Source organism: Homalodisca vitripennis, chromosome 1, assembly GCF_021130785.1.
Source record: "Homalodisca vitripennis isolate AUS2020 chromosome 1, UT_GWSS_2.1, whole genome shotgun sequence".
Lineage (NCBI taxonomy): Eukaryota > Metazoa > Arthropoda > Insecta > Hemiptera > Cicadellidae > Homalodisca > Homalodisca vitripennis.
In genome coordinates, this window is record NC_060207.1 from 221,143,049 (window position 1) to 221,210,727 (window position 67,679).

At 33.2% G+C, this 67,679-nt stretch overlaps 1 protein-coding gene across 2 annotated transcripts; it reads right to left on the bottom strand.

The window, feature by feature from the left end:
* Nucleotides 1-8,602: 8,602 nt before the first annotated feature.
* LOC124353074 (cilia- and flagella-associated protein 43) lies at nucleotides 8,603-55,997 on the bottom strand. Of its 2 annotated transcripts, none has more exons than XM_046802887.1 (28): nucleotides 55,892-55,997; nucleotides 52,052-52,317; nucleotides 50,803-50,968; nucleotides 49,830-50,049; nucleotides 48,462-48,599; nucleotides 47,551-47,670; nucleotides 45,808-45,978; nucleotides 44,806-45,048; nucleotides 42,352-42,651; nucleotides 41,104-41,363; nucleotides 39,519-39,607; nucleotides 36,754-36,875; nucleotides 35,728-35,958; nucleotides 34,132-34,283; nucleotides 31,914-32,157; nucleotides 31,251-31,392; nucleotides 30,639-30,724; nucleotides 28,819-29,013; nucleotides 28,384-28,530; nucleotides 27,738-27,892; nucleotides 26,248-26,448; nucleotides 22,082-22,313; nucleotides 21,001-21,153; nucleotides 15,402-15,521; nucleotides 13,687-13,830; nucleotides 13,311-13,400; nucleotides 11,737-11,933; nucleotides 8,603-8,780 (listed from the first exon to the last, which is right to left on the bottom strand). In XM_046802887.1, exons 1-28 carry the CDS (start codon nucleotides 55,930-55,932, stop codon nucleotides 8,642-8,644), a joined length of 4,764 nt encoding a protein of 1,587 aa, XP_046658843.1. In that variant the 5' UTR covers nucleotides 55,933-55,997; the 3' UTR covers nucleotides 8,603-8,641. The 2 variants fall into 2 exon arrangements, with proteins under 2 accessions (XP_046658843.1, XP_046658844.1); XM_046802888.1 differs by having other exon boundaries at nucleotides 8,659-10,244.
* Nucleotides 55,998-67,679: the final 11,682 nt, after the last annotated feature.

Below are 67,679 nucleotides of genomic sequence, written 5' to 3' on the forward strand. Positions count from 1 at the left end.
AACGTTGTTACATCTTTTATAACCTATAACGGTGGCAAATGTCCGAAATCCTGTTATCCTTTCAAACCTTCTATCGTCAATAACAAACCTTAAACAAAGAAATGTATATATGTTACATATATGTGTAGGTCCAAATGTTTGTATTTATGTTAAATAATTAATTATTATTATTTACTTTTTATTTATACTTTTAATTTTAAGTGTGTAAATCTAAGAAAAATAAGCGGTAAAAATTAAAAAATTCACATGTTTAACCCTTTTGATACCCTACTATTTCAACCATCTACCAAGAACTACAATGCTTTACGATAAATTTTTTTCTTGGACAAAATTCCTTTAGTGATTTCAAGGAAAAGCAATGTTGTGTCTTTGTAAAGTAAAAAGTAGATTTTGGCTTCTTGACCATCAGCTTCTTTTTGTATGATTTACACTCTTATATATTGTTATTCTTCTGTCGTGTAAATCGAAAAACACATTTCTTACATTTTCTTTGGGCTACATGATATATATTAAAAGCAGGGGCGTACTCGCGTATTCGGAGGGGATCTCCCCTCTCAACCATGGTAAAAGTAATACAATCCTATGATAATCGTCTACTTATAAATTAACATTAAATTTGAATTAATTAATGATTAAAGAGTATGAGGTATGATTACTATGTTCGATGTACTACTCATAAACCGCTTGCGTTTTTAGTTGGTTCTCCATTTTGAGTGGTAAATATGTACAAAATCCCTATGCTCCCCTATAAACTCAATCTCAAGTGCAGGTTCTCAGTATCGTCCCGGTTTGGATATGTCATTTTCAAGAGATATAAAGATGTAAACATACTAAAAAAATAATAAACAAAAGAAACATCCTATACGCTCTCGCCGGTTCAATAATAAATTAAATCGTGGAAGAATAAAAATGTCTTTTATATTAACATATTCAGGCTGTCCCTAAATTACGTAGGTAAAGCCTCGGGTGGAGAGGGGAGGGGGGAGGGCGTTACGGAGGGTGGGAATGTTCGACGTGGCGTTACGTAACCATTAATTAATTGCTTGAATCCGTTCACAAACTTTGCCTGGTTTTCCCCAAAGATTAAAGCGTTTTGTTCTGCCTATATAGTCACGTTAAATTCGGCTGGGCAGAATCAAGGTTTTTCGGTTAGTATAGTATTTGCTTAACAGGCCAGCCTTGCTACGTTATGGTGTCATTTAGAGTTACAATTCTAAAAAATTAGACAGGGAAAAACTGTTTCAATTGTTAATTTTTACTTTTTAAATGCACATTTCAAGAAGAAACTACAACAGTTCAAAATTATGTCTTAAATACCAGTTTTATATTAATAAACTACGTTTTACTCTGGAGTTTAAAATTGCCTTTATTATATAAAAATTTTAAGCATAATACAAATTGGTGAGGGGGTTGTTGGAGGCAGCGTTACCTAACTATTGAGGAAGGTTTGTGTTATAAGTCCGCTATAAAAGGGGGAGGGGGTCTGAAAAGTTCGACTTTGCGTTACGTAATTAAGGGACGGTCCTTTGTTATATTATTGAAAAAGATCAATCTAACGTTTCTTACCATGAAATATGAGTTTGCAGGTTTAGGATCACCTCCTAACTAGAATTCTGGGAACGCTCTGATGCTCTGATGTCGGGGTTGTGTGGTCATCAAACAGTACACAACCCCAAAAACGTATAAACTAGGTTACCACATAACACAATTTGACAATAATCGTTTAAGGTGGTGTACTCAAATTTGGGTTTGGAAAATGTGTTTTTTAATATTAATTTCATATAACTTTAAGATAACTTCCCTGAATTCAGAAACAGATTTTTTATCATTCTTCGTGAAATTTGTAATCAGGTCCAAATAAAAACGACTGAAAATACAAATTGTAGATTTTTACAATGTGTACAATATGAGTAGCTTCAGGGAGTAACATGCTTACTATTCGTTTACGACTTACGGAAATTATATCTTTTAGGTACATTTAAGAATATACTGTGTTTTTTATCATTTTTTCTTGTTAAAAACTATGTTTTCATAATATAAACATGTCACTCCCTAAAGCTATAATTTATGAACATATTTGCAACAGTTTTATATTTTTATCTTTAGCCATTTTTATTTGGACCTGATTACAGAATTACCTAAATTGCATATTTAAAATTACTGCAAAAAAAAACCCCCGTTCGTAAATTATTTCACGACGGGTGATCCAAAACGTTTGTTTCTAAATATTCAGAGAAGTTATCTTAAAGACCGTAGAATTTAACAGGAAAAATATTTTAGAACCCCAAAACTAATTTCAACTACTTAGGCTTAAGAATCAAGACATCAATCATCGATTTAAATAGTGCCTACCTCTTAATAGTATATGTCTTTCATCATTTGGGGGGGGGGTGCTTGAGTCCCTTTAGCTTTCACCTTACCTACACCCCTGAATGTACGATTGTATCGTCTAGTAGTATTCCTGTAATCCACTAGGTACCTTGTAAGAGGTTGAAGTCTGAGAGAGGTTTTTGGCAAGTGCATTTTGCTATCTATTATCCTGTAATATCATTTTTATCGCACTTGCCCCTTTTATAACAAGTTTTCAAATACTTCAAACTTAAGTATGAGTAGTGAAGGAATGAAATTTAACACCAGCAGTTGGGTTTCAACAGCCATAGGCGTATCCCAAGGAGGAGGGGGGATGTTTAGGTGTTTTCACCTCCCCTCCCGCTACATTGATACAAATATTCAAGGTAAATTTTAACTTGCGTTAAGCTAAAAGTATTCTCGAAGTCGAACCATGTATCATATTTCAGTTATATTTTTCTTTGTTTTAGTATTTTAAGCATAACAGCTGAAATATAATAAAAGACAAAGATTCATGCTTAGTAATTTTTCGAAATAATGAGTCTGTCGGCGATCCGTAAGGGTTGGCAAATAAATAAGGCACTTTATAATTCAGCCACTGTCGATTCCACACTTCCCGCGCTTCGGGCGAAAGTGACAGGGAGTAATGGCTATGGACCTATCGGTCATCGCTGTGAACTGCTAATTTGTAAGTCTTAACATAAATCTCATCGCTTTCGTTGTTGGCGCTAGTCGTGTATTAGTGAGTTGCGTTATTAATGAATGCCGGTAATTAGTGGTAGTAGTAAAAAAAATAGAAGTACAAAATTTTTAGTTTACGGATTTTTCAATTTTTAAATATTGTATTTCTTAAAAGTATTAAGATTTCCTTAGTTGATACTGATTAAATTCTCAAGTATTTCTTCAACCAAAATTGTCAAAAACGTATACAAAAATTAGATGTTTATTAAAACGTGTTTTATAGATCACCTACATATACAAATAAAATAATGAATTTTCAATCCTTTGGCGGTGAACTTCAAATATACTTGGAATTATGCAATAAACTGTTCAATTTATTTTATAACATATTTAAATCAAATATTCACAAAATCTCCACGAACAAAGAAAATTTTCATTTCACAAAGTTTAATAATATTTGTTTTATTCAAAACACTGGAATATATTGTGTTTACTTACATCGATTCCACGAATAAAATAATAATAAATTAATGGTAATAACAAAATATTATTATAAAGTAAATATAAGCTCTTATTAAAATAAACTCGAGAACTGCATGCAAACACTAAAATGCCTTTGCCATCAGGTAGGCATATAGTCGTAATTGGATAGTTAAATGATTTAGGACCAAAGTAAAGAATTGAATTTGTATAAATGTTTATGTTAAATTTACCCAATTTTAATTAATTTTAGTTCCTATCAATGGAGTTATGTTCTGGAATTGTAAACGAATTGTTGCTATTTAAAACTAAATCAATGTAATGATTAATTAATAAATACGAGAGTGTTAAAATGCTGTCTGTATAACGGAAAATATTCTCTGAACTCTCTCGTGGTCCGAGACTCCAACGACCAGCAAGTTTACGCAGAAAAAAAATTCTAATAACATTTTTAAGTAAACAAAATGTCCAAAGAACTATACCGTAGCTCAGTCTAGATTCAAATATTCCACCTTAAGCCACTCTGGGAATCTCATGGTCGACAAAGTCAAAAGCCTTATTATATCTAAAAGACAGTAAAATTGTGCCTAATTGTCTCAATGGAAGTCATTAATTTTTGAACAAATAAAGAAACGACGGAAATTGTTGAGATCTTATGATGGAACCCAGGTTGCGATGAACATATTTTATAATTGGTTTCAAAAAATTAGTACAGTACAGTAAGGAACTTAACTAATTTACTGTAGTACAGTAATAAATAATAGATTTTACATTATACATAAATCAATTTATAATGTAAATCAATGCCTTACAACATCTCTTTCGTTGAATACAAAATTCAAATTTTCATGTACAATAGTTCTCGATAGTTTTATTACTAGATTTATAACTTTTTCAGGTTTAGGGTATTTTCTTTTAAGAAACTGGCAAATAAAAATTACAAATAATTTGTTATGAAAAAGATGTTTTTAAAGTGTTTATACCGTGGCTTCCCTGTCGGATCTCAAGTTAATGGCTGTAATAGTCTGTCTAAAACTTTAACCAAACAGAATACATAATATTACATTAAAGTCTTTGTTATGACTAGTAGGATGATATGAAAATACCAACAAATAAATTAGATTTTTTGTTGATTTATATCCGTCTACGTTCATTAATTATTACGATACTTATTTACCGATCGCTATAACGTGGTTTTGTCACACTTTGTGTATGAAAACAAAATTTAGATAATCAATGTAACAAAATATCGTGCTCTGTAAATAATACTTAATTTGAGGTTCATATTTTCTATGTCTATACCTTCCTATGTTCATCGCAGAGCGTCTGCCGCGTCTATGCGCAATGCACGCAGTGGACGTCAACCGCTCGGCGGCGGTAAAAAAAGACAATATTTACTAATTTCATGTCTAAGAATTTGTTTGATTGTATAACAAATTTAAAAAAACATTGAATGTAAAATGCATATTATTTAACTAATACAAATACACGTCCATATTTGCAAATAAAAATGCTTATCCTGGAAGGCCATTTATCATGTATACATTCTAGATAAGTTCTAGGAGGATGTGTCTTGTATTTCCAAGATATAGTCATTATTCCGAGTCTCTGTTATTCTCTTTAAAACAGTGTTGTTTTCTTGAAATCCTAATGTGTTCGTGGACGGTCTCTAAAACTTTATATTTTTCGCTTAAAATATGACCATTTTTGTAGAGCATAAAATAAAAATAATAAGCTCCCAGACTAATGTAAAACTTACTAAATGAAATAATGAAATAATGAGTTTATTCCTCCACAAAAAATACAATTCGACAACAATCTACATTCTAGGAATATACACTGCCACTTCATCCAGTAGTGTGGCAGCGCAATAATAGAAAAATAATGTTTATTAGCGAGAGTCCAAACTCTTCTTTATAGACTGCTCACTCCGTGCCGCCTGCTAATCACTGTACTTAATCTTATCAATACAAATTGCCTTATTTGACCAATGTACTTTCGATTGATTAGATATTAAAAACTTAGTCGTGTTACTATATTAAGGAAACAAAATTTTTAACAGCGACAAATATAGAAATAAATATAATACACATATACAAATAAATAATATAATAATGAGGTAATAAATAAATACACATACTATTTACAGTTTAACAAAATAAATATAACGACGAGAAACCAATAAATAAGCCAACATACAATGAATAATTATACAAGAGTATTGTTTAAGAAACTGATATTACTATTTTCAAATAACCATTTTTTCAACTTAATACTAAACAATTTTACTGTGCTACAGTCTTTAACTTCAGAAGGCAGTTGATTAAAGTATTTCGGCCCAACATATTTAAAAGAATGTCTAAACAACGATTTCTTTACTTTAGGCGTTCTAAAAAAGTTTTGTATTTTTAATATTATTTGCATTTTATATATTTTAGGGCAGTGCTCCCATACCCCAGCTTAACAGGAAGGTCAGAGAAATTTGTAATGGTAATCCACCCTTTTGGTCACCCTAGATACGCCTATGAACAGCAAAGACTGGAATCCTTATGGTTCAGACCCCACATAAATTTATACGACAAACTGCTTTTTGTTATTTGACTAACAGTTTTCAATAAATAATTAATCTTACCTAAGAATAATTGTATATCTTCATTCATGCATCAAATACATCTTTCATTAATATTCATTCACCTTAACCCTTTTCATGCCAAAGATCGTATATATTTTCGCGAAAATTTCCGACGATCGTAATAGCGATCGTTTTTATTTTGTATCTTATAGGTCATTTTTAATAGGCATTTTTTATATATCCACTGCATGATAGCATGGCATTATTCGCTCTACAAAAAATCACTCTGGCACTAAAAGGGTTAAAATGCATGCTTAGGTGTATCGGTACAGTAATTGTTATCAAAGCTATTGTGTTCGTAAAGTAAGAGAAGATAACTTTGTAGCTAAGGTTATTGTCCCACACAAACAGCGGAAGGCTCACAGTGCCTGGAGCTACAGAACTCTGCATTATTTAACTTGTGCACTCCAACAAACTGGAATAAACTTGGAGATGACAGTCCAATTTTAAACATTTCTTCGTTTCCGTCTCCAACGATACTGAAGTTAATAAACCGATTTATATTCATTAACACACAGTACAATAGAGTATAAATGAATAGTATTGTACTGTGACTATGAAAATTAATAATTTATATCCCTTGTTACAATAGGGAATATCAGTATAAAATTATCATTAAATAGTTTTGTTATTTTATTCATTGTGTTACTTAGTTGTGAATTGAGATCAATTCAAAAGTAAGGATAAATTGTAACAATACGAGATTGTCATAATCTTTATAAAACTAATTTTCAAAAAAAAATTTATTTATGTGAGTACTATTGATTTAAATAGATATAGAGTGCAGTGGCGTAACTAGGACTTGGCTTTGGGGGGAGGGGGATTGAATATGATTAAAGAATACATCACACCGGGAGGATATAGAGTTAATCTGCTTTGCTGGATTAATTATATATGCCTAGTTCAACGTAAAACATTTTACTGAGTATTTAAAGCAAGCTGATACATAATTTAATAAGTTTGATTAATTTTTTAGAGCTTTTGGGAGGGGGGTGTTTCTGGCTCCCACATTCCTCTCCTTTGTTACACCACTGATACAGTGATTGATTCCATGCATTCAATCATATTATGTATGATAAACTGAACACTTTGCTTTCCTTGTGAATAAACACGATACAAGTATATTTTATGTGAACCTTAAAAAAGTATTTTAAAACACCTCAAGTTATCTTGTTAAAATTCATGTATATACTCAGACCACCTGTGAACACAAACTAACTTTAGCACTTTTTCTTTTTTAATTCCCCCTAATTCGACCTCACATAATCCAATAAATTATTTCCAACTTTGGGAAATGCCCCAAAAGGGACCAATTTGGGTTTAGGGGTGCTTCTTGGAGAAATTTCAAATCTAAAAATGGGTTTTGTGATATATCGATTTAAACTGTACATTTTGGCACAAACAAAATTTAATTGTATTTGACCATATTTACAGGATGTACCAAAATATTTTTAAATAGGCCTTTAAAATTAAGAACTGTATTAACGTAATTAAATATGGAATAGCACCAAATTTTCTGCATGTTTATATTGAACTATTATTTAAGTAAAAATGTGTTTGGGCCACTTTTCATTCCATTTTCCAAATTTCAAATAATACTCAAATTAGAAGTATACAAAAAACGCCTAACTCAAACTTCTTAAACAGCAACACGCAATAAATTGTTTATCAAATAAAATGTCTGTATAAAATTTATTTTTATCTCTTATTGTCTAAAAAAAAACAAATTTACGAATTCTATTTAGTAAAATTTAATAAATTATTTTAACACTGAATTAATTCAAAACCTTTTCAAAAATGTATATTTAGTTTTACATCTCTGAATCTCATCTAAATGAAAAATAATCTTACCATTTAATGGTTTTCTGGTTATGTAAATAAAGTAATGAACAATACATGTTTTTTTTTTTTTTTTTTTTTGTTCTAAATGGGACGTTTTTTACAAAAACTAGTATTTTTTGTACTACAAAGTTATGTATGGATTTTAAGAAATTGGTTATAGTATATTCATGTAAATTTAAAAAATTACACTAGTAATTATTTTTTTAAGTTTAATAAAAAAGTTGTTTTATGAAATATTTTAAAGAAAATGCATAAAGCTGTATCCAATATTGTCTACTTTAAATGAGTTTCTATTGTCTTTCAGTTTAGAAACCTTAGTATTTCTTGTAAACTCTACACAATATTATGAAAATAGGATCAGGGTAGAGGGAAATTCAAAAACATGTCAAATATTGTGTAGTTTGTAATAATTAGGCTTTATTTCCACAGTAACTTTTTCAATCATAAATATATCGTCTGAGTATTCTTATTGGTAAGTTGGAATTCCCTTTAAATTAAAACGAAACCCCTTAAAAATCATTTACATTTATTAATAAAATTACATAAAACAAAAATTACATTCAAAACTTAGAATAAGAAATTAACACAACTAAGAAGGTACATACATATATATATATATATATTAATATCAATACTCCTAACGTGAACATATATGTATTAAATTGGTGCTTTGTACTTGAGTGTGGGGTAGGTTCTGAGACGCAACAATTCCAGCTCCGTCTGCAGCACCAAGTTGTCGTTGTGGACTTGCTGTATCCTAGCAACCAGCTGGCTGCGTCTCACTATCATATCCATTCTGTAACAGCACAATACAGGACCAAGTATACATCTTGCCGCTTTGTACCTAGCAACAAGTTGTCGTTGTGGACTTGCTGTATCCTAGCAACCAGCTGGCTGCGTCTCACTATCATATCCATTCTGTAACAGCACAATACAGGACCAAGTATACATCTTGCCGCTTTGTACCTAGCAACAAGTTGTCGTTGTGGACTTGCTGTATCCTAGCAACCAGCTGGCTGCGTCTCACTATCATATCCATTCTGTAACAGCACAATACAGGACCAAGTATACATCTTGCCGCTTTGTACCTAGCAACAAGTTGTCGTTGTGGACTTGCTGTATCCTAGCAACCAGCTGGCTGCGTCTCACTATCATATCCATTCTGTAACAGCACAATACAGGACCAAGTATACATCTTGCCGCTTTGTACCTAGCAACAAGTTGTCGTTGTGGACTTGCTGTATCCTAGCAACCAGCTGGCTGCGTCTCACTATCATATCCATTCTGTAACAGCACAATACAGGACCAAGTATACATCTTGCCGCTTTGTACCTAGCAACAAGTTGTCGTTGTGGACTTGCTGTATCCTAGCAACCAGCTGGCTGCGTCTCACTATCATATCCATTCTGTAACAGCACAATACAGGACCAAGTATACATCTTGCCGCTTTGTACCTAGCAACAAGTTGTCGTTGTGGACTTGCTGTATCCTAGCAACCAGCTGGCTGCGTCTCACTATCATATCCATTCTGTAACAGCACAATACAGGACCAAGTATACATCTTGCCGCTTTGTACCTAGCAACAAGTTGTCGTTGTGGACTTGCTGTATCCTAGCAACCAGCTGGCTGCGTCTCACTATCATATCCATTCTGTAACAGCACAATACAGGACCAAGTATACATCTTGCCGCTTTGTACCTAGCAACAAGTTGTCGTTGTGGACTTGCTGTATCCTAGCAACCAGCTGGCTGCGTCTCACTATCATATCCATTCTGTAACAGCACAATACAGGACCAAGTATACATCTTGCCGCTTTGTACCTAGCAACAAGTTGTCGTTGTGGACTTGCTGTATCCTAGCAACCAGCTGGCTGCGTCTCACTATCATATCCATTCTGTAACAGCACAATACAGGACCAAGTATACATCTTGCCGCTTTGTACCTAGCAACAAGTTGTCGTTGTGGACTTGCTGTATCCTAGCAACCAGCTGGCTGCGTCTCACTATCATATCCATTCTGTAACAGCACAATACAGGACCAAGTATACATCTTGCCGCTTTGTACCTAGCAACAAGTTGTCGTTGTGGACTTGCTGTATCCTAGCAACCAGCTGGCTGCGTCTCACTATCATATCCATTCTGTAACAGCACAATACAGGACCAAGTATTCATCTTGCCGCTTTGTACCTAGCAACAAGTTGTCGTTGTGGACTTGCTGTATCCTAGCAACCAGCTGGCTGCGTCTCACTATCATATCCATTCTGTAACAGCACAATACAGGACCAAGTATACATCTTGCCGCTTTGTACCTAGCAACAAGTTTTACGTTTGCAACAACAGTTTGTTACTTTGAACACCAATCTAGTTGTAAACCACAAACTTCACTGTTACGTGATATGAATTCTGCCACTGGAGTGATTGGTAACTACAAATAATTTTAGTGTCTTATTGTAATGTTTATTAGCACTTAACGAAATAGTTTAGATAATTTTAACTTAATTATTTTTGACCCCTTTAATAAAAAATCTTATTAATATAAAAAATTGTTAAATTATTGTTTTATTTATATTTATTAATTAGTAAAAAAAACAATAAAATCTTTTTAAGTTAGTTCTGAGTTAAAAATAAATCATGTATTTGTTTTTTTATTTTATTTTTATATAACGGTAACATAAAATCTAAAACTTTTCTTATAGTGTTTTGGCATCTTTGTGTGTTCCATTACTCTATTCTTACAGCAATACGAGTTACAATAACATTTAGAGATTCTGTGCTGTTGATAAAACATCCTACAGAATGTAGTCGCACAATCTAGTAAAAAACCTAACCAACAACTGAATGAATAAGAATTTAAAGGAAAAGTCTGTGATGTCCTGCTTTCAGTACAAAAAGATTTCCTTTCTGTTCAGTTGGCAAGGTTAGTCTCATCTTCAATCATGAATGTATTACATAATTTAATACAAGTTTTTACTGTAAACAACAAATTTGTTTAGGATTTTAATTCAATTTTAAATAGAAAAATGGTTTAATATTTACAATAATGTCCAGTTGGAGTAGGCTCTAGTTTTAGTATTCAGAATCCTTGCTATCAGTTAAAATAGTTCTGGGAATTCCAATATAATACAGTGAGCTGATTCAGTGAACATTGGACTATCGTCCGATTTAACTAAAGCATCAATCATTAGTGGAACTCATCACATGGTTACGTCTGTATGTCTGTCTTCCCTAAGCGTCCCTTAGATGCCCAAGTGGTCAGTTGTACCGTCTGAGTCGTTCTGAGCATGACATGTTCGGGTAGAAGTAGCTTGGCAAAGATTTCGTTCTTTGTCCTCTTGGTTGTAGTATGAGTCTCGTCCAGGAGCCTGTCGTGTTATGAAGTAGCAGAAAGGTTTTTTCCCCTTTTTCAATACCAAGGTGCATTGGTATTGAATCTCCTTGTATAACCCATTAATTACAAAGGTGCCATCTTGGCCCTCGTCTCGAGATGAGCGATATCTCAACTAACTCTCCATTTTCTCATTGATTGTAATAGTGCTGTCTTGCCCTTTGTGAACACAGTTGCAGTAGTAGTAGTGCCGCTTTGAACATTATCCCATGTGCGATAGACAGATATGTCCTCCAGCTTGAGATCTCTCTCCAACTGATTCTCACCTCAGGTCCTCTAAAATACTCTTGTTATCCTTCTTGTTCAGCTTCTTGAAGTTTTTCTACCCTCTTGTCAATACTTACAAAAGATGTAACTGAGATACTCACCTCCTCCTGGCCGCCTCACTCACAGTTTCCTCCATCTTGAGATCTCTCTCCAACTGCTGCTCACTGACATCACACTTCAGGTCCAAGATACTTTTGTCAGCCTTCTTGTTCAGCTTCTTGAAGTTTTCTATCTTCTCGTCAACACTTATTATTTCGTCTTTCAGAGATTTTACTGTGTTTTTGTAGTTGTCCTCAGTCTGTAAATAATTACAATGACATGTATCAATCAAGTGGGACGATTCCTGCAACGTGAATACAGGCAAGGTCTGAAAGCTCGGTAAAATGAAATAAGTTGAAGATAACAGACAAAATTATTTGTGATTATCTTATTTGTGTACTAAAATACATTATTGTTTGGCATCTTCTCTGTAATGCTAAACAGGCAGTAAATTTCATGGAATAGGAATACATTCCAGATGTAAATTATTGAAAAATGTTGAAACATGCATTACAATTTTGTAACTATCCATCACAGTTGATGATTCCACATAGTCTTCAATTTTTAATTTAGTAATTTGTCACAGTTCACTTTTCAATATAGCAATATAGCACTGTGGATAACTAGATATATAGCTAGATAACTTTATCAGTACTTTTTGTATTATTATCTATTCATGTCCTCTATAGACTTTCTAGTGATTCAAAATTCTTAAATACACAATAGTGATACATATAATGTTAATAATAATGTATTTAATAATGTTAGATGTAACTCTTAACAAAATTTAATACAAAAAAACTATTAAAAACAATTTTACACCCCAGATATAAAAGCATTTCTCTTCTTATAATTAATGAACAAGAAAGAGAATTTGATGGCTTCAGGTTATTTATTTTGATACATCAAACTACACTTAAAATTTATTAGCATTGATAGTTCTATGAATACATGAATAAATAACTTCTGCTAAGTTTTTTTAATAAATGCAACAATTAATAAATTAAATACAATTTTACAACAACTAAAGGACAATTTTATTCTAGACTGTATACAAATTTTTAAAATAATCGTATTTGGAAGTTATTTTATAATGAACTTGTTACGGTACTTTACTTTAATACATTTACGACGTCAGCGTTTTTCTGGACTTTTTTATATGCCATTTAATTTTTCAATAATAATGGCAAAAAACTGTAATCGGTATACAGGTCAAACGTCTGAGTATAACGAGAAAGGTGTGTAGGCTTAGCAAATTTTTGCACAAAAATAATTATTTCATTATGTTTTTTTCAATTTTTCACCGTATACCACAAGGTGTACCTAAAAAATTAATTTACCTTAAGAATTTAGCAATCGTGTCCCTGACGGGGTATACGATAGTCTGAGGTATTTATTTAAGCACGGGATCAAATTTAACAAACCACCAAAACAGGAAAACAATAAAAACGCAATAATGAAATGCATAGCAACATGTACTCCATTGGGTGTACAACGCACTTTACAAAAGCCTGGTGTGTACCCAATGGGGTTCACGTTGTCGTGAACGTGTTCGATATTGTTGTATATTGTTTTACTTTAAGTTTTACTCTATAACACTTATTATTTCAAGGAGGTTTTATTTCATTTCTCGTACCTGCTTCAATAAAGCTCCTTCATCTTCCTGTTGATCTCTCTCGTGTGGTTTTATCAATTCTTTCAAGTACTGTTTAACTTCTAATGTTACCTGAAAAAACGCTTGGTTTGGTAAATAAAACAATACCTGACTATGAACCAAAAATATTTAAGCAACTATTGTGGTAATATAATACAATATTTTATAATTATATGTACAATTTATACAAATTAAATAAAGCAAAAATAATAACTAATAAATACTATATTTTTATATTTTTTGTTTATAAAACATTACAATGTGTTCAAACAAAGCAGATTCTAATATAATATATAAAATATACAGTTTGATTTGAATTCCAAAACTAATGCAGAAGTTATGAAAACTATAATTGTACCTTAATACTCTCTATGTTGTTGAGCTTTTCCGCTAAATCCTCGCACTCCATTCTCATCTTCTTGTACTCCCATTCCTTGTATTTGTTGATTCTGTGGAACTTGGTGACTTGCTTCATCGCATCAAGCTTCTTGGATCCAGCTGACTAACATCAAGTACGTAGCATTAAACACAGTCTAAATTAAACGTATATCTTCAGGATACCATATCTATAATGTCACAAAATATACTAACATTACCCAAAACATAAATTATAATCTTTATTATATGTATGCACAGAATTGAAGTTCATTCTTCACTCAGATGAACTAAAATTACTAAAGCCCTTGGTGGAACAATTATGATATTACCTGAGCATGAGTTTAAAAGATTTAAAATTAAACTTTCTTTCCCAAAAATTGAAAAATGGAGGGCAATTCAAAAATTCTAAACAGAAAAGCGACAACTGAAACTGTGGCTTTATTGAAACGAAACTAAAGATATCAATAAACTGATTTCTAGTACTCTGTCTCAAATTACAGCTAAGAACCACTCTCTGTTTAGTTTGGAAAGAATCTCAATACTTGCCAATCGAATTATTTATCAGGGAATTTATTAAATGAAACATTTTTTTATAAAAGCAAACAACACTAAAACACTAAATTTCTGGATTTTTAATTGCTCCTTAACACAAACAAGATTTTTAATTAAAAAATGTATATTACACAATAACATTTAAAATTAATTCTTAATATTAATAAATAATAAAGGTTTTAATAAATACAATAGTCAGATGTAGTGGTAAAATCATAAATAGGTACATTAATTCATTACATAATGAGTTACATTTATTAACAAAATATTTTTTCGTTACTTTGCATTCTCTAAAGCAGGAAGGAAGTAATTTGAAGTAAATTAATGGCATTAATGCGACACTGGACAAACCAAATTTTATTGCATACATACATATTATAGAATTCTTTAAATATGTATACTCTTATGATGCCTTAAAATTGCAATGTACCAGAATTTAAATTGCATTTTTTACGACAATTCAGTAAGACTTTTTTGGGAAAGGCAAAATCTAATGGCCAGTAAATAGTAAACAAATTTATTACAATATTTCAAACTACTTGATTGCCTTCACCTTTCAAAAATTGCTAAATATATTAACGATTCATCATATGGTAAAAATCAGTCCAATTGTTTAGTCACAGACACTAACATCAACATGGAACGATAGATATTGCCAAAAATTTACTCATATCACTCTGGTCATCCCAATATTTCCTCTGAACATCAAAATTCTGTTTTCTGACTCTCATCACAATATATTTCTCTACAACATGATGAGATGGGGAAATAAATATCATCAGTGATGTAACTAGTGGGGATGAGGAGAATCGAACTCTCCAAAAATCCCTAAAATAAGTTTTAAATACATATAAAATGTTATACATATAAAAACAATCAAACTTGTTTGAAATATTCAGTGAAATGTTTCTCTTTGAATTCAGATTTATTTCTTAAACAACCTCAATGTGGGGTGCTATTCAGTCAGATTCATTCCCCCCTCCCCCCAAAACCGTTCTATTTACGCAACTGAATGTATTAGGCTATTAGAATCTATAAATATCTCCTGTGTAAGTAAGATAAAGTATCAGGATACCATCAGCGTGCCAACCAAGTAAACAGCAGTTCTGAGAAGTGCTGCGTATAACGAGTAAGCCAGCTTACTTTGACATGCTGGTTGATCTTCTCCACTATTTTCGGATTGATGAGTATCGCATGTTCAAAGTCGGAAATATGCCCCGTGAGCGGAGTTTCAACTAAGCCTTGTTTCATCACTATTTGGACCTGAAAGAAGATCAAATGTGTTTTGGATTGTTGTCAACTAATTGTTGAAATAAAATAAATTCACTCTTATAACTGAAGTGAAATACTATATAGCAGTGGTTAATTTCAGTGGGAACGCAAGGGAAACAGCGTTCCCTTACCTCCCAAGAGTGCCGGAACGCAAGGGAACGCTTTTAAAACTACGAGTACAAGTTTTAGTTAAAAAAAATTGTAGGTAGGATCAATATTATGCTATGCTTTGTTTGCAAGTGACTCGTAAGCAGATGTAAGCGCCCGTACAAGCAGTTGTGAGCTGTGCTGTGATGAGTCTTGCACGGAATCAGGCAGGAGGAAGGTGACGGGCGAGTCATCCTAGTTCGCGCCTGCGCGGCTGCGCCTCTCAATAACAAAGCAATACCCACCCCACCCCCTTCCCTTTCCCCCTCCATTCCTTCACCGCGCCACCGCCCCAGTGATCACAAGTGTGTTGACTAGTTGACTTGACTTGGTGTGTTTCGCGTTTAAGTTACAAGTTTGCATCGCATCCCATCACGCTTAAGTTCGTTTTTGAGGTGCAGGTCGTTGATTGTGTTCGTGTTTATGCTTATTAGTGCTGGTGCAGCTAAATAGTTTTCCTAATTGACTATGACTACCAGAAAAAATTGTTGATTTCTTTAAACCTAACCCTAAGAAAACAAAAAGGTTATGCGAATAATGAGAACTGCAGTTCGGAAGCATTGACTACAACTTCAACTGTTGATCAAGATAAAAAAGAAGACGCAATCGGGATCAATGAGGATAATTGCGATTACCATTCCCTTCGACTTCCTCGTCGGTCAAAATAGTATCCAGGTTGGTGGGTTTGGGATCTGATGCAGACGAAGCTAAGGTTAGTAATGAAAATAATGATTTTTGTTAATAGGGGTGAACAGCCAGTTTGTTGGTCTGAAGAACAAATTGTTGAATTTTTAAAGCTAAAAAATCCATGGTTAATTGTGAACAGAGAACTAGGTTGCAACGTTTGCCGTAGTGTGAGTACTCTAGGTGCAGAGAAAAACGAAGGGCCTAAAGATTTAGCGAAGAGTGGGTTTTAGGAACTGTTACCGCTTATGGAAACAATAAAAAAGACCAGCAATCCTCTCTTAGGAAAAAGAATATTTTTACACCGTGGGTCTCGAGCTCATTCTTTAGCTGAAAAAAATACTCATTGAAGCTAAGAAAGATACAATGAAAAAAGCTGTTGCTTCTATGCATAAAGAGCAGCAGATTGTAAACTGAGCGCAATTTTCCGCACGGCTTATAAGCAAGCTAAACTAAATAGGCCATTTTTTGAGTTTTTGAAACTGAAATTGATCTTCAATAATGAATGGCTTAGATATGGGGCGAATCCTACATTCAAATGTTGCTTTGCTCCAATATAATTCATCATATTTCTGATGAAATGAAATCAGACTTAATAAATGGCCTGCCTAATCAAGTCAGACTCTAAATTTTCCCTGCTTTTGGATGAAGCCACTTCAGTTTCAAACAAAAAATGCTTTGGTGGTTTATATCAGAACTGTTCTAAAGGGAATGCAAAACCCTATGACAGTGTTCTTAACACTTTTTGAGCTAAATAGCACAACATCAGCTGGTATATTACAAGAACTTTTAAATCAGTTACAAGCATTAGGTCTAAGCTTTGAATTCATGAAAGACCATATGATTGCTCTAACTTGTGATGGTGCTTCAGTGCCTACTAAGGCAAGAAATCTGGCCTTGCTATACAGCTTACTGAAACGTTCCCCAACTTGTTCATTTGGCATTGTTTGAACCATCGTTTTAGAGCTTGCCTTGCACGATTCCATAGAAGAAGTAGCTGGAATCAATCAGATTTTAAGATATTCATGTATAAAATTAGAAACATGTTTAGTTGTTCACCGAAAAAAAAACAGCAGGGAGTTGGCAGAAGTTGCTAAAGGACTAGAGGTAGGAAATGTTGAAAATCGGCCGTGTTTTAGATACTCGTTGGGTAGCCTCCAGCTTAATGGCGGTGAAAATGGCGTGAAAGCAGTTTGGACAGATTTTAAAGCTTTGTACAATCATTTCATTGAAGCATCTGAAGACAAACAAAGGGACTCGAAGCAACGTTAAACTTACCAAAGGGCTTTGTAGTACATTATCTTCTACAACTTTTGTACACAACCAGGCATTGATGTTCGATGCTCTAGAAGAGTTATCGGATTTGTCCTTACAGCTTCAAAAAATCAAGCCTCAACCTTATCCAAGCCCACAGTGATGTAACACTGTTAATCAAAGTGTTTGAAAAACCGAGTTGAAAAACATGGGTAGACGTTCAGTGGAAGCTAAAATTGCTATTGACGATTTGATGTTTCAAGATGTTAAACTTTGTGTAAGATCCAAGATACCCAGTATTCCAGAAAAACAGTTCTATCGGAGCCTCGCTAACAAACTTGGACTTCAAGGTTGCTATCAATCATCTTCACAATGCGGCTGAACACTACACCCAAAATCATGAATGACATCAAAGTGATCCACCCCATGTATTGGCCAAAAGAATTATCCATCAACTACGGAGAATGTGAGATCCAGGCGAATCTGCGATAGATTTAGATTTAGCAGCTCTCAGGATATAATTAGAGACTTCAGACACTTCAAGCAGGGACTGAAGCCTATGTTAAGTGGAGAGAAACCTACTATTCTAGAGCAACTGCCGTCGTTTAAGAAACTGATTTCCATCATAAATAGTATTGCAGTGTCTAGTGCTGAATGTGAACGTGGGTTTTTCTGCAATGAATCTAATTATGTCTCCTCTTAGATCTTCACTCTACATTAGCACTGTTTGCGATTTATTGCGGATCAGGCTCCTAGGACCTCCTGTGGCTAGATTACAATCCCGAGCGACACGTCAAAACCTGGCTGGCGAAGGGACACCATTCTGCACTTGACACCAAGTCAAAACAACAGAGGGCAGAAAACTTACCATGAAGACAGCATTGCATTGTGGGAACTTTTTTCCTAAATCTGTTTTTTAAATATCTTTTAGAATTTCAGAACATTAAGTTTTCATTTTAAATAACTAGCCTATGCCTAACTTATAGTTGTGTTCTGAACTCAAGTTTCTGAGTTCTTTTTTGTACTTACAGTTAGTTTTTTTGTGTATTGTTGTTTTGTTTCTTTTGTAGTTTTCACTTTAAAATATTAACAAAACAACTAAAACTAAAGGTTTACCAACAGTCTTGGCATTGCCTTACAATATTATACTACAAATACGTACATATTTGTTATAATAACTAATAAGCAAATAAAATAATCAACCTTAACTTTTTAAAACTACACTAAATTTTAAAAAATGAAACCGTGTTACTCCACTCTGTGTGTCATTTATTTTGTGTGTAATTAAACGCTTCCTTTTCCTTTCCAAGAAGTTGTGTTTATTTTGAATGTATTAATATTGTTTTGTACCCATAAGGTATGCAATTTTTTTTGAAAATATGCAAACTTGTAAAAAAAAGCTGTTATATTAACAAACATCCATTTACATATTAATATGTATTATTATTACTACTGTAATGTGTATAAATAAAAACTGTGAATAAGGCTCAATTTGTTTTTATTTTACCATTCATTAAAAAAAATTAATATTGGCGAGCTTCATTGATTCAAACAAAATGGTCAATGAAATCAAACCAAATATTTCTGGGAAATTTAAAGTAGGCAACAAGGTGTTAATGGAGTAGAGTAGAGTAGAGAGTAAACTCAATAATTTAAATTCATGTTTTTATTTTCTTACATCCTAATCAAGCACCTTAAAGAAAATAAACAGCATTAAAATATCACTTGGTATTTTATAACAAATGAATGTATTATTATGTCTGGGTGGCCTAAAAACAAAGGTTTACAGTTATAATTTTCAAAAGTTTTCCTGGGTGAGGGCCCCCCTCCTTCCTGGGGTGTATTCCATACCCACCGGTCTGAGCTTCCCGCTTTAAGAGTTCCCACACCTAAAATTTTAGAAATTAAGCACTGCTATATAGTCAACTGGCAAAAATATAGGTTATCTATAGCACATATTATAAAAGGCAGTACGACTGACTCACTCACACAAAATCACAGAACCTACAGAATGGATTTACATGGAATTTTGCACACATGTTCATCTTACCTCTTAGGTGCTTGTTATGAGGATTTTGTGACGAGTTGATACATGAGTATTATCAAGGTTTATCACGAGGTCTAATGATTGGGTAGGACTAAAAAACTCATCTTGAGTGTATCGATAAGATTCTTTAGAACACAAAAGGTATAATTTTAGTTAGTAGTGTAGCTTCCAAAAGTGTTAATACAAGTAACAAACTAAAATCAAAATTTAACAATAGTGGAGTATAAAAAATTACAATGCAATAAATTTCAAAACCACTATATTAGACAAAGCGGCAGATCCTTTAAAATTAGATTTAATAAACATATAAAACTATTGAAGACATCATCAAATTCAAAATATGCTGACAATTTAAATAATACTGGCCATACATATACACACGGATATTGAAAACAATCTTCTTGACAAGAAAAGTCACCTATTGTCAACTTTGGAACATTTTGAAATTTACAACAGTACCAAAATTAATCCTGATATATGACAAAGATAATTTAACAAAAATATTATTATTTGATAGTATTATGGGTTTGCTTAAATGAAACACTTGGCGAATATTGAATCTACTAAATATTTGTTCATCTTATAAGTAAATCTAAATATAATACCTACAAACTTAAAACTAAGCTGGCTTTCAATAAAATAATTGTTTATAAAACTGTCACTAATTTATACTGTCACACACTGTTAACTATGTTGTCTATCTACTTACACACAAGTCTATTTAACACTGACAGTGAATAATTGTTAACAAAATACCAATTGTCACCATCATGAGCATTACCACTAATTCTGTCACTTCAGAAGTTCATTTCTAGAACTCCACTGACTCGCTGTACTGCTACAGGGTTATTGGCGCACGGGAACATTCCAAATCAAGTACTTACTAGACAAGTCATCAAGGGTCACAGTGCCTACCCACCACTCATGTAAGGAGGGATGAAACAGGCTAGATAGAAAAAAATTGACTCAGCCCACAGAGCACTCTCCAACGATGCTATTGATGTATTATCCCTTTTGTTATTGTCAGAGATCTCGAATGTTTGGTCACATTCCCTTGTATCAGAGGTTAACCTGTTTATCTGCAACATTCTCCCACATTCTCGTAACAATATACTTTTAAACAATATAAATTATTCACACATAAATTAACTACTTCTTACTTGTAGAGTAATTGTAATGTATCAACATTTCTAAATATGATAAAAATCGTCATTAAAAATGGTTGGGTGTCAGTAATGAATCTCTTCCTTAAGGTTAGTTTCATATCTTTTTGGGAAGTCTGGATGCATACTATTAAATCTTTATTTCATAAACCATTGTATGACAGCAGCGGTGTACCTGCAAATCTCTGCTGAGTCGTATCTTGTCCTCCCTGGCGGCTCGCAGCTCTGCCACATTAGCACTCGCTCGCTCTCTCGCAGCCTTCATCTGCTTGGTCACCACACTCAGTGTGTACTCAGCCTCCTTCAGCTCCAGAGCATATGCTCGCACCTAGCATAACATCAGTTAGCACAAGAAACATTTCATTTTTTATTCATCAAAGTAATAGTTTTTATGTTCGCAAAGCAACAAAAAATTATTTAAACTTGGAAAAGTTTACTGTAAATAAAAACTTTATTAGACTTGGGTACATAAAGCGTATAAAGCATAACATTTCCTATAAAAAATAACTATGAATTAAATATTTGTCTAAAACACATAATAAGTGTTGTTCAGAATCACAATGTAAATTAATTAAATTGAGAATATCTTAATTCAATAAATATACATGACATAGCACCAACAATTAATTAAAAATATTTAACAGACTTTTACCAACTACAGGCTACAATTTAACAGAATTTACGTTATGTCTTAAACTTAACAAAAATACACAAATTACCATTTTTGTTCAATGTTATTCTTATGATTTTATAGTGAATATTTTTTAATCTATTACAATTACAGTACTTTTATTTTTTAACTATTAGAATAATTTTACCTTACTTGTGTAATTATGAACATCTTAAAGCTTTCCAACCTGTTAAAAAGCGCCTTTCACATGAACTATTTTTAAACTGTTTAAACTAAAGAAACTTTTTAAATTCCTGAATCCGAAAATTATAACATCCGCTAAAGATAAGTTTCAGAATTTGTTTATTATTCATTCTGCTACTAAATAGTATCTAATTTTAATTTTGACATTGCTCTGTAAAATAATAGACATTAAAAATCTTTCAGTTAGATAAAAAGCACAAAAAATTTATCTCCCAAACAGTAACATCACATATTTTTTTATTTCATTTAAACAAAATAAGTCTTATTTGTATCAAAACCTTTATCGCTATATAAATACAAATTCAGGTTCATATAAAAAAAAGACATTAATAGAATGAATTTCCACATTTCAATTCAATTTACAGCCAAAATGAAATCCCACCTTCAGTTCAGATTCAATTTTAGCTCTGCGCACTCGGACCAGAGTCGCCCAAACAGTTTCGTCAAAGTGTATGGCAGCACTGGATGGTAGATCTAGAGTCTCCAGGGCTGACAGGAACTCGTGGAACTCTGGTGGCATGAAGGAGGAGTTGTCATTGTCCACGACACATCGAGCCAGTTCCAACAACAAAGTAGGGTATTGTGTGGCTCTCTGCTGCAGTTTGGGTCGCCGCCTACACATAGCGAGTTCACAGGAACTTGGCTGAAGTGATATGTATATAACAATATATAACATATATAACATCTCTGTTACTTGATCAATACCTTTATTGTCTACAGTATTTCTACTTTTCAAAATGGTTTTCCAATATGAATACTTACAGTAGTTCAAATCACAAACGGGCATTTTAAATAATTAATATTCTAGGGAAAGAATTCTTGTGATATGGTGTAACTTAGGGATCCGTACTCAGTCCCCTCTTTTTCCAACTTTATCTTTGTGATACATATTCATTTACAGGGTCATGCTATAACACAGCACATTTCAATTCATTCTCAAATATACATAATTATTCCACCAGAAACAATAGTACGCTTATATAGTACCTTTACATAAAACACAAGCCTTTAAGAAATTGTATGAGTATGGAGGAATTAGTTTGCATAGTAATTTTCCCAATGATGTCAGATTAGAGAATTGTTTGGAGATTTTGAAGAAAAAAGTGAAGGGCTATTTTGCTGGAAAAGTGTTTCTACAAGTAAATGAACTCTCGACTGAAAATCAATAATTTGTAGTAATTATTTAAATTGTTTATCTTTAATCATTTTATTTATTTATTTATTTCCTTCCAACGGTCAAAAACCAATTTACATTTATTAACTTATAATAGATGATTAAAACATACTTTAAACAAAAGGGCCAAACTAAACATGCAACTGGACTCTAATCAGATCTAGGCATAATTAACGTATAAATAATGTAATAAGAAAGTATAAATTATATTAAAAATTAGTGAAAGTATATAATAAAATTAGTGATAATATTAACTTAATACACTACTGTAAGGTGTGATACAATATGGAGAAACAAACAGACAAATAATAACAATGCAAATAAACTATACAATTATCAACAACAATAAAAGATATAAACTTTAAATGAATAACAAGAGTAAAAAAATATTAACATTAATGACTGATAGTGGTAAATAAAAAAACTGAAAAAATACAAAATATTTAACTTAAATGCATATATAACTTAAATGCATGCACATTACTGTCTAAGACGTGACATATGAATAAATAAAAGAGATAAATAATAACAGTGCAAATAAACTATATAAAGTAAACAAACAATGGGGAAAATACTTTAAGTAAATAACAAGAGTAAAATATATATAGGTACCAACAGAGAAAAAAAACTATAAAAACAACAAATGCAAGCAATAAAATGTAAATATATAAACCAAGAGGCACAGTCGTAATTATAAATGTGTAACAAAAAAACAACCAGAAACAATAACAGAGCAACACAAACAAGAATAATGGGGGGAAAGTTATCAGACGATATGCAAGTCATGACAGGCTAGTCCCAACTCTCTCTTGAAGGCATCACAGCTCATACCAAAGAAGTCCAGATGTCTGGGAGGTTGTTTGCCAGGCGTTGTGAAGACGTGGAAAAGCACTGTGGAACATGTTACTGTGTTGGTGTAGTGCCGCCTTGCAAACAGCTTGGGGGTGACGAAGAAGACGTGATGCCCGGAAGTCCAGTAATTATCGAGCAGATCAGGTGCATCAATGACAGAGCAGATCAACTTCTTCAAGAAAAGCAGAGATCATGAACTATACGTCTTGAATGGAGAGGTTCAAGTTAAACTGAACTCGAAGGTCATCAATCGGCACACTACGGTACTCAAAGCCCAGCCCGCAGCCCAATCAAACGAATGAAGCGGTTCTGTATGTTCTCAAGCCTATCAATGTGACCAACAAGGTAAGGGTTCCAGACAGTAGAAGAATATTCAAGTATGGGTCGAACAAGGTGGACGTAGAGGATGTTCAGAGCTCAGACAGAAAAAATATCACGACTGGTCCTAATAACAAAATAGAGTGCTGCATTAGCCTTTTTGGAAATGTGATTGATATGCCTCATGACAACTTAGGTCGGAAGCAAGTATGACACCCAGATCCTTTATTTTAGAACAACGTGCCAGGGGTTGATTATTAAGGTAATAATGATAAAGAATAGGAGTATCACGACCTAGAGAATGTCACAATAGAGCACTTGGAAATGTCAGAAGCATATCATTAACGTCGCACCATTCTGCAAGCAAATCAATACTCTCCTGTAGGGACAACAACAATCCTCCACAGATGAAATTTCTTTGAAAATTTTTAGCGTCATCAGCAAAAAGTAGAACATTTGAACCACACATTGAACCAGATCATTAATGAAGATTGTGAACAAACACTGGCCCCAGTAGGGAACCCTGAGGTACACACCAGAAACAGCTGGGAAAGGTTGGGATAGTGAGCCCGCCACTCGCACCTGAAGAAAACGGTCCCGTAGATAACATCCCAGCCAACCAAGAGCGCCCCACCGACACCAACAGCTCTGAGCTTAGCAACAAGGTGGTTGTGACTAACTCGATCAAATGCTTTCGAGAAATCTGTGTAGATGGCATCAACTTGGTGTGAGTTAGAAAACGCTTTTGAGGATACTATTTTGAAAAGATAAGAGGTTTTGAAGTGGTCGAACGCCCTTTGACAAAACCATGTTGTTCAATGTTGATAACATTCTTGAGGCTGAACATCAATCTTCGAAGGACGAGCGATTCAAAGAACCTTAGCCAAGGTTGACTGGATAATTATAGGGCGATAGTTCTTAATATCAGAAGGAGATCCAGACTTTAAAATAGGTGTTATATATCCAATCTTTAAATTAGTAGGAAAGATGCCAGCAGCCATAAGAGCGTTGAAATAAAACTGTGATATGAGGCGATATTACACCGCAGCAATGCCTCAGGATCATAGGAGAGATATCATCGGGGCCAGCACCCTTGTTTGTGTCGAGCGACATCAACTCAGCCTCCACTTCTTCACAGGTGAATTGACATGAAAATATAGAAGTTGTTGCTTCAAGGTTGTATACTGGTGGATTTTGTGACGAGGACCTGTAGACCGAGGAAAAGAAACTTGGCGAACAAATCACAGATACCTGCGGGTTGTCCGCAAATTCATCATCAAGCTGCATTTTAGAGGGAAGAGACGGGTACCCTCTTAGAAGATTTTATATGATTCCAGAAGGCACGAATGTTTCCCCTGAATAGACGAGTCAACAGTGCGGATGTATGTCGAGTAGCATTCTCTCGCCAGTCTCTTTTGCAGGTATAGCACGAGCACCACAGAACTGAAAGATAAGTCCGATCATCAGATCATGTTGTGTTCAGGATTTTTCTGTTTGCTGTCTATTTTTATATTTAATATTTTATGTTTATAACTGTATGTTAGTTTATACAAGTTATATTTTATTTATATTAATGCTCTCATGTTTTATGTTTACGCTTTATTCTATATGTCTTATCTACACAATTTATATTAATTTATTTACATTTTAATTCAGGTTAGGTATTTTTAACAAATTGGCATGTCATCTACCATAAGGTAATTAATTACTTACTTTACATGTTGTTATGTGACAACATTAAAAAAATATTTAAAAAATAAAATATAACATAGAAACTTTTGCATTATGGTGATGTACAATTCCTTCTATCAAAGTACCTTAAACTTTTCGGATCAGTGCTTGAGGAGATACAAAATAGTGCACACCTGAATTGATCTCTATCAATTTTCTGGTGTTTGCTTTGTATTGTACTCTTTCTTTAGGCTTTTAGGTATTGTTGAAATTCTCAATAGGTATTTAATTTCTATAGTACGGTACTACAACACTTTGATCTGCATCTTGGAAATCACAATCTTCTGTACAGTTAAAGTACCTCATTCAAGATAAGGCATTCACAATTAAACAACGTGAGGAGGAACAACTATTTAAACAACAATAAAGATAGTAAGTTCTCTCAGGTGGCATTAACACCAATAACAATTTTTGTTGATAATATATCAGTAGGTTAAAATATAACCAAGCACTGTTAACTTTTATGCTCTTACCGGAAATACTTAACAAGCTGTTCAAGGACTGCAGGAGTTGCACTTGTATTAGAAAATTCCTGCTTGAACTTCTTCCCCATGGCTTTGTCCTTGACAACGAGGGCATCGTAGTTGTTGCGACACTCTGTAGTAGCTTCTTGCATGAGAGCCACTTGCTTGTGGGCGTAGTCTGACTCCTTCTCAGTGATCTGCACATTTTGTCTAAACATCAAACATAGTGTGCAGAGTCAGGAAGTGGTGTATTGTACTCCTCCATAAATAGTTCATCAAATTTTGATTTTAAAATATCAAGTTCAAACAAGATTTTGTGGAATTACGGTGGGACTAATACCCAAGGTTTAATTTATTTTTCCTAATGTAATAGATTTCCCTAGCAATCATCATTAACTATTTTATAATTTAGAACTTTGTACATTAATTAAATACAAATTTAAGTAGTATTAATGTATAGATAATTTCCAGATTTTTTTTGTTCTCTTACAACAAGAAGCTTATGAATTGCACTTAGTCCTATAAGGACCTTAGCGCTGCTTCCGAAGTGACAGGATATTCAGGATGGGTAAGGTTAGGGGGTAGGGGCCACCTCCTATCGAGATCCATGAGGAAGAATTAGGGCACTAATCTCAAAGTCATGTCTCCCCAGAAGAAGGGAAGTCCAGCTCTGAACCAGCTTCTCCAGTCAAAGCAGGCAAGGGGTGACACACCCTTAAATTGAGGCTAGCAAGAACCTCTGATATTTAGGGAACGAACCCCACCAACTCCAACAGTTCACTCCTGCAGTAGACTAGACCTATCGAATTATCCTTGCACCCCAGAATCTCAACATTTGCGATTAGTGATGTCCCACTCCCGGACATACATAAGGTTGCCCAGATTTAAGTGACAGATCGGTTTTTTTCCAGTGGTAGGTTCAACTGGAAGTTATAAACCAACCAGAATTGAACCCCACTGGGTGCATTAATTTCCAGATTAGATTAAAGGAGCATTATGAATAACAATGTTAAAAAATTAAACAGCAATTGAAATTCTTAGTTATTAGACTTATGCAGCCAATGGGTGGCTGCTGAATAAGGTTTTATTACTGGAACATACACACAATACTTCTCCATTAACACAATAGTCCACTTACCATTAACATAATTTGCTCTTTTATTATGTTTGAAATTACTCACACAAAGGTTCTTAACAATAAACCCTGTAATTTAAAAAAAACCTGAATAGGTTGTAGCTCCTAAACAAATATTTAAAAAAAAATTACCAAAAATAACATTTCAAAATATTATTTTATGTATAAATTTGCAGGAGAATATTGGGTGTTCCATAAGAAATTTGGAGGTACTTCAATGGTATTTTTTAATTGTACTAAAAAGTAGGTAAAGTCCTCCAGTGAAATTCTTCTGTAAATTTAGTCGGTTATGAGATACCAATGGTAGCACGTATAAGTAGACACTATGGAGAGGGGTAGCTTAGGCCGACTGTAAGTAACATACACAATCTCTTTCTCTTGGATCTCTCTCCGTATCCTGTCATCGTTCAGCTGATGTATCCTCAGAATCTTCAGTTGCTCATGGTTCATGGCTGCATCCACCTTCAGTCTTGTTTGGAATAACTCAAACAACGAGTTGTCGAATTTAGTGAGTGACTCCTGAAATGAAATGTTACAATAACTAACAATAAGGCATATAAGTTTATAAGAATATTTTTGGATTGTAAAGTTACGTTCTCATGTAATATAACTGAAATATAGCGTACTCTACTGATCTAGGACATTATACCTTAGTTGAACAGTACACAAATTTGAGCGTTTGCATCTAGAAACACTAAATTTTAAAATAATATTGAATCTTTTAATACATCAAAAATTTTAAAGAATCATTTTTAAGACCGTTACTAAATTTTGCACTCAGGAGCAACAATTTTTACACCTTGTGATATGCCAGTAAATATTGTATAACGAGCTCAGCATTTTTATGTACAAAAATAAATGAAATCTGCAGCATATTTATTTTTAAACTATTTTATACATTTTATATTAGTTAGTTTGATTTGTAGCCAACATGGCTACACCTCTCTCTAACAGTGGCATTTATAAAACAAATAATAAGTTAAATAAAATTGTATTTCTTTTGAACTTACCTGTATGGTGCTTTCCAACTTTTTATATTCAATTTCAAGCATTTTCCTGTATCTCTCACGTTCTGAGAGAAGTATTTTACACTTTTCATCATACTCTTTTATGGCTTTTAAATCTGCTTCATTGTAGTCTTCTGGGTCTTTCTCCAACTGAAAACAAGTTATGTAGTTATGTAATATTCATATGAGATAAAATGAAATTGCTACAGTAAAAACTGAAAATATTTCACGTACATTATTGATTAGATAAATTCAATTTAATTTTGTGTCGATGACGAATCCCAGCAAGAAGAAGCAGTAGGGTTTATTCAGTAGGGAAAGCAGTAGGGAAGAAGCAGTCTCTTCCAGGTAACAAAAAATTTTATTTGGGAAAACATGTAGCTGGACTTTGCTGAAAGAATTATTTTACATGGAAGATAACAATATAACAGAACCCACCATGCATTTTGGCTTGGGGACTTCCTTTTTGAGTTCGTCCTCCCAGCGCACCTCCAGCATCCCATCCATCATCTCTATAAGGGCCAATTCCCGAAAGTTGTCAGCAGCCAGCAGTCGCCTGATTCTCTCCTCCTCAGCAGCCTTCTGGTCCAGCAGGGCCTGCTCGCTGGGTGAGATATAAGGTGTCTCGGCCACCTGGGCAATACACACACTGTTGTATTACCTAAATTTTGAGGTATCACAAAGAATACATTATGATTGTAGAATTTTAAGACGGAGGCTATGAAAGAAATGGATTTTTGGAAATTCTGCCAAAACTGCAGTCAGGATTCAGGAGAAACCACAGTACATTCACAGCCCTCACCAATTTGTTTAGTGACTTATTTGAAGCAAAGGATAAAGAAAGATACAGGACCCTTGTTTTGCTTTACTACTTTCAAGCATTCAACTTGATTAACCATGATACGTTGTTGGCCAAGATAGGTTAGTACCAGTTTTAGTGAGGGACCGATAAGCTGGCTAAATTCCTATTCAAAAGAAAGACAGCAGCTCACCAAGCTTGGCAGCAAGATCTTTAAGCCTCTCTTTAAAACAGGAGGTGTACCTCAAGGCAGTTGTCTTGACTCAATACTGTTCAGCTTGTACTCTTCTGATCTCCCTAGTTTTGTAACACATTGTACTCCTCATCTGTATGCAGATGACTGCCAACTGCATTTGGTGTATGAGTCTGAGAAAATAGTAACTACCATTAATCAGATAAACACAGACCTTCAAATTGTCTCAACCTGGTCAGAGAACAATGGTCTTAAGCTCAATGCAGACAAATGTTCAGACCTTCATACTGCCCCACACAACCTGGCAGACCCTTGGTGGTGGTGGAGTAACATTCGTGCTGGATAATGCGGGTTTGACCTTGTGTGACAGGGTTTGACACTCAGTCTTTTGCTTGACGACGACCTCACTTTCACTGACCACATTTCTCACACCTCCCAGCATGTTCTTGGTATACTGAGAGGCCTACACAAGTTCAGAACACTGCTATCAGAATCTGCTAAGCTGCAGCTCATGCAGGGATTTGTTTTGTCAGTATTCAGCTATTGTTATCCTGCCTGTGGAAACAGCATATTATCCAGAGGCGAATGGATAGAACCCATAATTACAGAACTCTCCAGTGAAGTTCATTTTCAACCTCAGATGATTCTTGATCATGTTTCCCCTTTCCGTAATGCTGCTCAAATACTCCCTATGGAAGTAGTATGTAAATTGCTTGCATGCTGCATGGTTCACAAGACACTCCTGACTGGAGAGCCACAGTACCTAGTGGAGAGGCTCTAAAGTTTCTAAATGTAATAAACCTTACTTTTCTCAGAATACAATGATAATACTATGAAAGTAAAAATGTTGTGTTTTTTAAATGTATTAATAGCTTTGCTTTTGGTTTTTGTGATGTGCAGGGCATGTATTGACCTTTGGTGGGCCCTGGAAAAGATATGTCACCAGGTCCTGCCACTACGCTGTGCGTTGACACAGTCCCTTCAAATAGACTGTGGCGAAGCCCTGGTAAAATTGTCTGAAAAAACCAGTCTGAGTACGGGCCTGGTGTTGTGCTCTAATTTTTACTAATTAGTCAAACATTTGCGAAAATGAAATGAAGTAGGAAGGAAAAATAAATATGCAATTAATAAATTACATAGCGCTTCGAAAAAAAAATAATTACAATATCTTTAGTTTCCTAACTAAGTTTGCAACACAACTTAAACCTTGATACATGTCTAATTTTTACATGATAAAATTAAAATAAAGCAAATATTTCAATTTACCTCACTGTCTTCAATGGTGACAATTTTTTCAGTTTTCTCTTCCTGGCTCCACTGAGCATCTTCCGGAGGCAGAACATCCATTGGTGCTGTAAATATGAGATTTGTTTGAGACTTTTAGCAAAATAAATTAATATTAACGAATTGAACTTTAGTTTCTTGTTTGTTGTAGCCTCCTTATCACACTGATACAAGTCAATATACATATAGTACTGTTTATTTTGAATAGAACAGATAAAGGTTTCACTTTCTATTTGGATATGAATAAATATGCACTGTTTTATAAATTACTGTTCAATTTCCCAAGCTATTGAGTAACATTATTTTGAGGGCCAAATATATAAATTTTACTTCTTTTGCACTTTTTAAAAGTTTTACCACACATTCAGCAGCTCCACGTACTTCCAAATTTATTAATTATGGTTCCAGTATCTTCCAAATTCAGTGAAACTTGAAAGAGGCAAGCAGCGGAGATGGTCTCAGGCTTTGGAGAGTTAGTTCACCGAAAAGTTGCTCAACAGTATAAGCAAGGTCAACTACTTCAATCATGCTCCACCTTTTGTGTTGGTTTAAAATCACACAATATTTCTATTGATAGAAATGGTTGTAGCATACCATTGCATGTTATCCTAAGCTCAGAGAGGATGTGTCTCAAACGGGCGTTTCTGTCAGCTAACAGCGCCATCTCTTTCTCTTTGTGGAGGAACATGTCATCAAAAAGTTTGTTAAAGTACTCTCTCAGGTCTAAACAAACTCTCTGCAAACATTTCAAATAGAGAAATTAAAAACAGCATTAATAATAAATAAATTCAGGTAGTCTAGTATTCTGATATAAACCATTAATAAAATTTATGATTGAATTTTAAAGTATTTCTAATTTTTTATCTATTGTATCAAACTCAGCATGATAACCTTGGGGTGAGTAAAGAAAATCATAAAGATAAGCACAAAATTAATTACTAATGTCCATGATGAGCATTAATTTTTATTACAGTCAGTTGTTCAGGAATAATTCAAATGTATCAGACAGAGAAGTACAATAATGGGTATTGATTATTGAAGAATTAAGCAATAGAAGACTTTTTGGGGAAGATAAATTCGCAAACTATAACATTTCATTTTTAACTTTGAGTAATACGGAACTGCAAAGCACTTCATGTGAGTTTCTTCTAAAAATAAATATTATTCTGCAAAGAACCAACAAACAGTTCTCTCCCAAAATCTCACCATATCAATTTCATAATTAATAAAGAAAGCAAAGCAAATAAAGGAGCTTACCTTGAGTAAGATTATTTCGGAAGAGTTCGCAAACGATGAACACATTTCAAACTGGGAACAATGCAAAGGGCTGATTTCCACAAACTGATAGCTTGAAGACCCGAATAGTAAATATGGATTTTCCTTTTCTGCTTCTCCTTGATTTTCTGCTAGAATTGTATCCCTATTTTCATTATCTAACATATCCTTCGATGTAGTAGTAAGAGTAAGTGTGCTTTGGGTAAGTGGGACGGACTTAGTTTCACTGAAACAATTTTACCCACAAAGATTAAAATTTTAAAGTAAGATTTTGTAAAAAGTATCTTTGAAAAAACCAGCTACTTACTTTCTAACACCTACCTGTTCCTGCTCATGTAACAAAAAGTGAGGTGATGAAATAAAGGAAAGACGCATCTCACTGTATAACTCTCAATGAAGTAAATAACATTGATTGTGAAACCAAATTATTGCAACTCTATTGTGTTATGTACTCTGTTAAGTGTAAAACTCTAAAAAAATGTTGTACACACAACACAATCTCCCTGCAGTCCAGTCTGGTGTTCCACCAAGCTGACTTCTGGCCAAAGCCTGCCCTTAAAACCAGATATAAATTATCAGGAGCTGCTGGTTTCCCTTAACTTCTGGTTTGTAACCCCTGCTTTGTTAGCGACTATGTTGTTCTAAAGATCTCGGCCTGATTTCTTTCTTCTGAATAGCAAAATAGTAAGAGAAGGACGTATTTAAGTTCTCTCGCTTCTTTTACATGTGATTCTCAAAATTAACTTATGGAATCTTAAACAGTGATAATTAAACGTGATAAAATAATAGTTAAATATAGAATTTTCTCATTTAATTTGAAAATATAATGAATCTAAGTTTAATGAATAGGTGCTGAGTGTGTGTCTGCAAATTAACATAATTTGTTTGAAATGGTTTTAAACCAATAAACCAGTGATTTAAATGCTTATACAAGAAGAAAGTTGGTGATTTATATTCCCAGCTAGTGAAATCAGTTGGAAATTTAACTGGGCATGATAAAATCAGTCTACTTTATAAAAAAGTAATATTGCAAAAGTTGAAGAGGAAAAGGTGAGTCATTAATACATAGTATACAAGTGTATCACACTACGTAAACATTGAACACCATCAAACGGCTCAAACTAAGTGGGGCTAAATACTGTTCAAATTTGACTAACACAAACCAAATCTTCATCAATATGACATTTAACTTCTGAGCATCATCATTATGATGCGGAACGTAAAAAACAAAGCATTTTTAAGACCAAAAGTTAAAAAATCGTTTGTTTTTTTAGGCCCAAAGTGTTTTAATATGTTACCAATTGATATAAAAAAGTGTAAATCTAATAAAACATTTAAAGTTCACCTGAAAAAATGGTTGATGAACTCTGAGGAAACCAAACAATTAACAGATATAATTGAATAAAACATTTCTGAATGTATATGTGAGTGCTGAAAAGGTTTGTATATGGAGTATAGGGAAAATTTAGATTTCATGGGTTAAAATAAAATAAATAAACTACGAAAAGTAGCAGTAATTTGATAAGTGTGTATAATTGTTCCAGTAATTATGTTTTGGTTGCTTAATTTTATATTATAGGTAAGGTTTAAGATTGTCCACATTAGTTTGTAAACAAATAAAGTGATAACACTACAGAGGCCGAATGCCAATTCTCAGTGTCATAAAAGTAGTGACTGATAATAGTGCATATTGTTTGATTGCCGGCCATCAAAACTGTGTAGGATGGTCGAGTATATTCCTACCATTATAAGATGCATGAAGTGTAATATTGCAGAAGGAATAAAGATATTTTCATTTCATTTCATTATGACAAACAACGTGGGCTATAATAATTTACACAAATTGAACATCTTCATCATATGATGCAACAACATGGGACCTCAATAATTGACTAAAATTTATCTACTTAATATGTTGGCCAACAAGTGGGGCTAATAAAATTTACGCAGATTCCACATATGATCAACTTCGTGTTTCAGTGGTACACATCTTAGCCTGTTCTCAGAAAATTCTTTGCTGCTGTGCTTTGTACTGTTTTCGGCCAACGCAAAAGAGTTGTATACGCGACCAAAAGTTTTATTAAGGTCTCATAGATTCAATATACCACTTTGAGATTTATTGACCATTTACATCCAAATATTTGGTATGTTATACAATTACTACACTACTTTTATAACTAGTTAGTTACTATTTACATACTTTGGGAAAGGGAACCAAGGCTCGAAATGGTCACCCTGAGACATTTCTATTGTCAATTTGCGGGCTTCACATTCCCAGACTAACTGCTCTTGCATGCTATGTGGGTTTGGTGGTAACCCATAGTTGTCCACACTAAAGTCATCCAACATTGCCTGGAACAAGGCACAGTAGAAGTTCAGGTCTCCACCTTTCTTGCAACTGCTAAGTTATTTCAGTTTTGACAAATTTTTCCATGGAAAATTCTCATTATTTTATTACTGACTGAGATTTCTAATACAATGATGTTTTCATTGTTCTGTTCAAATTCAGGGAGTAATTTTATGTTTCAATCTACAGCACTAGTAAAACAATAATTTTACATTTCATTCTCTGCAATATAATATTATAAGAACTAAGGTGTTATCTCTTGTTTTATTCATTCACACACCAGTCACACAGAGAACAGAATTCACTTCTATTATACTAAGTATATCAAGCAACAAACAACAGAGCTAGTGAGTTAAGTATCATTCCCAGCAGCTAGCAATTAACTCCTCCACATAATAAAAGGCATTTGACACCAAGAGGTTTATTTCTGAGACCCTACTAAATACAAATTTAAGTTAGACATAAATGTGCCTTGTAACCTTTAAATAAACCTCATCATAATGTTCATCCCAAGTGAACCTTCTGTCAAGTTGTAAACCAAGGAATTTTGTGGACCAACCTCTTTTAAAAGAGCATCATCCACAATGATGGCCGGGTGTTTACCACTTAATGATCATTTCAAACTAAATTATAAAATTGGATGAAATAAATTGGATTATTTTCTGAGAAAAATGGAAAACATGAACTGAGTAGATAAGAGGGTGGACAAGAGCATAGCCAAGGGCCAGGCTTGTCTATGCTCATCCTCAACATGAAGAAGGGATCGGTGGGAGTGCATCCCACTCCTGAAGGAGCTCCAACGCCCTCAACTTCGAGGCCAGAGGCTGTCAGGGACCACAGTAAGGAGAGTCCCTAGCAGCTTACTTTAGCTGACTGGAGGGAGAGCCCGAAGAAAGGAGAAATGGGCAGCTGAAGTGGAGAAAGCTACAGTGAGACAAATTGCTGCAATTTTGCCCATGATGACACAATCAAGGCAAAAAGCCCCAAAGAAGGTCTATCCAGAGGTGGTCCTCATAAGATCTGTTAAAGAAGATACGGGCGAAAGTAAAACCTGATCGCTCAGGCACTGAAGTTCGAACCATCAGGCAGACAAGAACTGGAAGTGTCTTGTTGGAACACAGCGAAGACACAACAAACCGTGATGAATGAAGGATGCGATCGGGGAGAGCAGAACCATTCAAAGGCTAGAGCTGGTGGCACCCTTAGAAATCTGAGACCTAGACAGTCTACTATGGTCGAGGACGTTAAGACCTCATCAGTGGTTAGTCGGAATGGATGCTAGATGTTACATGTCTTGAGCACTTCACAAGTGTGCAGGAAATCCATACTAATGCAAATTTTAGCTAATTTCTGGGCCGGTAGCCGTAGCAAACCTTTTTACAGCGGTTTTTTCCGCCAAATCTGGATGCTAACATTGTTTCTACTGTGTATGTACTGTGTTATGCTTACCTTGATACACCTGGATTTGACTTCCATATGGTCCCAGGTATTCTTCTTGATGACCTCGGAGAGCCGGAGACAATCACGACACTCTGCCTCCAACAGCCGGCGTACGTTGTCTCGTTCCAGCTCAGCATCTGCCAGCAGCGTCTCCCTCGTCTCTGTGTCCAGGTCAAACTCCAAAACCTCCAGCTGCTCCTCTGGCGGGGCTCGATAGTTTTCGTTCAGCAACTGCACTAGCTGTACAAAGACATGTTTTGTTGCATTAGATCATCATGTGACTAGGGTCTACACAGGGATATTTAAACTCTGTTACTGATAAATATTTTAAATAAATACCCAGACATGAAAAACCTGGAATCCAATCATAAGTTTGGTATCCTTGACTGCTTAAGTTTTTAAGATTACTTAAAATACCTGTTCCTCATATAACTTTTTTTGCTTATAAGAGCTTTATGAAATTACAAATTTCTCGCTATGTTTTACTTGGAGTCTTTCAGCAATCATAAACAACTTTTGTTAAATTGATCCAAAATGCTTTTTCTTATATCACTGTTTGTGTTTTGCTCTACCAAGACTTTTATCTCTAAGTATTTAATGGCTCCTCTTAGGGTCTCCTTCCACTGAGATGTAATATTAGAATAGTGACGTCATAAAAAACATGGCATAAAGTCTTGTTAGAACAAAGACATAAATACTGAATCCAGTATTTGGAGGATGGTAAATGTCCCAAATCCTATTATCCTTTCAAATCATCCATCTTCAATAACAAACTTTAAACAAACAATCCATGATGTGGAGATATATTGTTGGCAGAAACAAAAAACCTTCTTAGTGTCATAAGGTTGAATATCGGACGGCTGGAAATGACTTTTTACTGCATTTGAGTTAGTCTAATAGGAGCTATTTCTCATGTATAAAGTAGTAGAAGGTACTCAAGGACTTATGAATGTCAAGCTGAAATAGAGCAACATGTGAGCAAAATAAATAAGTGATTCGTCTAAAATAGCACAGTATCTTAATTCTGTACTCAACCTCTTTTTGAAGAACTTTGAAATCAGCAATGATGTTCTTTATTTCCGGAGCAGCTATGGCAGCCTCCAAGTTTAATTTCTGCTGAATCTGGGTTTCTAGCCAAGTTTTTGCGCTGACCATGGCTGAAAATAAATGTCATCATCAAACTTTAGAACATGTTTCAAAAGTATAACAATTATTGAAGAAGAGAAGGTACTGGCTCCTTAAATATGCAATTCGAGAATGTACAATTAGAGGTGATTACTTTAATTTCTAGTTCAAGACTGAGATTAGCATCAATACACTACTGTAGAGAGCTTATATGTGGTGTAGCGAAAGATACGGGGGAGCAGGGTAGATTCGAGAGAACTCCTAGAACTAGCCATTCCAAAAATATGCAGTTATACTTTCCCCTCTACCATACTGTCTGTCTATCCCAGTGACATTTTTGTGGTTTTTAACCATATACTCTAGTGCATTATTTAATCAATACTAGAAATTTATTGATAATTAACGTACGTTTAACATATGTATCAGGTATGTTGGTTTATTTACCTAATTTAATAATTTATGGTAAGTATTACAATGCGGCTAACTCTTTTGAAGCCTATTTGTGTTCATCAGTACTTTTTTTAATACAGCATCTGAAGATCCTCAATACCAAGGCTGTTTGTTGGTCAACCTTTATTCCCTGTCTAAATCACAACAAAAGTCCTTTTGATATGCTGTCAAGTTTGTATTGATACAAATCGTTTTAAATAAATACAAAAATTTAAAACCTGTAAATTGAAAAGATAAAAAACAGTATTCGTAGCTATTATGCTTACGCTAACATTATCATAACTAAAATCTAGATTTTCCGGCTCGCACCATGTCGAAACATGGCTAAAAGTATTAAACTCTTGAAATATTTCAATCTTGCTGAGGAGAGTCAACAGATGTTAAACCAAACAGATGGTAAAAATCTGTTGACTGAAGATTTTTTTGACAGCAAGACCAAAATACTTTAAGAATGTAGTTGTGTTAACAACATTCGCTGTGGTGTGAACTGGAAGAATTAGATGTTGGTAATTCAGTAGGTATTATTTGGTTGGCATGCAATAAAATAATGATAAAATGAAGATTGCTGGCTTGTTAACAAATTATGTTTGACACTTCAATTTTAAATTGATTTACAGTAGAGTCCCGTTAATCCGACCTAATTGGGACTGAGCCCTATTCGGATTATGTGATTGTTCGGATTAGCCAGAATTACAGAAAAATACGGTTTTAAACTTGAGAATGGGTCTATTTTGTTATAGAATTATCAACATTTTTATTAAAACATGTTTTCTGACTGTTGCATTGTATTTCTTGACAAATAAACGTGTTTGCGAATACTAAGCACATTTACCGTATTTAGTGTCAGAGTTCTATTGTTAAGCAATGTGAGCGTACTGGATATTGTACGGGTCCACGCGTTCAATAGTTGTATGAAACTACGCGTCATCCAATAGACTCTCTTTAATGCGACAGAAGACAATAACTGAATTTATGTCTTTTAACAATTAATATTGTACTCAATAATAATATCAGTACTGTACGTCCAATTTTTGTTTGATTTCACTTCTTAATACAGTAATTTCACTCATACTTAACCTATAAGTTTCAATTTGGTACTGTATTTAACTTCATTATTATTTATGTACTGTACCGTACACAATTTGTCTTAATAAAATACTGTATGTATATTTAATTATAGTTTTCTTTGTATATGTACGAAATGATGCACCCATTTTCATTTTTTATGTAATTAGTTCCTATAACTGTTCATTATTGTTATAAATAATTCCTCCTGGACCTGTTCGGATTAACCGACGTTCGGATTACACGTGTTCGGATTAGCGGGAATCCACTGTACTTGAAAAATTGTGTTGCAAATTTGTTACTTCATTACAAAAATGCTTTAAAAATTCCATACTATTACCCAAGGAGAGAAACCTTAGAAATATTAAAGAAAAAAGATAACTTCAACAAAGAAGATAGCATAAAATTGTCCAAATATTGGCAGCTTGTAATAAAAAGCCATATTGACCATTATTGGTCATGCCAGTTGCTCACTTGATAAGCTTTAGCAAATCATGATAGACCTCTGTTCCATTTAATTCAACTGTAAAAGCAGATATGTATTATTGGTAATGTCAGTTTAACATTTGTTGATTGAAGAGTGAAGATGGACTAAAATATTCCAACAATTTAATTGTATTCATAGTTCAAATGTAGTGGGAACCAGAAAACTTATGACATCACCAACACAAACCTAAGAACTAAGATTCAAATACTTATACTATCTCAAATATTTTACACTTGACCTTAATAACCTTAAACATGCAAATTAAACATATTGTCTTCAAGTAAAGGAAATAACGAAAATGAATTATTTAGAGCCAATGCTACAAGAGCTGAACCATATTTGAGAATTACATTTAATCCGCTGATGCTACTGAATTCCCCAAAACATTCTTTATGCAAGGACCAGTAAGGGGGTCTAAAGGGTCCGAACTCCCCAATTTTAAATTTTTTTCAATTACTATTTTAGTAAACTATTATTATTATGTAAATAATTCAGTATTACTGACATGTACCGCTGAAAGACCATTCTCAACATAGAAATAGATCAAGAACTTTTTAAGGAACAAATGGGGCCTTACTTTCTGTTGACTACGAGAAAATATCAGTAGTCTTCACACCCTAAAACTTTTTCTGTCTACAAGAATCGTTATCCAATCAAAACCATTATACGTTACCTGAGGGAGATTTCATTGGTTTCTTTGCAAAATAAGATTCATAAACATTGTCAACTGCATGTTCTTTCTTTACATGTCCACATGGAACCCTAAAACATGTAAATGAACTAATTGTACTATTGGTCTAAACACGCTTTTGGAATTGTATAATTTAAGTTATTACTTTATGTACTTAAATTTTAGTTGTTTTAACTATTATCCAACCAAAGTTTAACTGAAACTATCAACACTTATTTTTTATAAAGTTCTGGTAGTAAATATAGACTGACAAAAAAAGATTTAAAAATTCCCAAATAAAAATTTGAAAATTTGAAATATCCTCAAAATCATTAAAGGATTTAAAGAATAACTCCATGCTATCTCACTAACAAATCTAACTACCAAATCTTTTGCTTAGGACATATTATCAGAACTTTGAAAACACTAAATTCAAGAAAGATAACAAAAAAGATCCAAAAACTAGAGGCCCGTCCTTCACATCTGCCCATTATATAAACTGGTAGAGAAATATATCCTTAAAAAAACCTTTGCAATAAATTAGGTACAGGAATCATGCCCAATCATGGCCAAAACACTGCAGAAATAGCTTATTACTTTTTCTGTGTCACGCTTACGATATGGACTTTGTGAGTCTCGGAAACTCACTCAAGACCATTCCACTGAAAAGTGCTGTAATGATCCTTGAAAAGTTAACACCCAGGAAGCCTTATAGGGAGAGATAATAAGCTTAATACCATTATTGTGATTGACCTTTTCATACTTTAAATTATCATATATGTTCACACAAAGACCATAAATCCACTTAAAACAGGATCACAGCAATGATATACGATACAGATCTAAGCTATGGAACCACCTTCCTGAACAAGTAAAGGGAGAAAATAACCAGCAAATATGACTACGTAGGTGACTGAAAGAAATCCGTTATATTATTATTGTGAAATTCTCTGCTTTGACTTTGATTACAATGTTATTTTAAATATTGATTCTTCCCATATTGATATAATTTCTTGTACCTTGAGTCAATGCTACAAGAGCTGAACCATATTTGAGAATTATATTTAATCCGCTGATGCTACTGAATTCCTTAAAACATTCTACATGCAATGATGTAGCCAGCGAGGGGTCCAAGGAGTCCGGACCTCCCCCAAATTTTAATTTTTTCAATTACTTCATTAGTAAACAATTATTATTATAGAAATAATTCAGTATTCCTGACATGTACTGGTGAAAGATCATTCTCAACAAAGAAACGGGCCAAGAACTTTTTAAGGAACAAAATGGGTCCTTACTCTCTGTCCATTACGGGAAAAACATCAGTTGTCTGGACCCCTCCTCCCCAAATCTTTCCAGGCTATGTTCTTGTCTGAAGTAAATTGACACTATCACATATCCTAATGACACAGTAAAGAAATTGTCATTAATTGATTCTCTTACATTCAGATGACAGTATATCCAGTTTATATGAGGAGCTGTCGGGAGTGGTTGTGTTACTATTTGGCTCGCAAAGTACCAAGTAAACTGCTGTTGGCCTGCCCATTTTAGGCGTACAGTAAAGAAAAGCACTCATAAATTTAATACTCACAATACTTTGGTGCAGACGAAATTTCCCTCCTTTCCCAAGGACAGGATATATCCTGCAGTCCTGTCTACTGTGGCGTATTTGACACCGTAATCGAAACGATGGTGTGCCTCTAAAATACAGAATATCTGTAAGTTCTCTCTGCACCGCAGGAATATCAGACCATCCCATCCAAAACTGACAAGATGGCTGCCAAAGAGGCTAATGTGGAATTTCCTGATTTGATGACCACTGGTTAACGTTTTTGTTACATCGATTTCTCCCTGTAAATGAAGGAGAGAAAAACAAATTAAACCGGGGTGCTACTTTTAACCACACTTTGGGATGCAATACTGATAATATCCAATAGTAATTATTTGGTGTTTCACAAGTGCGATGATTAGATCAGTCTTAGCTCTGTTGTTTTGATTTATTTTATGGGAAATGTTTGAAAGAATTACATAAATGTTATGGAATTAGTGATTATTAATAATTACAAAAAAAAACTTAAGCACAAACTTTCGAGGACGTGATTTTAAGTTTGAAAATAATACTAAATTAAGCACTATATTTTTTATAAATAACAAGTAATATTAACAATAGAGATTAGTAGTGTAGTATACAAGTATACTATGCAAGTATAGTAACATTAGAATAGTACTTATTCTTAAATAACGTAAGTCATTTTTGACTTTGACTTTGACTAACAAGTTTGTCAGTTTTCTAGATTTTCTGAAAAGTTGGCATTTTGTATCTACATAGGGCATTATTTTTTTTACAATATGGATATAGCAGAAAAATCTGTGTATTTTATTTTAATTGGAAACAAGTTTATAAAAGTTATAAATATAATATAAAACAGGGCATTTTTGCACCATGTATCTTGGAATTGGTAAAACTTTTAATTAGGTACAGAGGAGATAATTCATTCGTACAGATGAGTAGTTTTGAGGTCCGACACTAGGGCTGTACCACATAACTTTGATAATTACGGTTTGTATATTTATCTGAGTTACCTCCACAGAGGTCAATCCAAGCTCTCACTTTTTCCACGTTTCTATTTATAGCATTGGATGAGTTATCTATAGTGTAATTATTTCAAAACTGTAAATAAACATGTGCCTTTCATATTACATATGGAAGATTTTTTTTTTTATATGCAGCTGACAAAAGCTTGATATTGCTGTCACTGCAGCATCTAATTCTGTACAGAAGTGTTCGGAATAAACTGAATAGTAACTATGCAACCTGTTTCTAGATTGTTTAACTCACAGAATCCATGGCCATTTCAAGGTTCAAAAAGTGGATCTGGCGCGAGATGTAAGGCACCGCCATCAGCGCGTGGCCCGTGTGGAGCAAGTCGTGGTAGGTAGTGTCCAACGTGAAGCTGGCCTCAACCTCGAGCCGAGGCAGGGAGTAGACGCACACCTGCTTACCACTGGGAGATTCCGACATCTCGTCATTCACTAGAACCAGCAGCTTACCGGGCAACATCACTATCATGTCCACGATAGGTTGGTTGCTCAACAGATGATTCAGCACATTGATCCTGTGTCCGGTTCCCACCAGACCCTGAACACGATTGTTACAATATTGCTTCAGGGTTATATGCAGGGTGTTCAGAAATTATCACACCAAACAGCATAAAATTATTTCAGTGATCATAGCAAAATTACACCATTTATGATAACTCTTCAGAAATAAACCTCCATTTTGTTATAAAGCAATATAAAATAAGTCTTACTAACTTTATAATTTACAAATTACGAGGCATATCCAGAAAGTAAATTGTACTGAGGCTCTTATGACCAAAGGGATCTTTTTTTTGACATGTTGGCAACACAGCCTGAGTTATTATAAATAACAGTACCTTTAGCTATTGGCTGAGCGTTAACAAAGCCTATCACTTAAGGGTTGGAATCATTTCATTTCTGTCTGTCTGTCCGCACAATATCCTAAAAACTAACTGATAGGATTGAAATTTTACATAAGACTTAATTTCTATGTAGGCAACACTGGATTCGATGATTTTGCTTGTCACTCCCATAGGATTTCACTGAATAAACACAGCTATTGAACACAACTTAATAGATAAAAATTTGAAATTACCTTATGGCAAGATTTTTCGAGAAAGATTTCATCTGTACAGTTTAAATTTTACATGAAGCTCCATTTCTACATACACAAGAATGAAGTGTTGTGTTAGAGAGGGCTTCTTAGGCCTAACTTTGCCTTGGTAAAGAAATATATATTACTTTACTGTACTGTACAAGAAGGATTTCTATGATGGTGCATGGAACTTGGCTGAACGTAATTGAAGCCTATCTGGCACAGGCTGACACAATTTATTTTTTGTCTGCCCAGGGGATGTGAAAACATTTATTTTTTGTAGGGTTGTCTGTTTGTCTATCTGTCCACCGGACATCTTGTGAACGAACTAAGCTAAGGCCTGAAATATTCCATATAACCTCAGCCTGCTATTTTGACATGGTGTCGCATACTCTTACCTTGTTGTTAGTTCACTTTCCTCTCAGATAATCTCTTCCCTCACTTTTTTGCTTTCCTTTTCCCAATTTGTTTTCTCTGACGTTAATATTGCAAAAACAGTGTTCCTGTATAAGATTACGAATAAGAATATGTTTATTGTCATAAAGCTTACACAAGCAACGACAAAAGTGATGTATAAAATATAAAAACTAGCATAAAACCAGATAAGTAAAATTTGGTACCCAAAACACGAAGTTGTCAAAACAGTCAAGCCACAATTTAAATTATTTTAAGATACAAATAAATCAATAACAAATTAAAACAGGTATATAACAAATAAACAAATAACAACAAGTGAAACATAACCCCAGAAATTACAATAACAGAATTATATAACATTCATAAATTTTCTAATATAGTCTGTATAAATAAAAAACATATTACATTAACATTTAAAATCTAATTATTAAACTAAATAGGTTATGTCTAGAAACAAACAGTTCCACAGTCAGATTCTTTTAATGAATAAAATGGATTGACTAAAAGCAGGAATAAAATTTTTGTTTACATTCATTGTACCGCATTTCCCTATAGGCCCACTAGGCCCAGGCCTAGGGCGTATAAATTTTAAAGTACACAAAAGAAAAAAGTTGAGGCGGCGGGTGGTGTTGGCGCTCGGCGGGGCGGGTGGCCAAGGTCAACTAGGTCCAGGGTGCGACGTTGACTCATTCATTGGTTCATTGCTTTTATTTATTCAAAACACTCCTATATATATATATATATATATATATATACTATTGTAATTATCTTTCATCAAAATTACGTAATTAAGAAATTTACTGGATTTCTACGTCAGTGTAATCAGAGTCCTCTGGGGGGGGGGGGGGGCGCTCTTTGGTCTGTAGGCCTAGGGGCGCCGAATTTGTAAATGCGGCCCTGATTGTACATTGTGGTCTTAAAAAGTTGTAGACTTTCAAAGCGATTACTGTGTGACTGTTAATAGTTTTGTTTAGTCTACAAAAATCTATGGATACATTTTCTCTATTTCTGGTGTTATACGTATGTCTGTCACTATATACCTTCAGAGGTTCAGGATGTTTGAGAATATAGAGTACAATATCAAATATATATATATATATATATATATATATATATATATATATATATATATAAGTTAAATATAGTTTTAATTGTATTGGCAATAAATATGTGTATGATAGAAACACAACTGCAGCTGACCTGTGTGACAAATATTCTGCCAATCTTGTAGCTGGCGACCACGATGAGTGTGCCCGAGGGGCTGAAGGTAACTCCGGTTATCTCCTCGGAACACAGGTGGAGCTCTGACAGCTGGTACGGGTCCCCCTCACTGGTAGCTATGATCTGCAGTGTGCCGTCAGATCTGCCCAGAGCCAAGTAGGGCATCTGAGGGTTGCACTGCATGTCCAGTACAAACGCATTCGTGATCTGCATCGATCCTACCTGCACAACATTTTGTAGCCTACACCAATGGAACTTGTTTGTTATAAAGTTAAGTTATAATTGTTTTTTTTTTTAATCCTTGCATGCAATAAAATTGAACTAAAAATTCTTTATTTGCAGATAAAAAGTAAGGACCACTTAGCCCTTTCTTAAATTTAACTTGCTATTCGTTCACAGTTTAAAAATAAATAAATACAGTTAAATAGAACAAATATCAATAAAGATATTAGAATATTAAAATATTTAAGTCTCAAATAGTAGAATGTGGTAACTTCCTGTATTACACTGCAATAAATATTAAGTGCAATAGTTTTACATCATCGGTAGACTCTTGCAAAGTACCACTGGTCATATCATTGATAACTGGCTTTACAGTGTTAAAAGCCTTTGAATTTCCCACTTTGTGTTAGTTCAAAAATCAGATTAACAGTTATTTTTTAGCTAAGACCTTGGCATATAACTGATATAAAGTGGTTTGACATTCCAAAAATCTCTCCAGACTTAAGGTCCACAGTAACATTTGTATTGATTTTATTTACTAACTGGAATCATAACACTCTCAAGTTGAAAAAGAGATGAAACAATAAACGCTAAATACAAGTTTAGAATTTCCATGTTAGGTTCATAACCGATATATAAAATAATCTAATTGTAAATAAAGACTAAAAACAAGAAGAGAGGATTACTTCCATTTCTAATATTTGCTATTCTTAGTCTCAATTAAACTCTTGTCTAGAATAAACTTTAAAATTTCAATACCAGGGTTGCAGTTTTCTTATGCCAAGTATCCAGGACCCCTTGGACACTTATTGTGGCAAAATAATCGTCCATGGGGTGAATGAAAGAGAACAGCCGAACTGCAGCCCCGTAGAACTTCATTACTTCCAGACTGGCAGATTGGTCAGTAGCAGACAGTTGCACAAGTGAGTTCTGGATAGAGCAACATCAAAACATATCAATATACAGTTTCAAGGGAAAGTTTGAAAATAGTTAGGTCCAAGTTCATGTTCAGTGTAGAGCAAACAAACCAAGAGGGTGAGGCATCATAATTTATTGATATTTTTCCAAAAATTTAAGGAGGATGTTATGCTAAAAATGTAAAACGTTCACTACCATGTAAGGAGCCATCCCTTAATTATGTAACACTAAAATTGGACTTTTCAGAACCCTCCTCTCCTCCTTGTAACAAACTCGAAACAAAAACACTAACCCCCTAATAAATTATGTAATGACCACCAACATCTTCTCCCTAATTTATACTATTCTAAAAGTTGTAATATAATAAAGACAGCTTTAAATTTCAAATAAAAGTGTGAGTTTTCTGCACATAACGTAGCTATGGTAAGAACGGTTGATTCAACTGAATTTTCAGTTTAGCTCCAGTTTGCATTCCTTTTATTGCAGCGTCTGGTATCTGACGCTGTCTCAGACTGGAGTCATGTTCGTCTGAAGAGATCCAAAGAAAGTCAACGATGAGAAGCTCAAAACGAAACATTTAGGTTTCTTATTGTGAGTGTATTTTTGTAATTTAAAATCAATGATTGAAACAGTTTTTCCTTGTCTACTTTTTTTTACTTTTAACTAGAATCTAAATGCAACCATAAAGTAGTAAGACGATCATTACACCATCACAAAGCATGGGGCTCACTGCACTGTTACACTTTACTATAAAGCACACGCACAACTGACAGATGATTGAGTGCCTGCTTGCTTGTCGTGCCTGTCTTCACACACCTGTCAGTATACGTCGCCAGACATACAGCCACCACACTTCCTGTCATTCTTTTTTTACCAACTTGCATATTTGGATTTATGATGGAGACATTTGCCTTCAATGTTCCATAAAGTTTTATCTTTGGTGCCGATCACATGAGTGAGGGAGACAGTTTTTCCAAAGTTCCTATCAAACAATGTCACATTTGGTTCAAACATCAAAACTCCTATTCAATAAAAAATGCTTGATACATTTGTTTTCTTACGGGAAGAAAATATAATTATGGGATATAATAAATAAATTTACATAAAAAAGTATTCTATGCAATTTCTGAAAGTAAAGTAAGTATTTTATTAACTTTACACTTATATATACAAGACAGAATAAATCAACGATAATCAATCTGAGTAATCTATGAATAGCTTATTCAAAAAACAATTCAATACATTATAATATACAATAATAAACCTTTGAACACTTTTGATATATTATTTTTTTATTTCGTACAATGTACGAAATAAAAAAATGTACAAAAGGTGTTCAAAGCTTTATTATTGTATATAATTTCATCAAACACTTTTTGAGTCTACATCTCTAATAATTCTATACATTTTTAAAATGCTGAAAGTACAATTAGCGGCTTGCCCATGACGGCTTTTTCCCCCTTCCCCTTTAAAAAAACAAGAAAATTAAAAACCATACATAACATTTAAATAATCAAATAACTATACAAAATTAAACAGTGTCTACTGTATATGAATCAATGAGTGATAAGCTGCAATACTCACTTCCTGAGACCACCCTACCAAGTTGTCTCTCAGACGGTTGACACACATGACCAGCAGGGGTCCTTGATTGGTTATACACCATCCAGGCTGGAACTCTGTATTACTCACTCTCTTGATGAACTGCAATACACGAAAAATCTTTAATAACTGGTGTAGCCAGATAATGAAGCAACAACACTGACATCTGTACAACTACACACAGAAATGAAAACCAATATCCAGTAATAAACAACACAACTCAACCGATATGAACAGCTTAACTTTTTGACAAACAGCAAAACATTAAATACAAAATGAAACACACGAATTAAACTAATAAATTACAAAGAGCAAATTTAAAGAAAAAGGTAACAAAAAAATTAAAGAAAATAAATCAAATACTCTCAAGGTAAGACAGAAATTATTACATAAAACAATAAATTAGAAAACAACCCAACTACTATACAATGAACACAGCAAACATACTGAATAAAAATCAAACAAAAAATTATTTTGAAATACCAAACCTGGATCGTTTACTTGCCGGAAAGTAACATAAAACATGTTTACAGTATTTTAAACACTACCACACCAAATACAGGTTGATACATGGAGAATAAGACAGAGAAAGAAAGAGAGTCCATTTCCTTTATTCCTCCTATAACCATGTATTGCTCTATATACTGATGATAAAAATTACGATTACAGATTATTTTGAAGATTAAATCTCAAGTATAGTAATAATTTAAAAATAATGATTCTGAGAAAAAAGTTAAAAAACTTAAGTGCTATGTTAATTGGCTTGAGCTGTAACATGGAAGTGGATTTATCCGCCGGCATGTAAATATTAATGCAGTTATTAAAATGACAATTTGTGTGTGTTTTTAATAATTAAATCATTATTATTACATATTTTTAATAATTGTTATTACCTGGATGAAACCATTAGGACCTGACATTACAACTCCACCCATCCACCACAGGGTATTGGTAGGTATGACTGTACCACCCTCTCTCAGCCGATATGGCCAAGAGAACACTTTAGAGTAACTCTGTGTTTCTTCCTTAACCTGCAAATACATTTTCTTACATCAGTTTGACAATTTCTACATTAAAAAGCAAAATACAACCAGATATGGACACTGCTTTCTTTACCAACTGATAATTTTCTGTTTTTGATTATATTTGCCAAGTGCAAAATTCACGTTTCGGTGAACGTACTTTTGCCAGCACTTATGACATATATGTATTATGATTAATTTTGTATTTATTAATTTCTATGAGATTGGCCGGGATAGTAAGTATCCAATCTTCAGTTACATCTTGCGTTTGCACGCAATTATCATCAGAAAGATACTCATATTGGATAGGTTACCCTTCCCGTTTCACTCAAAAAAGAGTATTACTGCTACACTGAATAGTTATTGTGTCTCGCTACAATTGTATTTAATTCTGCAATGAATCAAATCAAATTTGCTTAAAAAAGTTTTGTCAAGTTAAGTTTTGTCAAGAACGTGACCATTTTTTATCCGGGCATGTTGGTATGATGCAGTCTTTGATGATTAATTTACAGATGACACCAAAATAAAAGAATTATAGACAGTTTTAAAATGGTCAAATTTTAGTAGAGAATGATTTACCTTCTGACAGACCTGCAACTGCAAAAAATCCAAAAACTTTTTATGTCTTTATTTGAGAAATATTTCATAAAGGAAAACAATTTTAATTAATCAGAGCGCAGTTTGAATTCTTGTGAAGTTTTGACTGGTTTCTAGATGAAGATGATACACAAGCTCCTTCATCCAATCATACCCAGAATTTTGCATGAAACGTGACATACCACAACTTTATCAGCCTTACTGCTATCTTCCTAATGTAGCTCCTTTAGTGATTTTAGCTCTTCCCAAAATTAAAAACTTCCCTGAACAAGGAACAGTAATTGAAGATCTAAAAGGAATTAAACAATATGAAATGACGGAACCAATTAGTTGTTAAAAGAGATGAACTCAAGACGTTTTTCTACAAGTGTTAGAATTACTGGAAGAAGGACATGTCTCACAGAGAGGAGTGCTTTGAAAGGGGCCTGATTGCAGAGTGACTTGTCTTTAAGTCTGCAAAAAGCCTTCAACAAGGTTAATTTTTTAAATAATTCACATGTTTAAGAATAACAGTGTAACCATTCATATGTTATTAAACGTTTAGAATAAAAACTAATTTGATAAGAATCTTAAATAGTATATTTCTTAACATCTCACCTTTAATGGAAATTTACACAACTCACATAACTGTGTTATATTTACCTGATAGAGATTGCCGTTGGTATCTGCAACCATAAGAGTGCCCTCTGGAGACCAACAGAACGCAGAGACGTACGTGTTTGCGTCCAGACCTCCATTGATGAACTCTGTCTTGCTTAGTAAACACAGCTTGGAGCAGATGTTCACTTGCCACAGTTGGAATACAGTTTCTCGCTCGTGTTTTGCTAACAAAGTGACTCCAATAGGCATTGACACGCTGCATCTGTAATCAAGTCAAAAATAAATGATTAGCACTAAATTACGTCCTTGGTTGCCTTCTGTGTTCAAATATCCATTATTCACACAATCATTGCTCACTGATTAAATTTCAGCATAATATTGATAAAATAAGTTGGTTTTTAGATATCATAATTTGTATACAGAGGTTTTTTTTTTGTTCTCTTAGGACAAGGAGCTTACAAATTGCACTTAATCCTATAAGAACCTTAGCGCTGCTTCCAGAGTGACAGGATATTCAGGATGGGTAAGGTTAGGGGGTAGGGGCCGCCTCCTATCGAGATCCATGAGGAAGAATTAGAGTCATGTTCCTCTAGAAGAAGGGGAGGCCAGCTCTGAACAGCCTCTCCAGTCAAAGCAGGCAGGGGGTGGCACACCCTTATTTTGAGGCTAGCAAGAACCTCTGATAGTTAGGGAACGAACCTCACCAATTCCAACCGTCATCTCCCGCAGTAGACTAGACCTATCGAATTACCCTTGCACCCCAGAATCTTGACATTTCCAGTTAGTCATGTGCCGCTCCTGGACATCCATAAGGTTGCCCAGATTTAAGTGACACATCAGGTTTTGCTGTGCGCAGTGGTAGGTTCAACTGGAAAGTATAAACCAACCAGAAGTTATCCCAGCTGGGTGTTAATAGACCTTAGACTGACACTAAATAAATGTTGGTTGTTGGTAAAACACCATAAATGCAAAGTTGGATAACTCAAATTGTTTAGTGTAATTGTAAGTCACTTACCTAACTTGCAAGTCTTGACAGATGACACCAGTAGGCTGTGATACAAGTTTAGTTCCAGTTCTCCAACACCAAACTACTATCTCATAAACTGGTATGCCAGTCAAACAGACCAAACACTCCATCTCGGCAAATGACATCGCCAGATATGTGTGTGCCACTTGAAGATCTGAAATTTAAATCATTACATAAGTAGCTAACATTCTATGTCAGCAAATGATACAGTCAGCTGTGTGCCTTGTGATAATCTTATAAATCAAAATTAATCGCTAAATGTATATAAATGTAATCGCTAAGCACATACACATTTGCTAAGCCATTCGAGAATGGCTGGACCAATTCAACTAATTCTTTTTTATATTCCTTGAAGGCCAGGGAAGGTTTTGATAAAGAGAAAAATAGGAAAAGTTTTCCAGAATTTTATAAAACTCGAGAAAATAATTATAATATTTACAAAACGTAAGCCAAAGTAACTGACACTATACAGTTAGATCTTGATGCTTTTAGCTGAAATTTCACCAAAGAGGTAGGAACATTTGTTTACTATTAAATTTTACAAAATATTAAAATACAATGTTTAATCAGTAGTTAATGCAAATTACAAAGATGAAGTTATAGTCTAATGTTTACTACAGACTGAACCAGTGACAAATTTAAATCATCTAATGCATTAGAAATTTAATTAAAACTCTGTTATAAAACCCACATCAATGAACAAAACTGTGAATGTTTCTACATAAGATCACTGTCTTGAGAAAAATAAATAGAGAAATAAACACTAACATGCCTCAGCAATCCATTCCTTCCCAGACTACAGTCTAAAAAAAACAACGCAAAACCTTATAAACAATTATTTGTTAATGTTGCATGAAATGGGTAAAGATTTCTCCCTTATACAGCAATTAGCAAGGATTTTCCCTTAGACTGTAATAGACTTCTCAGTTCTACATGTGTATATATTTTTTTGGATCGTAGCAATAAGGTAAACTCAACTGTAACACCATAAGTATATTTAAATGGTCGGAAGTAGGTCTCTGAGTCCTATGTATCTATTTATATATTCTTTCTTTATCGGGACAACAAGGCAAACTCAACTGTAGATCATCAAAGTAGATCTCTGAAACCAATGAATTTGTATTTTTGATCAGAGCAACAAAGCAGACTCAACTATGGCTTTGGACATACCATTAATTTGAACCAGATATTTAAAATATTTTAATGTAATTATAAATACAACAAAACAAAAAATTACCTTGAAGAATGCATACATGCTCCAGAGAGGGGTACCTCACCAGAAACACTCTTGGGTATGGAGACATCTCAGCAAAGGCAAACATATGAGCTTGCTGGTACCCCACTAGGCACTGCACTCCTTCCCCTCTCTCTTCACTGTTGGCCTTGTAAATTATTTCCTCTTGAGTGGTTGTGTTGTACAGAATTATGAAACAGCCCTTTCCAAACGCCACAACATCTTTGCCCACAAATGTCATATTGGAGAAATTTCCTATTTTCACCCACCTTTAACCACAGATTACGTTGTAAAGGGGTGTTGTTAGGGAAAAATTTGTTTTAAAGAAAATTCAAGTAGTTCTTTAAGAAAATACCTGGATTAACAATAAAAAATAAAATACATATTTACTCATTAAAATGCTTAAATGTTAAAAATAAACAATGACAGACAAATCAACAAAACTTCATTTTAGAAATCTAAAAATATTGACTATTGTTTGAAACGTTCCTAATTGGAAAAAATTAAAGTTTTAATTAACACATATAATAATACAAATGTGTCCTATCACTCAGACTCATAGACTGAAGATTAAAAAACCTATATACACGGAGAATAAGCTTTTCAAATTCATTACAAAAACGTTACAGAGGCATAATATCGATGACAATTTTTTAAATAAAACAGATGAAGGAATATGAAGAATATTTTACTTTAATTCAATATATTCATCAATAATTTTATCAATTTCTATAAGATATATAGTTTATGTACAGTTTTGTAACTTTTTATTTTGTTCTTATTAGATGTACATGTTAGGAATGTATATGTAAGTTATACTATCTCTGGCACTATTCATTTGAACACATAATGGATCCCAAAAGTAGTAGGTATGAATTCCTACTTGTCTTGTTTAGTACATTACTGAGACATAAATTTTAGAGTTTTTCTTAGCTTAAATCTTTAAAAAACCGTTTGTTAGTTCAGATTGTTGAATGGATTACAGTTTTCTTGAAATTTGTATTCTCTTTTCTTTGAATGGCACATAAACTTTTGTTTTGCTCTTTCCATTATTTCTTTATTCCATGTTTTAAGACTCAAGAAGTTTGTTCTGTCATCCAGGTCTGTTTTCAGTTATAGAAATATATCACACATTCCAGTAATTGTAAAGATTTTTTAAGTTGCTGTAAAATCCAGCATGTGGAGTCACTTTGAAGCAAACAGTCGTTTTGCAACATAACAACATGAGTTCAGTGAAGGGAGGTCTACAGTAACCACTGTGTTTGAGCTGGTTTCATAAGTCCTGGTTGGTTTTGATGAGAGGGATTTTGATGCATTTTTCCTGACAGTGACAGACCCCATTAAGTCATTTGAATATATCCTAGGAGATTCTGCTGAATAAAATAGACATATATGTTATTCATAATACATGATACTGGAAAGCATTTATTTCTGACTACAAAACAGTAGCTAAGTTATAACGCTAAAGACTATGAAATTTTCACCCCTCCAAGTCAGGTGTGGCATTCCTTCAGGGGCTATAATCGAGGCTTTACTCTTTTTAATCTTGATCAATTAGTTGGTTTTCAAAGAATGAGTTGTGCCAAAATATAGATACAAAACTAAGGAAATTATCTGTAGTCTCTCTTGTCAACCAAACCTGAAGATAGATGCAGTGAAGCTGTTTGGCTATGCTCTTGACTTTAGGCTGCTCTGTAATAAGCATGTTAATTAACACTGTCTGCAATAAGCTGGCTAGTTACTTTCCTGATACACTAATTGAGACACTTTGTCACAGAATTATTATGGCCATTTTCATTAAAGTTAAGATGAAGATAAAAACTATTTCCCATTAAGAATATAATGTTGGCTTGTAAAATGTTTTCAGATGGGTACAGTAGTAATTTAGGCCACCCTAATAATTAATGTTCTTTTCCATCTCCCATGAATATAGCAGCTTCAGGATGGGCAGCAGGATTCAGAGATGTTTGTAAATCATTAGGAGACAAGTACAGAGATATAAATAGGATAGGGGTCACATTTAGAGACCAATTAAAAGCAGTAGCTATGTCAAGGATTGTTTGTTGCATATGACTTCTCTCTTGTACATTTTCTTTTAAAATAATTTTTTATCTTGGTCTTTATCTCGCTTATTACAATCATCGATACTTTATATATCGAACAGTAGAACTATCAATTGATATCAATGTATCTAAAACACTAAATGAAAGTCACATGTTTCAAATAAATGGAAATAGTTTAAACAGTTATGTAATGTCATGAATACTAAAGGAACCATAACCATTAATCAAATTATAAAATTAAAACAGGTGACAGGAAAAATGTTATTTAAATGATAAAGAAAATGTAACAACAAAACAAACATCTTAAAACCGAGAAAGACACAGTGAATCATTTTTAAGTGTTATGTTGTTTAGTTTTATAAAGTTACTTATAGATAAAAATTGTGTTTAGAATATGAAAATATGTATACGGTCGGTACAGCTGATTTATTTATTGTACAGATTAATTACTATTGGTTGATTATATCGATGTTTATAATAAATAAATATAGTTTGATAATTTTTATATAAAAAAACCAGGTCCACTTATCATACTCCACCCATAATTTTAATTTATAATTTGTAAGTAGAGCTATTAAATATAAGAAAGAAGCAATGATGTTATTCATTCATATGTGAACTCTAAATATTGCGTACTGTGGCTCATTTACTTCAAAAGGAGGCCATAGTGAAACTGTAGAACGACTGTTAAAAATATACCATAAAAACTGTATTCATTATTATAAAAACACTATTTTTAGACAGTTACAATAAAAGTAATAAATCAAATGATAACTGCATACAGAAATTATCTTCTTTATTAATAAAGCAGTAGGCCTACAATATTTTTTTGTTATATAAGTCATCTTCGCCTACATTATTGAAATGTGAAGTGGAATTGATTAATATTTTGGATTGTTAGGCTATCGGTAAGGTAAATATTTATGAAAATGTGGGTTAGGGTACGATAAGCGGACCCGGTTTTTTATATCGAAATTGGCAAACGATATTATTTAATCATAACCATCGATATATGATGAATCGATACTGATTAATTATTTTAAATTATTAACTTAAATAGTCTATATCAACAGCTGTAAACATTAAAATAATACACGTAGGGTAATATTTCCAATTTTACATAAATAATTTTAATTATTAAAAATGGCAGTCCATTTTAGAAAACTACATGACATTGCTTTGAAAGATGATAAAACATAAATAAAATATATTGTTTTTGTGGCTTCAACATGTTGGACTCGTACCGAAAACTCCATTGTGTCAAATTTGTGGGAAAGAAACAACTGTAACTGTGAGAGAAGCAAATATGGTAGAATTCAGTTTTCCTAATTTTTGTTATAATAACTTGTTTGATCACTGTAAATATTACATTCATATTTTAATATAGTATATGATTGTTATTGAGGACTATAGATACTTTTATATCAATTGATAGTCTAGGATTTGAGATGCGAATATTAGGTATCGAAGACTACATTCTTCGATATAAAAAACCGAGTCCGCTTATCGTACCCTACCCAAAATGTGTACATTAATTGTCTATTATTAGATTAAATGTCAACTGGTGTGCTCTTGATTTATTATATATGGTATGGCCTACTTGATATTTCTCTACAAAGGCGTGACATAAAAGTATACTACTACACTACTAAAAAAAGTAGCCTAAATCAAGTTAAAATGTAGTACAATGAATGATATGTGTGTAACCTCTGTATTATCTTCAAATTTTTGAACCTATTATCTTAAAATTGGTATAAATTAAAGTCAATAAAAATCTTACTCAGTATCTACTATTGTTGGGTTTTCTCTTTCAAGTGGCATATTTAGTTATTGTTTCAGTATCTTATGATAACACAAAAATTAGTAAACAGTACTGTTTATTACTTTAGTTTAACCAATTTTGTCTGCAAAGTAACAGTGAGCACAACAAACAAATTAAAGTGTGCATTTCCGGTTCCGGAGTCCATAGAATAACAAATTGTTTAAAAGGCAAAGAAGACTAAAAATGGGATACAGTAATAAAATTTGTATCTGTATGTATTATAAGGAGACAGCTGCATACTATACAATTATTCAGTAACTGAACACGTTATTGAAAAAGGCACCAGTCTTATTTTTAGTACAGAATAGAATATCGAGACAGACTTTTTGTTATTTTATCGTTGAGTGTACTCGCTTGCTGACTTGCCATGTACAACCTTAGCAATTGAAATGTAAACACTGAGCATGTTGTTAAATTAATTTAAGAACCACCGCACTGAACTGATAAACTGTTATACATAGCATCATATCGAGCGTTAACTCCAACTCGACGAGAGGCAACTTACATTCAACCGTATTCAGTGCATATAGTGTTTACACCACAAAATAATCAGTCGCATTATATTGTGCTATTTCATTATAGGTGCTGTGCATTGTAAATACTTTTTATGGAAGCGAAGAGAACCCAATAACGTTCTTTCTGAAACATCAATTTACTTCAATCCTATTGTTTGTTCTGTATATAATGCATCAAATTTATCCAGAAATGAATATTGTAAAATAAGATAATAATGAAAATAAATCATGGATAAGTTATATCATTTTCTCGTGGGTTTGCTCCTGAAATATCTCTTAATCTATTTCTCAACTCAAGCCCATCAAAATACAACTCTTGTCAACCTTTTTTGGAGTCAGCTGTACGTTACTGAACTTGTACAAATGTTAGTAGAATATCAGCATTTGAAGGGCACAGGGGAAAAAGGAGTTAACTCAATTTTTTCACATTTTTTTTTTTATTTCACCGTTGCTTAGCAGGCAAGAAAATGGATTCACGTGGTTATATCATTTGCGGGAAAAACGGGTTATATCACTAATAAATTAATAGTTTGAAAATATTGGCTACAGGGGAATAAGGAGTTACGTGCAGCGCTACTGGGAAAGAAGGAGTCAAATGCATGACTGAAAGTGTGTTCCTTTTACAATCATCACACTGTGAAAGAAGTGAAGTTTCAAGCCAATTAATTATATTATCTGTTTTTTACAATTATAATAGTTACTACTAGAGCTATCTGTTTCCAAATTAACTGGAATCAGGTAATGACTCAGCTGATGTAAATAGTACTCTATTTTGATCCTAGTAGCTATTGTTTTCATTTCAGTCAGATTGTTTTGTGTGGTGAATGAGGTTAGTTGTGACTACTAAAATTGGGATTTTACTTTGTAGATTGTTTTAATTGATACAATCAAACAATGAGTGAAAGTGAAAATGTGGAGTGTCCTGAGAGTGATAAAAAAACTAGAAAACGTAAAGTACATGGAAGAATGTGTGATGTAACCAAGAAAATGAGGGTTGCAGGGACCATGAGGCTGGTGCATCTTGTAAGTGTAGATATAAGTGTTTTGAGAAAGTAGGCCTAACATTGGAAATAAGAGATAAGGATTTTACAACAATTCAACCTATTGGAGACCACTAACGAACAAAAATTCTTATCTGTGTGGTCTGATTTCTATTGTACCGGTTCAAAAACGGCGGCCCTAAAATACCCTCTGACTCTTCAAAGGTAAGAGATGTATCTTGCAAATATAAAGTAAGATCAGCCCAAAACGGAGTCGTTTTTGAATGGGAAGTTTGCCGTAAGGCATTTATCTCAATCCATGGGATTTACCCAAAGAAAGTTGAGTACTTAATTAACAGTTTAAAGATGACTGGGGTGCTCACCTAAAGATCAACGTGGTAAGCACTCCAACAGACCACACAAAATTAATAATGAGTACTTTAAATTTGATTAAGCAACATATAACTTCTTTCAATGGCAGAGGTGGCCCATTACTGTTTGCATGATACGTCTAAGAAGTACCTTCCTGACGATTTAAACATTTCAATCATGCACAAAATGTATCAGACTAAATACCCTGACGAAAAATGCTCATATGAGACCTATAGATCCATTATGCAACAAAACTTCAACATATCGTTTGGCTATCCGCGAACGGATACGTGTAGTTTTTGCGATGCAACTAACGTAAAACTGAGTAGTCTACAGTGTTAAAATTAAAAGAAGCTAAATATGAAGATGACAAATTAACAGTGACTAATGAAATAAAAACCCTTGAGACTCAGCTAAAAACTTCATATAATTTAAAAGCTGAAAAGTTCTATGATATCAAAAGAAAGGCACGTTTGGCATCACAGAAAACACCTTCATTTGAGGGAATTTGTATAGACTAAATGGTTCGAAATTTGTCTGTGCCTAATGTGACAACAAACGACGCCTATTACAAAAGGCAATTGTCAGTATATTCATTTAATGTACACATCCTAGGTAGTGGTAAAAGTATTTTCTATATGTATTCTGAGTGCGAAGGGAGTAAAGGAAGCGACAACATATGCCAAATGTTGTTTCATTTTGTCGAAAAACACTTGCCTGAAGATGTAGAAAACCTCCACATATTCGGAGACTCCTGTGGGGGACAAAATAAAAATTTGACTGTGTACCGTTTCCTTCATTATTTGGTACATGTTAAGAACAGATTTAAAAATGTTCAATTTACTTACCCGATAAGGGGACATTCATATACTGAATGCGACCGGAACATGGGTCGAATAAAATCTAACTTTTGGGCTGACACCCCATCAGAATGGGCAAATTACGTTCGCGATGGCTCGCCAAAACCCATCACCGTTTGTGGTTGAAGAAATTGACTACACTTTTTGGATGGAATGGAAAGAATTTCTAGAACTTACTTACAAAAAGAAAATCCCAGTGTTGATAAGACCTATGAGAGAAATAAAAGTGACTTGCTCATCTGAACGTCCTGATATACTTCAGGGAATAATTATAGTGGCCACTGGGACAGTGTTGCCATAACCTTACCTAAAAGAAAGAGATTTGTTGTTGACAAGACTACTCTTCCAGACGTTTCTTTGAAAGGTAATTTATAAGTTTATGGGCTAGCACTAAAATGATTGTTTAATATAAACCTTGAGAAAGGCACTTTTCAAAATTAAATCACTTACATGTTGTAAATTTACAAAGCTGCATAAATTTACTTTTATAAAATAGACCTAGGCCTATATTTTCTGTTCTTTAGTTTTTACTGATAGTGTATTGTGTATGATTACAGATAGATTATCAATATCTAATGAAAAATATCAAGATGTGATGGAATTGACTAAGTTTTGTAAAAACCTGACTGCCAGGGAATACTTTGAAAATCTGCCTCACTGCACAAAGGAAAAGAAGAAAGCAAAATAATGTATTAGAACTCGTAACAATAAAATAAATGCTGTTTTTTAATTTTCATGCATTCCTTTTTTAATTTTTGATCCAAACCATTATAGAGAGAAATGTGCTATCTCAAATTTTCTACTAAGAAAGACACTTCAGGGGAAAAAGGAGTTTATTAGCGTGTCTATAACCCCTTTTTTTCACCCAGAGTTAGGTAGTTCTTAAAGGAAATATTTTTTTAAATATTATTTTTAGAGTTATCAAATAAAACTTTAGAATGGCTTTACATATTAAATATCTAACCTTAATACAAATTATTCAAAATTATTTAATATAAACTTTTTTTTATATCACAAATTTAATGTTGTTTTTCACTGTTCTGATGAAAAGTTTGCTAAATGGTCCTTAACTCCTTCTTCCCCTGTGCCCTTCATTTGGCATCAACTGCTCATATTATTAAATATTATTTTGTGTGTAAAGACAACGGTTATTACTTATATATCATCCTATTATTTCGGCCCTACTCTTAAAGCATAAGACACCTTAAGCTTGTAGCCCCCCTACAATATTGTCGCCACATATTATATGTTAACTAGCAATTTTTTTTAATAATATGAGTAGAATTAACTAGTTTAACTCCAATAAATCGTTGTATAATTTGGATTTACTCAATTTTACTGCAATGTAATTAAATATAAAGGAATGTTTTTGAATTTGTTATACGAATATATACACGTATTGTAAAACATAAACTTTGAGCATGTAGCATTCTATGGGAAGTCAAAAACACAAAATATTTAGCAAGTGACGAGCAAGAGCTTTATCAAGGTTAGGACATTTCATAAGAAAGATAATTTTTCACTTAAATTAAAAAAATATATGTTTAAATCTTTAGTTAAGTTACAGAGTGGGTGTCTTCAAGCGATGTGGGCCCAATAATTTTCTTTCTAACAAATTAGTTTCCTTCATTCCTGTTGTTTTTTCTGTATATAATGCATCAAATGTATCCAAAAATGAAAATCGTAAAAAAATTAATAATGAAAATAAATCGTGGACAAGTTATATAATTTTGCTATGGAAGTTTTCTCCTGAAAATGGTTCCCAAGCCCTCTGCCCATCAAAATACAACTCTTGTCAAATTTTTTGATGTCAGCTGGACTGTACAAACAAGGCAGGCAGTAGACAAACAAAGCGTAGCAGTACTGTCAGTGAATTTATCCTATCAGTGAGTTACTACACATGATCGAAGTGTATTGTCATCTCTAACCTTAAAAGTGAAAATAATTTAGTTTTTTGTAATTTGGTTGTTGATTGTTTTTCAATGATTACATAATGACGTTATGATACTTGTATTAGCTTCCAATTTGTTGTTTGTTTTTATATTAAATATTGGTAGTGTAGCCTAAATAAGTATTTTGAAAAACCATGGTAAGATTCTGTGTATTTAGTCTTAATATCTCTGACGATTTCTTAAGGCTTATTAAAAGCTGGATACCGTACAGAAACCCGTTAGGCAGAATTGCGAAAGGTTCTCCAAAAAGCTAAATTTGACACTGTCAAAATAAAATATTTTATAAGTTACCTGTTACACCACATTTTTACATGTCTTAATCTGTAAGGAGTAAAAAAAGTAGGGGTAGAGTATGATAAACTGAGTATGATATTGACAAACAATATTACTCAATTATAACTTTTGATAGAACCAATCGATACAGATTTTTGAACAATAACCAACTTGTATCAACTATAAACACTTTGGGTAGGGTACGATAAGCGGACCCAGTTTTTTATATCGAAGAATGTAATAATCGATACCTAATATTTGCATCTCAAATCCTAGACTATCAATCGATATAAAAGTATCTATAGTCCTCAATAACAATCGTATATTTTAAATTAAAATATGAATTTAATATTTACAGTGATCAAACAAATTATTATAACCAAAATTAGGAAAATTCAAGACGACCATCTTTGCTCCTCTCACAGTTACAGTTGTTTCTTTCCCACAAATTTCACATAATGGGTTTTTCGGTACGAGTCCCACATGAATTCAACGAAAAAAATGTCATCATCTTTCAAAGCAATGTCATGTAGTTTTCTAAAAATCCGACTGCCATTTTAAAAAATGTTACTTATATAAAATTGAAATATTACATTACGAGTATTATTTGAAAGTGTTTTACAGCTGTTGATACAGCAGCCATTCTTTTGTTACGTATGTGACACTTAGACACATTTATGGTGAAATATAAATAAAGTAAAATTATATAAATACATTTATCACAGTTCAGTGTATAGAAGGTGATTTAATTCAAAAGTATACAAAATTGGGCACAAAAATTTTTATTATTTTCCAAGCAATACATGTTTTTATGGCTGTTACGTTTGTGACATGAAAGGCACTCATCCTTAGAGTGTTAGGTACATAATGGTAAAATTCTGTTAAGTTTTCCTTCGATAAAAATTTAAAATAAAATTAATTGCATTCCTAATTAATATTTACGTACAACTCTTAATTAATCAATGTACCAACATGTTTTGAATACTTGTTTAAAAATTGTGATTTGTTGTTACGTATGTGACAGGTTGTTTGTTACGTATGTGACAAGTATAACTAGAGTACCAAGGACACTATTTATGATAAAAATAACAACTTATTCTATGTAAAAGTGATATCCTTACAACTGAACTGAACCAACAAAAATAGGCAACTGTTATCAATTCACATAGAAAACGTTACAATAAAACTTAGGTACTAAATTCCCATATACTGTATATTAAGGCTCCTTATAACTATTTTCTACAATATTAATTTTTAAATAAGTTGGGTACACTTTTGTTCTAAGTAAAACTAACAGAACATAGTCACACTTCTTTAACATGTACAGTTTTTGGAAACTGATAAAGTACACGAACTCAACGGTTTTAATTTTAGGTTGTTCCAACACCCGGATAATGTCTTTTAGTAGCCACGAGCCTTTCATCATTTTCATCAATTTTAAACAGTGTAGTATCCTCCCCATACTTTCTCAAAGAAAGTGACTACAATATCTTCATTTACTTTGCTCTGGCAAACTGCTACGTAGCGAAATTCTTTCATTTTATTACTTAATAATTTCACTAATACAAAGTCACCAGGATTTGGGTGTAGGACATTTCTATCAGTGTTTGATAATGGGCTCTTCATCTGTCTCCATCTGTGCATTTTCCAGTACTCTCATACTTATCATCATAAGATTCATCACTGTAAGCATCTTCATAGTGTAGCCGTTGTCGTCGGTTGACAGTTTTGTAAGCGTCATATTCTTCATTCTTAAATGTCAACTTTAAGCATGAGTGATTTTTGATGTCCTGCTAATCAGTATCTTGTGATCACTATATGCTTGAAAGTGGTGGCATTGCTTGAATACCAGTTATTTGATGAATTTTTACCCCATCTCTCCTCAAGATGTTTTCTATTATGATCTATTTCTTTGAAACAAACAATAGCCGAATTTCTTTGCATTTTTCCAATGTCAATCTGTAGAAATCTTCAGGGGTATTAACAAAAGCTTTCTGACCCTTTACTGCTCTCCATACAATCCTCTTTACCATCCCTCCGATACTATCTACAGCCCCCTTCCCATGGCTGGAAGCAAAAGAATTCCAGTTCATTGCAATACCAAAGTCTTCCTCTGCAAAACAAATATTTGACATAGTGTACCGGCTTTTAAATTGGCCAGCACAGTTATCAGAAAATATATGTAAATGTTTTACTTCTGGAGCTATTTGATTAATTTCTTTTACAAAAACTTTTATAAATGTCCAAACAGAGTTCTTACAATGCTTCAAATCATCACTAACACAAGCAAAACTATAAACTTTATCATTATGCCAACCTTTTTATTTTTTGTACATAAATCAGTCTGGGAGGCTTTAAAATAAACAAATAAATAGATTAACTTGGTAGATAGGCTAGGTTAACTAACTTCCTAAGTTAATTCTTCTTCAAATTGACAGTTTTTGTATCATAACTTAATGTGTCACATACGTAACATTTTGATGTGTCACATACGTAACACAGTTTACTTGCCAAAGAATAATATTTAAAAATAAAATAAAAAATATCATATTAACAATCATTAACTTGACCTTACTTTTACAAAATGTTATCCATGTCAACATTCTAGATGAGATGCAGTTTAAACTTTTTCATGTTTCTTGTTACGTATGTGACACTGTGACATACGTCAGAATTATTTGGAAATAAGGACTTGTTTACTTACCAAGTTTTATTTAAATTCAGCTCAAGTTTTATGTAAAATGTCCAAGCTTCCTCTCTCTAACCTCAAAATCTGAGAAACACTTATACACTAGTAAAATCAGCTGTTTAAAAAACTAGAGTATTGTTATTAGTAGACTGTCTCAATCAACAGGCAACTTTAACCTAGAATAAAAATAAATAAACATCTTCTATTAAACTATTTTTCTTTGGATTTTGGTAAATTAAAGTATTTTACAACATAAATATGTCTTAAAAACTAACTTTAAATTTATTTCATTTTTTAATACTGAAGGTGTCTGTTATAAAAGAATGGCTGACAGATTATTAAAAGTTAATTGTTCAAAATAATTAATCAGTATCGATTGATTATATCGTTGGTTAGGATTAAGTGCCTAATATCGTTTGCCAATTTCGATATAAAAAACCGGGTCCGCTTATCGTACCCTACCCAACACTTTTTCGTATAATGAACTTTTTTTTTTAATAGCCTAATAAAAGACTGTCAAAAGCTCGTGGAGGACTGTAAAACAAAGTTAAAGGTTACAGGAGAGAGCTAATTATAAAATTACAGGACCGCACCTGTTTGGTTGTCTACTGCACGTTGTAAGACAGTTGAGTTTTATGGTTTTTAAATGGAAGTTACTGGTATTACAGGTTAATAAACCCACTTTATATAGTTCTATAATGTTTTGAGCTTGATGACAGTAAGTTAATTCTTTTCTTGATTGTTGTTGAATTTGTATTTTAATTTATATTTGTTTCATAGTTAACGCTGCTTTTGCTCAGCTCCTCTTTAAAATGGTTCTTTTAAACATAGTTCTTTATTTCTTTTAGCTTTTCGTTTAACTTTTTAATTTTTCAACTATTGCTCGCCTATGTTCTCATATAATTTTATGCATTTTGATTGGTCTTTTTAGTAATTTTTTGATCATCACTGTATATATATATTTGTCTGCTTTTAATTAGACTTCTTCTCAGGTTCCACCTTATCAGAATCAGTCCTAACTTGTGGCTTGGGTTAAGGGATAGAGACTAAAGACTAATAAAGAGTTAAATTTTCAGTGTTTTTTGCATCTATTTATTTATCTTAAATTGAGTTCCAAAATCATTGGCACATTTATTCACCTAGGTTAGGGTCAATTTTTATTGTTAATAGAGTGAGTTTTTATATAACTTTGTCTTGACCTATACCAAAATACAGTTTTTCCTGAGTTACACTTGTTTATTGCAAATCTTCGTAATTAATTTTAAAGAACAGTGGACTTAATAACGTGAGGTTGGTGGTTTGGATGACGGGGTTTTCCACACACCACAAATCAAATAATCAAGTATACTCTGTAATATATTGATAAGGAACATAATCTACAGATCTACAGATCGTGACCCTAGGTGTACACTGTAATTAAGAAATATTTTCTGCTAGAATACTCAATTTTTAATGCTGTGGTAAATAATGGCTTTATGAGAATGTGATATATAGTAAATCAAACACATATGTTGCAACTAAAAACTATTATGTGTAATGATTAAACAAGGTAAAAAATATCAATCATTTTTAGTAATTGAAAATTTCAAAATTAATCAAACAACAGTTTTATTTTGTTAAATGTGTAACATTTTGAAGTAATTCTGAATGGTCGAACATTACATAGTTTGGGTCTGAAAAATTATATGAAAGACACTTTGAAAATTAGATGAGCTTATATTAATTAAATTTTAGAAATGTTATTTATTTATTAATTATATTGTATAAAACTTAATTTAGGTCATAGAAAAGATTTAGGGTAAATACAAATGTAAAAAAAACAGTTCTGTCTTTCAACATAGTTTAAAATTAAGTGAGTCTTTATGTGTTTGTATTGAGTGCAAACATGAAAAGTTTCCTGGGAAACCCCAAGTAATATAACATAGTTTATGTCATACATGGGAGTGTCTTAAGTACTCACTCACATAAAACTACTGGACCAATTGTATTGAGATTTTATATGGATATCCTTAGGATCCCTAGCTAACATATACAGGCCTATTCCTGGAAAATCCCTCTCGGCACGTAGCCATTGGTCTCTAAAGTTGCGAAAAATCTCTTCCGAAAAAATTAAAAGTGTTAGTAAAAATGTACTTTTAACTGTACATTTTAGCAAATATTAAGTATGTGGTGCTTTGTCAGTAATGTAATGCAGATATCAAAGCCAAAGTTACTAGCTAACTTTTACTACAAAATTTGAAAACTGATATAAATTCCATCTTAATTGTCTTTTGACAGAAGTAGGCTTCTTACACCTGTGTATATATTTTCCTGATCGAGGAAACAAGGGAAAATCAACATTGGCATCGGAAATATAATTAACTTGAACCAGAAGTGTTTATACAAGTGCAAAGTGTTGCTTGTCAAGCCGTGGGTAACTGCTAATATTTTAACCCTTTTAGTGCCATTACCATTTCTCCAAGTCATATGCATAAATTTTCCAGACCATTTCTCACAGTTTTTGTAAGCGTCTGGGGAAATAATTATATAAAAAACTAACCAGCCAATTTTGATAAACTGTTTTATTTGTTTGTAATGAAATAAGGATTGTGACACATGTAACAGTTTTATTCTAATCTTATTCATTTAAAAAAGCTTAAATTAAAAATTTTTAATAGCTTTATTGTTTTCTTATTACTAAAAAATGTAGTAAAATTTGTATAAATATTCCTAAGTTTTTGAGATAAACAGTGTTTAAGTAAAAAGTAACATAACTTTTGGGAAAACTGAGTTTTTTAAACGTGGCAAACATGGAATTTGCCAATTTCAAAAGGTATTCTGGGTATGACAAATTTCGTAGCCCTCATCAGGTATATATATATATATATATATATATACACACACACATATATATACAGTTAAATAAAATACAAGTTATATAAAGTTAAATAAATAAATAAAAAACCAATGGAGGTTTATTCTTTCAAACCAAAACCAGAATAAATTAAGATATTAAAGAAATGCCATTTTTTAATAAATTAGCTGAGTTCTCAACAAATCTGCTGAATTTTATTATTACTAATAACAAATTTACGTAATTTACAAAAGTTTGCTCAGAATTAAATTCCCTACATGATTCATTGCCTCAACTAGTAATTTAATAAAGTTACTGTACTTAAACATAAAAAAATATTAGTTCTTGTCAGCAGGTTTTAGGTTTAGCACCAGTTGTTTCAAAAACTAAAGGACGTATTGTTCTGAAATCCGTTTTTATTAAATGTTTGAAATCAAATAACTGTAAAAGCATCAAAAATTGTTGTGTAAGTTTAGTTTTAGTTACTGTAGTTAAACTCATTTTCCTCTTTATGTAAAATTTGTTTTTAATTGTTCTCAATCTGTAACTAGTGCATGAAGTTTTTAGACATTGTTTACGTGGCTTTTTTATTTTTTGGTACTAGAATCACCTCTTTTTATCTTCCCTTGTGGGACACCTTTGATATATTTTGTTTTCTTTGTTTTAGAGTTCATCATGACCAAGTATTTTGCAAACTGCAATTTGCTGGAAGCAACAGAGGTTCTTTTAAGAAATGTCGGTGTCCCTGAAGACGAAAAAGAGACTCTCGAGAAACTGTTTTGGGACAAAATATTACATTTTCGGCAAGAAAAGTGAGTCACGCTATAAGTTCAATAGTAATGGAACAGTTTGAAAGTAGATGCGTAGAATGGATCAGTATTGAGTTAGGAAGATAAGATTACTGATTCATTGCCAGTCTGTAACAACAATGGCTCATCATCATCACTGTTTGAAAACAAAGTCTTCTCAAAGCTTGATAGTTTGTTATCACTGGATTCCATTGTGCTGAGTTGTCGTTGAATAATAAAATCTTGTTAGATTGTAACACTTTGTTTACGGTAGTTGTAAAACACCTGGTTTAGTACTAGGTCTAATGAGTGCTAAAAAGTCGAATTATGTAACATCTTTAACCCAGCGTTAGTTGAGTCTGATCTAAAACCTCTTTTGTGGTATTCAGTCTAGAACACTGGACTAGAATAATACCTGAAAATGTCCTTCGTTTGAAGTTTATTTTTGACGATAGAAGGATTGTGAAGGAAACAGGATTTCCAC

What these genes read in the sequence shown, in the direction of transcription:
- LOC124353074 (XM_046802887.1), bottom strand. Translation starts at nt 55,932, where the DNA reads ATGCCACTTGAAAGAGAAAACCCAACAATAGTAGATACTGA. An exon ending in TCAAATCCAGGTGTATCAAG is followed by an intron (nt 34,284 to 35,727) that starts GTAAGCATAACA and finishes GCCTTGTTCCAG; the next exon opens with GCAATGTTGGATGACTTTAG. An exon ending in AAGGAGCTTTATTGAAGCAG is followed by an intron (nt 11,934 to 13,310) that starts GTACGAGAAATG and finishes AATTATTTACAG; the next exon opens with ACTGAGGACAACTACAAAAA.